We start from the raw sequence: 72,089 nt of genomic DNA, 5'->3' as shown, positions 1-72,089 counted from the left end.
GTTTTTACATAGGTATTTTAAAAGAAAAATTGGTAACTGATTAATGTGTGGAAAAGGTATGAAGAAAAGACTGCAAAATCTCCATTGCAAACTTACAAGTATTCTTGGAACCATCTAGTCATAAATTCTTATCAAACCTGTGTAAGACCTTGCTATGTTGTGGAATTCCTACTGAGTAAATAGGATACAAATACTCTTTGAAAAAAAATGGGGGTGTAATTTTCAAGCCTGTTTATGTTGTAGAGTGAGTTTCATCTAAGGATATGTGCATACATATGTATGTATGAGTATGTATATGTATGTATGTATGTATTGTGTTCGTCTGGAAGTTCACAGCAATTGGCCAGTGCTGTTTTTCTAGGGGTTTAAGTGAACTATCACATCTCCACTATCTATATGGGATTCCAAAATGTAATTATTTTCTTGATTTCTAGTGATTTATTTTATAAGATGATGAATTTATGCTCTAGGAGAAGACAAAAGGAAGAAAAAGATATTGAATAAAATTTCAAAGGCCTGGTAAACTTTATTATTATGATAAGGCTAATTTAATTGGATTGATAGATAGACAGATAGATTTGGCATTGATTGACTTAGAAAAATTCAATCTCCTCCCCAATGCAAACATTTTTTGACTGGGGAGGGGGGAAGATAGGTACTTAGGAATTTGTGATGATTAGGAATTTATTTTGTTTTTATGATATTTTGGGGATTTATTTATGATACTTAAAGACATTTTACACCAACTCAGTTTTGATAAATTCCAATTTTAAGCATATTTTTGCCTTAAGCTTGAATAAGAGATATCTGTAAGTTTAGAGATTTCCAATTAAGTTATTTCCTGAAAATCTAGTGATTATCTTTTTAACATCAAGATAAATTCCAAGCTGTTTTTAAGAAAGAGAAATACTTTTAGAAAAGATTGTTTAAGTAAAAAAAAAACTTTCATGTATATGTTTAAGTAAAGATCTTTTGTGTGATTTTGAGAAGGTCTGATAAATTTTGTTAAGCCAATTTGTTGCAATAATCTAATGGTATTGATAACAATTGTGTCCAATCTTACTGTGATTAGTGAGACTTTATTGTTTGAAAAGAAAGCTTTTTGGGGACCCTGAATATTCTTTTTGAGTTTCATTCTTAGGTCTGTTGTGTCCTTGGACTGACTTTAAATGGAGTACTTTAAGAAAGTGAGTGCTTTAAGAAAAACATCAGTAGTTAGCAATTCAATGGAAGCGGCATCTGAGATCTAAAACTAGTGAATATCTGTCTTTGAGAATAAGGTAGGGAGGTTACCTTTGGAAGGCTAAAGTTGGAATCTCCTTAATTCATTTTTCCATATAAAAATCTGTCTACCTGGTTCCATATGCTAGACTACTTATAGTGGTGTAGGCCTTGAGGACCAGTTCTGATACTGTTAAAACCATGTCCCTGTTTCTAACTCTCACAAATTTCTATTATCAAGGTAGGCGGGCAGTGGAAGTTTGTTATTGCAAAGCTGAATTTATTAGCTGTTAAATTAATACTAAGACATGTGAATTACTGTTATAAGCTGCAAGTGGGAAAGATCTTTCTGTTTTGATCTGAACTTGTAGTCATTCCATGGCCTAAGCAAGAGTTAAATTAGTGCTTGAACTTGTCATTTGTATAAGATTCCATTCCTGAAGCATCTCATTCTTTCAGAATTGAGTATAATTAAACAAAGATAGAAACTTGTGAAACAAAGATGTGAATCTATTAAGTTGTGAGGTTAAAGTCAAGAATTTCTTTTGTTTATGTTTTAAGGAATAGGATTTCAGTACAGACAGTTTTGTTAGTGAAGAGTAGTAACTTATTAGCTATCTTGTGTTATCTTAATGGGAAATCTGATTTTACTTATGTTTGTTATTTAATCAGGGATTAGAACCTGTGTGTAGAGCATGCCCTGAAATGCATGCAAACTACATAGGAGTAACCTTAAAGATGTTCCCATTGTATAAAGGGATTCTGAGAACAGTAGTCTATGTTTATATCCCTTTGAACATGGTTCAATAACTGAACACATTTTACTATAGATATATATTTATATGAAAATATAAATTATTCTCTGCATACAATTTGGGATTATATTTACGCATTCCATCCCAAGTCTTTTGTTGTTTGTTATTAAGCATCTTAAAGCAAAATCATTTGTGTAATGATGAACCTAGGGATTAAAAAGCATCTTCTTACCATGAGTAGTAGTTGTATCAAGATAAGTTGTGATTTTTCATGATGAATCTCTTATTGCTACCAATGTGAGATTATAGTCAATACTTGTTATCAGGGAAATGTAATCCTTGAAAACTGAATTCACCCAAAACTATGATCATTGGAACTTGCCATAGAAGACCTTATGGTACTATAACTGACATTATTCTGAATCTGGTTGCAGGAATGATCAACAAGGAATGCTATTAAGTCAATGAATGATCCATGGTGGCAGTAACTCTATGGGGATGACATCTGTGAACTGCAGGTGGAGTTTTCAAGGGAAAGGGTGGGAGAACTGACAGTTGGCATGGGCTATGGTTGGATTATCCTGACCCAATTTCCCCAGTATGACATTTCCTCTTGAATGGAAAATATCCCACCTGGCTAACTTTAAACCTGGTTCACTGCAAGTGGCTATCTACATGACTCTGACTTGGAATTGACATCAAAATAGGGAAACATTTTCATTTATTGGATAGCCATGTCCCTGATTCTTTTATAGCAACTTTCTATGATAATGATTGGTGATCTGTGGTCTATCTCAGAGCTTTTTAACCTGTAGGTTGTGACCCCATATGGGGTTGTGACCCACAATTTAAGAAGCACTGGAAGAGTCACAAGTGGAAAAAGTTTATCTTATAAATACCTTTAAATGGCATCCACTTTTACTAGGGACTATTCATTTGAACATAGTTACAAATTTTAAATATTTTGCTTTAAACAACTCATATAATAACTATTCTTCAATTATAGTTAATCTGGCAACTTTCAAATTAATTCATTTTTGCATTGGAGTTCATCTTCTTATAAAAAGTGTTCTGTTATTAATTCCTTAGGGGAATCTCAACCTCCTAATGGGGGAATGAATAATGCCAAGTGTAAAAATTGGGTTCTAATTTTCTGTTTATATCTGAGTTCCTTAGATATATCAACATGACAATTAGCTAACCTAAAATTGTTAATCTTCTGGTCTAAAAGGTTCCAAATTTGATTTTCTAGTAATAGAGACATAAAGTTTAAACTAATTTTCACTATTTGACCTGGTTATTGGCAAAGTAAAATTAAAATTGTGTTAAGATCAATTTTGTAGGAGATTTTTAGCAGAAAAGAGGATCTCTACAAGTGACTCAAACCAGAGAAACCAGTCAGCTGGAAACTCTCAGAGACTACACCCAAACCAAAGAGTTGCATCAGATGTTTCCAAAGAACTAGACAACTGAATGAGATGAGACGCCTATGAAATGGACAATTTTATTTTATTTTTATTTTATTTTTACTCTATACTTTTCCCTTTGTACGTTTTATCTGTAAGGCCTAGTTATCAAAGAGGATTGCCCTCTTTGATTTTGTCAAAGTGCCAGTCCATCTTTCCCTTTTTCTCTCATATTGTTTCCTCTCATAAGCCCCATAGTTAGAAACCTTTGATGAAGTGTTTGTCATTTCAGTTCGTGATTCATTGAGAAGACTGCATCTCTCAATAAAATCAGATGGGGGAATGAGATAAATTATTATTAATAACCAATGATTTGGAGAGATCCAGAGTTCTCCCTATCAAGATACTAGGAAATACCTTGTTTTCCAGAACTAAGGTCCAGCAAGCAGGCTATGCTCTGAGCTTGGCATAGCAATAATCCTTTGCACTTGCCCTCTGGATGATCTCAGCCACAGCAAAATCCCAGAATTGTTTTATATAATTATTGTATTGCTTTGACCAGCACCAGATGTTCTCTGAGCTTAGACAAGCACCTGTTGTATCCACATTCTGGTCATGAAGCCCTGCTATGAATCAAACTTGTCACATTGTTGCTGTTACCCCTCTTTGTCAGGACTACAACTCATTGTGCTGTTGTTGGAATAAGTATTGAGATCACTCCACACTACCTTGGGTCCCCACCACTAGGGGCAGGGCACCAATACATATATCTAGATCCCCTCCTTGCTTGCAAGTCATTTCCCTCACTTTGAAATTAAACTTCTGTTTGATTCCTGACTCTCCTGTCTCTGCTCTGCTCTGTTAGGTTCAGAACCCCCACAGGTTAGAGGCTGTTCCAGTCAATTGACACCCCTTTTTCTATACTCCTCATTTCAAAGTTCATTCTCTTGAAGGAGGCTACTGATAATATGATTGAATTAACTCTCTTCAACCTTGGTCAGACCCCACCCAACATTACAAAGTAGAAAAGCCAATTGCCTTCTACTCATGTTTGGGTGAGGATAAATTCTTGTATTATATTGCCCAAAGCTGGGGGTGGTCTGGGTGTAGAGATAGTCTCTTTATCCACCCCTCATTGAAATAAGCCCACTTCTCATTGTAATATTCATTCTCTCATTAATTGTTAATCAATTAGAGTTGATTGCCACCCTCTGGAACATCCACTTTTCCAAGGGCATATAAACTGTAAGCCCTGACACCATAAGGGTATTTGGCATTTGAGAATGACTCTGACCTCTTTTATTGAAATGCTAGCATTATTAATAAAATGACTAATTACCCAGAAATTATGTCTCCTGAACTTTTTAAACATCACAAACTGAGGCAAACAGGGTTAAGTGACTTGCTTAGGGTCACACAACTAGTATGTCTGAGGCCATATTTGAACTCAAGAAGATGAGTCTTCCTGACTCCAGACCTGGCACTCTATCCATTGCACCATCCAGCTGCCCTATATACACGTGTGTGTGTGTGTGTGTGTGTACATATATATATATATATATATATATATATACTCAAATCTATATGAGTTGTTGTTTGTTTTGTTTTATTTTTTAAATCAGAGATCCAGCTATTTAACAATCAGGCATCTAGTTCCACACAGGGTAGGATGAAGATGAAAGTGAAGAAAAAATCTCATATGTAAGTGGAACCACAAAGCTCCTTCCAGAATTTGGCCACATCTGCATGAAGATGAGCTGGCAGAAGAGACAATAGCTTTGTCCTCTAAGCATGGCCTTATTTTTCCCCAAGCTTTTTCCCACCAACTCATCTACTTGGGAAAAGGGGAAAAGTTTAGGATTTGAAAAATGAAACACCCCAAACCACAGAATTGTTTAGTATTTATTGGGCAAATAACCATTACCTGACTTATAGGCTAGTCTTCAGGGATGAAATTTTGAAAGGTATATGGAAATTCACCATAAGTGAATATATGTTCTCTCACGGAGGAAGTGAGACACCAGGACTAAGAAACTCTTTTTTTTTTTTAAGTGAGGCAATTGGGGTTAAATGACTTGCCCAGAGTCACACAGTTAGTGAGTATTACATGTCTGAGGCTGGATTTGAACCCAGGTCCTCCTGACTCCAGGGCCTGTGCTCTATCCACTGTGCCACCTAGCTGCCCCTAAGACAACTCTTTAAAGAATAATTCTGAATGCATTGACTGGTGGTGAGTAGCTTGTTTGCAGATTAAGGGTTTTCTCTCTTTTTTTTCTTAAGGGGCTGGTGAAAGCCTATAAGCTTTAAGCCAAGAAATCATGGCAACATCTAAGGAAGAAATAGTCAAGGATTTCACCTGAGCAAGAAACTAGAATTAGTGGAGACTGTGCTGAGCAAGGTCCACTTGAGACTATATTGTGATGAAGGCTTTCTATAGGTCACTCTTCTGCGCATATCTGTAAAAGCATGTTCTCCAGGGTAGATTCCTACCAGACTAGAACTCGGAAAGTCTCTAGCCTAAAATACTTATCAGTGGGGTGACCTGGAAAAGTCATTTAACCTCTCTCGGCCTCAGTTTCCTCATCTGTAAAGTAGGGATAATAACAGCACCTACCTCACAGGGTTATTGTGAGGACTGAATGTGATAACATATGTATAGCACTTTGCAGAGCTGTTTTTATTTTCTTAGTATGTCATTTCATTAAATGTCTTTGCTTTGAGTTGTGCCAAAAGATTTGGGGATTTATATCAGGGACATCGGCTTTTAAGACTCAGAGAACCTTGAACCTAGGGTAGACATTTGCTGGTAGCTCTGTGAGTTTGGAGGTCTCCCCAGATGCTACATGGAAAAGACAAATAAATTGGCACAGAAGTAATTCAATAACACAAAATTTGAAGCAGAGGCTATGCTTATCCTTAAATCATGGCTTGTATAAAGCATTCTGATATGTCATGGATCCTTTTGGAATTCTCATGAAGCCCAAAGATGTCTTCTTAAAATAATGTTTTTAAATGCATAAAATTTATATGATTATAAAGTAAATCAATTATATTGAAATAGTTACCAAAAACATTTTTTTTCAAAGAAATTCACAGACCCCAGTTTAAGAACCCTAATTTAGACTTTGGTCAAGGACTCTAATAGCAAAGAATAAAAGGAGGAGAGATTAGATAGAAATCTGTCTTTCTCCTTTTGGCAGAGAGGTGGTGGCATAAAGGGGCCCAATGTTGCATACAGTGTCAGAAGATATCACAATATCAATTGTTTTTGATTAAATGCTTTATTTCATTATAAGGAAGGTGGTTTCAATTGTGGTAAAGAAGCCTATATTCAGAAATGACTATACTGTAAAAAGAAATAACATTATTTTTAAATGTTTAAATAGAAGGGAGAGACAGTCTGAATTATCTAGAATTTTTTAAAGAAACAGTATTTTATTATTTACAGTACAGGTAGAAATACTAAACACTATACAAGTGTCAAGCAGAAGTGTTCAAACAGAATAGTGGATAAAGCTTCTACTTGGTCTGTAAATTGAAAGAGTCCCAATGTGTAAGGTTTTTGCAGCAAATGCATTGAAGATAGTATTAGCACCTACCTCACATATTATGAGGATCAAATGATAGGAGAAAGAGAGAGAGAGAGAGAGAGAGAGAGAGAGAGAGAGAGAGATGCAAGTCAACAAGAATTTATTAGGTACTTACTATGGGCCAGATACTATGCTAAGCAATGAGAATCCAAATATAAGTAGAAAGTATACACGTGTATAAACATTCATTCATATTCACACACTTTACATATATACATATATGTATATATAGACATATAGAGAGAGAACTTTGCAAACCTTAAAGTGCTCTATAAATACTATTATTAATCAGGTTCTAAATGTATCAGTCTTCAAAAATTATTTTTCTAGGCTATAGCCTTCCCACAACAAATACCAGGGTAATTTTAAAAATGAAATCATAATCTTTTTCTAGCTGTTCAGCATAAATTGCCATTCTCTCCCCAAGCAAATAACTATTCATCATTACTATATTTGGCCACATAGCTCAGGTTAAAGCAAATATCTGGGTTCCAAAATTTCTAGGAAATTAGTACTCAGGAAAATGAAATAATCACAAATTTATTATTATGCAGCTGGCAAACGGGCAAAACAAAAGTATGTGTGTGTGTGTGTGTGCATGAGTGTGTGTATACACATTCACAATGGCATTATAAACAGACAGAGGTTGTTCCCCACAACAGGAAACTCATCCCCATCTGAGGGTGAAGATGTGTTGGGGAGGGAACATGATCAAAGCTAGGACTCAGGTGGCAAAATTATATACCCTAATAATGGGCTTGGTTGAAAACAGGTAATCTGTGCCAGATGCAGAAGGGGACATTCCTAATCAGACCCAGATATGATGGAAAAGTTTTTGGGGTCACCTATTGATACCAAGCTTAGGAAAAGCTCAGTAAAGGGTAATTTCTTTATCTGGACCATAAACTGGTGGGAGGATCTAACTTAAACTACCTAAGACAGCAGAAGACCAACTCAAGTTCTCTGCAGGAAGTCAAGAATTCATCCACTCAAAAATCAGCAAGCCTTATCTGTCTGACATACAGTTAACAGTAGAAAAGTGCAAACTATCTGTTTTGCCTATGTGTTTATGTGGCCATTAAGGCCACTTAACCTAAGTGACTCCATCTTGAAGTACTATTATGAATATAATTTCAAACTATAACCATAACTTCAAACAATAACAAACAATATAATGTTTACAATTATCACAACCATACTGGGTTTTTTAAACATATTTTAAAATTTTTATCTATTTCATTAGTTAAAATGATATAAATCATAATGATGATGACTTTTTAATAGTTTTGCAAGTGGCTATTTGTTTGCTCATTCACTCAGACCAGTAATTCATCCTGTGCAAATAGAAAAGAATTCTGATTTCAAGAGCCAGTTCTACTGATTTCAGAACATCCTCTTTCACATGGGTTTTTAGGTGCTCTGTGCAAATACTATGTATTTATGCAATCCTAGACACTTAGATGAAGAGTTGTAACCTTTTAAAAGTGGCATTTCCAGGTTGTAGTACCTATTTCTCCATCAGGAGAGAAATCTGAAGGGGACTATGGCAAACAGGATAGGATGGCAGCAAGCAGCAACTCTTGCAAATAACAGGGTAAAAATTGATCTGTGTTCCTCTGAAAATTAGCCAGATGCTATCATTGGCCCTCATACCAATCCCCTATATGAGAAGTCTCATTTTCAGATGCACAGCTCATCTCAAATGTTTTCCTGCCCCCTCTCCAATGATATTCTTTTATTTGGGTTCCATAATTTCTATTTGTTCTTACCTTTTTCTATATTGTTCATTAAGCTGACTCCATTTGATGAAAATACTCTCCATTCAATTGCTCAGAAAAAGTTGTTTAGATTTTCGAAGGTCTGTTGCTGTAATGACACAGCTGTCTCTGGAATGAAGAGATGGACTTGCTTGAATAGAGATAGAAAATGCCTAGGAGATTTGAAAAAAAAAAAACAGCTCAAGTCAACAAGTCAACAAGAATTCGTTAAGTGCTTACTATGGGCCAAGTACTGTTCTAAGTGTTGGGAATATACATAGAAATTGAAAGACAGTCCCTGAACTCAAGGAGCTTACATTCCAGTGAGGGAATACAACTCACGAAAGAGAGATAAAAATCGAGGGCATGATAGAGAAAGTCCAGAGAGTTAGGAGCACAGCCTGTAGAGGAATGAAGACATGGCTAATCTGGGCATCTTCCTCAAAGTAGAGGTTCTGGGATTGACTAATTGGAGGAAGGGGAAGAAGATGAAGGGACAGAGGGCATAATCCAGTGTGACATTCAGCTCACATCTATATATAGAACTTTGCAGTTTACAAAGTACTTCGCATACATTATCTCATTGATCTCCAAAACAATTCTGTAAGGTAAATATTAAAATTATTATTGGCACCATTTTACAGATGAGAAAATTGGGGCTTAGGTTTAGTGATTTTAATAAGGTCAAACAAATAGCACAGGGACAAGGCAGGGAGTTAAAGCCAGGAGAGCTCTGAGTCTAAATCACATATCCTTTGTTAGAAATGCTCTGCTTAGCCCCAAAGGCAAAACAATGAAATGGGTAGAAGATGTAAAGAGAAATATTTCAGTTTGATTTAAGAAGTTTATGTACAATTAGAACTAGCCAAGAGTGAAATGGGTTGCCTCAGGAAATAGTGAGTTCCATACAATTGGACATCTTCAAATGCAAACTAGATGACCAGAATATTATAAAGAGGATTCCTGCTCAGATATGAGTCTCTGAGATTCCAATTGGAAAGTCTGTAATTCTATGTTTAGAGTCTAATGGAGAGGCACTGAGGCTAGCAGTAGAGGGGCTGGGATATTTACCATCTCTGTCCTATGCTCAGTCATACAGTTATGGATTGATTTAAGCACTAGAGGTGCCTTCCTCTGATTGAGGGCTTAGACTCCCTATTCTCATTCATTGGCTCCCTAATAAATCTCTGTTCCATTGTCCCAGGGACAATGTTTACTTTTTAGCTCAAGTGTAGGGCCTCCCCAAAAAGGTGGAGTAGAAAAAAAAAGGAACTTAATGTACAAACGTGAATTGGGTATGGGTCAGGTACTTTATTCCCTTTTTGTTGAGTCATTTCATTGTGTCTGATTCTTCATGCCCCTATTTGGGATTTTCTTGGCAAAGATACCAGAGTGGTTTGCCACTTCCTTCTCTAGCTCATTTTTACAGATAAGAAAACTGAGGCAAACAGGATTAAGTGACTTGCCCAGGGTCACATAGCTAATAAATATCTGAGGCCAGATTTGAACACAGGAAGATGAATCTTCCTGACTCCAGGCCTGGCACTTTTATCCACTATACCACCTAGCTACCCCAGTTTATTCCAGAACAGAGAGAAATTATAAGCACAAATAATAATAATAATAAACTAACATTTATATGGCACTTACTATGTGCCAGACACTGTGCTAAGCACTTTCCAATTATTATCTCATTTGATCCTCACAACAACCCTAGAAAGTAGGTGCTATTATCACCTTCATTTTACAGATGAGGAAACTGAGGCAGCCAGAGGTTAAATAACTTGCCCAGGGTCACAAAGCCAATCAGTGTCTGAGATCAGATTTGAATTCAAGTCTTCTTGACTCCAGGGCCAGTGCTCTATCCAGTGTGCCACCCAACTGCCCCAAAGAATAAACACAAAGAAACAGAGGCAGTCACATGCTCACAGATGCATAGAGGCTGGATGGGAGACAGAGAACCTGTCCCCTCCTCCATCCAATTCTCAAGACCAATTCAAAACATTCTATATGATTCAGACACAGAAGAGAGACAGAGAGGGACAGACAGACAGACAGACAGTCAGAGGATCCTAGCCACTCACTTCTATATATCTTTCCTATGTTTTCCCCAAGTCATCAATTCTTTTGGCTTAGTAGCCAAATAGGGAACTCATCATCATTATACAATACAGTTCTCTGTCCATGTCCAAAACTACTCCAGCCTGCCTGCCTCTTCTCCCTACCCCCACTCTGCATTCCCCAAGCTTCCACAGTGTGGATTGGTAACAAGAGAATATCTATCATATTCCAAGAAGGCCCTCTAGATCTTGTGTTACAAGGCACAGTGAATAGGCTCTGGAGGAAGAGCTGGAATACTGTTTGCTTCCCATTGTCACTTCCAAACTCTCCCTTTGCTGTTATCACTCAGCAATAGTTTCTCCTTTGAATTTCATATTTTGACATTTTTCCACCTTATTTAAATAGGGTGTTGTGTACTGTCTTCTGATTCTTCTTCCTTTCTGAAGGAGTTTAACATTTGGCCCACCATCTTCATATCTTTCTCAACTCCTGCCCTCAAAGTAGGGAACTTCAAAATCCATATTGATGTTCTTTCATATTCCCTAACCTCCAAATTCCTTAATCTCCTTAGTCAATAGTCAATAAACATTTATTAAGTACCTACTATGTGCCAGTCCTGATGCTGTGTGCTGGGAATACAAATACAAAAAAAAAAAAAAAAGATAGCCCCTGCCTTTAAGGAGCTTACAATATAATGGAGGAAGACAACCCACAAAACAAACTTTAAAGGGAGGGAGGTACCCAATTCAGGAATGTGGTGGAGAAGTCAATCAGAGAAGTTCCAAAGTAGAGCAACCAGGTGAGAAATGAGGAAATCCATAAATCTTATGACCTGCTCCTTCAATTTATCTTAGCCCGAAAATGTTCTACATCTCTAATAAATAAATAAAATTTAAAAAATTTTTAAAACCCAGGCATTCCTCTATCTCAGAGGTTCTTGACTTGGTAGCTAGATTTTTAGGGAGTCCTTGAATTTGGATGAGAAAAAAATTAAATCTTATTTTTTAACTATACTAGATTAGATTAGATAAAGCATTTACAATGTGCCAGACAGTGTGTTAAGGGCTGAGAATGAAAATACAAGGAAAAAAAACCAGTCCCTATGGGGACATAAAAGGGAGTTGAAAAGGGGAATGGAGAGTGAAGGTAGCATGAAGGTAAGGTGGAAAAGTAATCTGCAGTAAGGAGCTGAGTTCTGTCAGAAGTGAGCAATGCTGGTTTGGGCACTTTCTCAAATGGAGGTTCTTAAGAAGAACTTATCAATCAGAGGAAGAAACAGAAGAAGTAGAAGCATCTCCCTTGTGAGAAGATTGCTGATGTTGAGGTAGAAAAATAGCCTAGAGAGTCGGGAGCCGAGTCAGTTTATAAGACTTATAACTGAATTTAGCATTCCTTTCAATTATGAATTTAGGCAACAAACCATAGTAGTATTAGCCTTCACCAGACTGCCAAGGGGTCTATGACACGAAAAGGTGTCTAAGACACCTGAATTATCTGCCCATAATTTCCTATCTCTCCCTATTCCTCTCTTCTCCTAAATCTATTCATCACTCTGACCTCCAGTTCCTTTACCCACCGACTCCTAGTACTTTCTCAGGCTGTTATCCCTGCTATGATTTCACTTTTCTCCCTTCCCAGGTTCCATTCATAGTTAAGCAATTCAAATCCAAAGTCATCAGTTCCCTAATCTAACAATCCTTAAACTTTTTGTTCTCAGGGTTCTTTTATACTCTTAAATATTATTGAGTATTCAAAGAACTTTTGTTTATATGGGTTATAGCTATTGGTATTTATTATATTAGAAATTAAAACATCTTAGTATTATTATGAAAACATTGGTCTTGCCCTCATGAACCATCTCAACCAAGGGTTTTAAGGATTCCTGAGAGTCCCAAAACTCCACTTTAGGAACCACTGCACTAATTCTTCTCTGCCCCCCCCATCTTCAACCTTGTCTAATGACTAATGACTAATGTCTAGTCCCTTGCCAAACCCCACACATAGATTACTTTTTCAATCTGCTTCCTCTACTCTTATTCACATGCTAATGAATGGAGCTGAAGGAAATCAAACAACTGTGCTGACTGGGTGTGCTATAAAATCACGTTATACAATTTCAACTGGGCCCTCACTACAGCAAGACAGTCCCTCAAGTATAGCAGCCTCTCTGTTACAAAGAAAGATCCTTCTATTTTATTCTTCCCTAATTGATTCCCTATCTCACTCCCTATAATAGCCATTCCAGAAATCCACAAGTGCAACTAGAACTTCTCTTCTCTCCTCAAATCTCCTAAACCTCCCTCTCCCCATAACCTCTCAGCTAAGGACTTCACCTCTTACTTTACCAAGAAAACTGAAACTATTCTATACCATTTCCCTCTTTTCCCCAAGCTTCATCTCAAAACCCTTTGATGCCATTCTCCATTCTTTTCCTTGTCCCCAATATCTGATAATAAGATGTCATAAAGGGCTTTTGATTCCTTGCCAAAGTCAATCCCTCTACACGTGCCCTGAATGCCACCTGTTACCATCTTCTCCAGAAGATTTTCCCCTCAATCAGCACCACTCTCTTATCTTCAACCCTTCTTCATCTACTAGTTCCTTCTCTAATGCCTTCAAACCTGCCAATGCTTCCACATCCTAAAAAAAACAAAAGATGCTACAACTAACTTCTAAGTTTCCTTCCAACTCTAACATTATTTGATTTTGTGAAATAAAGCTTGAATGCTGCAAATAAAGTTAGAAATACTTCTATAAAGCTAAAAAAGGAGTCAGACATTTACAGAAAGAATCTAAAAGGTAAGAATGTAGGTAGAAAGCTATAAATGCAGCTAGAAAACTGGAAACATTCATATAAAGCTGCAAATAGAACTAGAACATAGGAAACGTATATAGAAAACCAAAAATATGGTTAGAAACCACGTAGTACATCTAAACTGTTATAAATATAGTTGAGATACACACCAATCCAACTAAAAAACTGAGAATGTAGATATAAAGTTACAAAAGCAGCTAGCAAGCTAGAAGAGAAGGTAGAAAGCTATAAATATAGCTAGGAAAGCTACAAATACCCAGAAATCTCAAGGTCATGTTATAAAGGTCATAGGTTCAAATGCAAAATAGGAGCCAGACAGGCAGACAGGTAGGTAGGTAGATAGATTGACAGATTGATAAGTAGACAGCTACAATGCTATTAATACCATTTCAGTGATGGAAATCTAACTAGAAAGCTCCAAATCATGTTAAAAATATACAATTACAATGGAAATAGCATTTAAAGACTGTAAATATAACAAGAACTTTATATTTAAAGCTGGAAATCTCAGTAGAAATCCATAAACACAACTAGAATGCAACAAGATCATTTAGAGAGCCACAAACATGACTAGAAAGCTGGGAATCAAAATTTTAAAAGCTGAAAATAGAGCTAAAAAGCAAGATATACATTTGAGGAGTTAAAAAATTGAAAATACAACTAGAAAGTTGAAAAACAAGTTTGAAAGCTAGAAATGATGATAAAAATTGACAAATCTAGAAAGCATCACATATCTATAGAAATACAGATAGGATTAGAACATTAGAAATCTAGCTTGAAAGTTTAAAGTCATACTAAAAAGTTTCATATACAACTTTGAATCTAGCATGAATTCTCCAAATCAGAAATTTACAAATATTCTTATTAAAACAAAAGCTTTGCTAAATTTTGTGTACTACTGTATGAATACAGCAATGAGAAAGGCAATTGGGGAGGGAAGCCAAGATGACAGGATAGGAAGAAGTACAGTTGAACTCTACCTCACAATTCCAAACAGATCTAAAAAAAAATGCATCAGATTGAATTCTGATTGGGAAATGCAAGGAAAAATCATAGTGAGGCAGGGAGTCAGATCTCAAATCTCTGGATTTGGGACCTCTTAAAATCAGGCAAGAATCCCCAAATATAGCTAGATAGCAACAAATGTATTTAGAGGACAGTAAATATAGCTAGAATATTGGATATCTAGTTGCAAAGTCTGATTTTTACCTTCCTAGTCTGAGTTCTGCAAGCTCCTAATCTGCGCTTGGGTCTGAGCAACAGGCCTGTGAGATTGCCCCAGCTGGAGTTACAGTAGACTGCTGCTCAACTCAGCCACTATCAGCCAGCTAGAAAGTGCTCATGGTTTAGAGTGACAGAACTTCAGGCTCCTCTTTGGTCTAGGATTCCTGCTCTTGTCACTCCACTGCAGGCTTCAGACTGAGCTATAACCTGGAACAAAGACCCTACTCTGCTTCTGGAGTCACAGATACACAGTGACTGCTTGATTCTGAACTTGCTTCTTATAGCCTAAGGCGTGCAATGCCTCCTTACCCTAGAATGCCATCCCTAAGCACAAGCACCATCTTCAATCAGCCCCTGGATTTGTGACTTAGAACTGAGCAGAGAGCACAATCATTTACAGTTGGCAGTTATTCCTGCCTCCTGCATAAGTTTAGGCTCCCTTGTGCTGGATTTGGGACCTCTTCTTGACCTGATACACAACTGTCCCCTACACTGGAATTCTCTGAGCAGCCATTCCTTGACAGACACTGTCCCTGGAAAAAAGCAAAGTTCTAAATACAAAAAGGCAAACAAATATTTAAGAAATGGGGATTAACCGCCCCCCCCCAGCCCCAGTGGGAAACATTACTAGCTGTGTGACTCTGGGCGAGTCACTTAACCCCAACTGCCTCACCAAAAAGCAAAAAAAAAAAAAAAAAGTTCTAAATACACAAGGGCAAACAAATATTTAAGATATGGGGATTAAACCCCCCAGCCCCAGTGGGAAACATTAGGCACAGAATTACACAACTATCTTCTTGGAGGAGAGAAGAAATGTAGAGGAAGGAATAATGAGTAATTACTGGATTCCATCTACAATCCAAATGGATTTAAGCAGCATAGAATCTATCTGAATGTGACTTGAGGGTGCTGCAGACCTCCTAGACACTCCTCCATGGTAGCCATGCCTCTGACACTTCCAAGCCCCCCAATCTCACAGCTTCTTTCCTTCTGCTGCCCACAAGTCCAAAAGGTTAGAAGGATCAAGCTTGCTATTCATCAGGCCCTGTATTAGTCCAAGGTCGGTGCAAACTGGGGGAAGGAGGAGAAAGTGAGAAAGAAGGGGCTAAGTCTGAGTATGTAGGTATCTCTCTCAAGGGTCCTGATCTCCTTGCAATACTCCCAGCAGAAGCATTCTGAACATCTGGAATAGCCATCTTTCTTACCCTCTACCTTTTAGAACCCCTAGCTTCCTTCAGATTGAAGCGTGGGCACCACCTCCTGTACGAAGCCTGTCCTGATCTCCCCAGGATTAGTCCTTCCCCTTCAAAAACATTTACTTTGTATTTTTTCTGTGTTTTCTATATACTCCTCTAAGTACATATTGTTTTCTTGCAACAGAGTATGTATAAACTCCTGAAGGGCATGGACTGCCTCATTTTTGTCATTGTATCTTCAGTAGCTACAATAGCACAGTGCCTGGTACACAGTTGGCAATAAATGCTTGTTGATTTGAATTAAGTTGAATTGAGTATCGTTCCCATTACAAGAAGGATGCGATCATGGAACTCACACAGAAGTAACTACAGGGCATGATTTTTTTCCCACAAAAGCTGGGAGACCCTTTTAAAAGGAAGTTACCTATAGCAGAAAGCAAAATTACTCTCTGGAGGGGTTATTCCTTATGAGTAAAGTTTGGGAAGCAAATTAATGCCTTTTATTGGTTAACTTAAAAGTAGTGAGTTAAGGATCAGTGTAAGATCACCTGTTCAAAAGCTTTCTAAAACCCTAAAGTCTTAGGACCTTTTTGGAGCATTTGCCCCTGGAGAATTCTGACACTTCAAAAAGTTCCAAAATGAATTTTATGTGATCCCAATGATTAAAACCAGGTTTAGATTAAGTAGTAATTCATAACATTTGAAATTGAGTCAACCCCAGAGCTAGATGTTTCCACTTTTTTCAAAGTTTACTCTGTACTTCATCATTCTTTAAAACATGAATGCAATTTTAGAAATTAGTGTGGAGCACCTCTCTGAGCTATCTCTCCATACCTAGGGAGTTACACTCATCAGAACTGTTTCCCGCCTCAATTGCTGATTGGGCTGATTCCCTGAAAGATAAGACTGTTCTCTTCTCTGATACAAGATGCCAGGGATGACAGCAGAGAAAGGGATGAGACATGATTCTTTCTCGAGGGCTTGGTTCTTCATCCATAGCTGGTACTCATCTCTAAACTGTCTACTAAGTAGTATATCTTGCTTTTTAAAGGCCACCAGGAACATATCACATCCTTAGTTTTCCAATAGTTAACTGCCATCTAATTCTATCAGTTTTAGTCATATAACTTCTTCACACCTTGAAAATGGTTAACAGAGTATAAGCCCTTCTTTATACTTTATTTAAAATGTTAATACCTCTTTGTCTTTGTTACTTGACCCTTATCTTCTATGATTTCTTCAGCTGGGCTGAAGGTAGGAAAAGAAATCAATTGATTAAGGGTATTCTGCTCAACTCCTCAAAAAAAAAACACATAAGTTTAATTAGCATTCATGCTTGTTGATGTTAAATGCCTCTCACCGTACTGGACCCTGCTCTTTTTGTGTCTGCCTGCTCTGTTCTGCCAGTCATGTCCAGAATTTGAAGGAACAGATGCAGTCTGTTCACAGACACAGCCACCTTAAGCTAGCTAAAGGGCTTAATGATAATAAGCAAACTACACATGGAACACTCACTCACACAAAAGAGATACAAAAATAAGATCCTTCTGTTTCATTGCCACCTTGATTCTTCATATTGCTTAGCTCTGTGGAATGAAACTACACACATAAACACTCCCAAGAAATTAATTCTCTCCAGTCAAGTATAGAATGATTCTAGTTGGTCTGCAGTTTTTAGAAGCTGAGTGGTTTTATCGTAAGTTAGACAAAAGAAGAGAAATCCATTTGAAAATACACCAATCTTTACTAGCTGTGTGACCCTGGCCAAATCACTTAACCTCAATTGCCTCACCCAAAAAAAAAAAGAATAAAAAGAAAACACAAATATCTAAAAAAAAAAAAAGAAAAGAAAATACACCAATCTAAGGTAATCAAACCTCAAATACCTTTGAATAGATCGTTCATAATTAAGTTAGATAAGCATTATACACAGGAGCTGGTAGAATTCCTTTGCATTAATATATTCAGCAGCCATTCTGGCTAACTCCCCCTCTACATGCCACACCCTCTTCTCTCCTGAATGAAGAGGTCTGATCTAACCAAGTTCCCACACACCTGTGCTAGAAACCAAAGTCACAGGTGACCTTGACTTTCTGTCTCTAAACCCATTCTTCTAACTTATTGGCTCATACCCTGACACTATCTTCTTGCTCTCCCCAGTTTCTAGAACTACTTGTTCCTAGATTCCATTTTGCCACCACCCCCATGCCAATGTGGAGTAGACTTACCACAGATTCAATAAACATTTATTAAGTTCCTACTATGTGCCAGGCACTGTGCTAAGTGCTCGAGCCTGCCTCCTTAGCTCTCTGCTGCCCTCTGCTGATGCTGGTTATGGAAGCAACTAAAGACTCAATTGGGTTCTAAAAATTAACAAATAACATTATGATTGCTTAATTGACTATTTGATTAATTGGGGTACAACGTCTGCCTGAACAAAGGGAATGAAGGTATGTTCAAGTGCAAAAAAGAAGCATTTATTGGGCTAATACAGCACATGCACTCATATGGGGAACAGTGACCTGGTCCATCTGCTCCAAAGATTGGGGATTTAGAGTGGTTTATATGGTTTTACAATAAAGGGAGGCAGGAGAATAGGAAGAATACAGAGTACCTGGAACCAGGATGTTTGTGCAAACTCTGTCCATTTGGGGCTGGTATGAACCAGTTTGAACCAACCCTGTGGTTGCTGGCACAGCAGAGGTGTTCAGGTTCACCCAATGGACACCACAAAGCATTACTGGGTATGTCAAACTCGAGCAACACTCATTTCACCTCCTGATTGGTTGATTTTGATTCCAAAGTTGTTTCGGCCTCTCCTGGATAATAAGGGAGCTCAAGCAAATCAAGGTGATGAGTAAACTCATTATTCATTCCATTTCTACATGATAGCGTCCTCATCTTGTTCTCTCTAGAACCAAATCTAGTCAGTCTTCCAAAAATAGAAGTTATAATCACTTTTAGGGAAGAACATTAATTCGTGAAACTAAGATCATTAGAAGAGTTTGTCTTATTTGTGAATTCTCCTCATTTAACCCAATTAAGAAAGGTTGTTCTTTGTTCACTTTCAATAAGATTAAAAGAGAAATCCTTAGAGAAAGTGTTTAAAGAGGAAGGAATTGGTATCAGGAAGATATTTCCTCCAAGGTGTCCAGTGTTACCATTGTTCTGTTTGGTAAATAAAAAACCCTAAACTTAAACTGTGTATCTTGTTTTACTTTGATGAGGAATTTTTTTCCTATTTCATGATTACCATGAAATATAAGTTGGAAGTTGCTTAGAGGAAGAGAAGAAATTCTGATTAGCAGAGGGAACGCTACCTATCTGGACTACTCTCCAAGTAGAAATGCTTGTATAATTATAAATGATCTCTGATGATTTTTGGCTAAAACACAGAGCATAGCTTGTTTTCTTCCACATGGTAAAACCCAAGTACAAATCAAAGCATTTTATTATTAGTATACTAGCTGAATAAAGAATCTTATATAGACATCTTGTTAATTTTTCCTTAAAAATCATTTCACATCAAGCTCAACAATTTATTGGTAGTTTGCATTTTGTAGATTTTATCTATGAAAGGCTACAGATTTATAAATACAATTCATTAATTAATCATAAATTACATTTGATTTAAAGATAACTGATGACTGTGTCTCTATCCTCATATTTATAGTAGGGGGTTTGCCCATTTCCCTTTGAGTCACAGGGCCTATTAAAGACATGAGTGATAAGATCTACCATCTCCTCCTTTCTCCCCGCTCCTTAAGAGACCTTCAAAGAGGAAACCAGGGATAATTTGCATAACCCAGATTAGCTGCCCCGGAGGAAGATGGGAGCTAGAAAGAATTAATGTGCCTTTCTGAGATACCAAAAAACTTCAGTGGGAGAATCTTGAGCAAAAATTATATCATATAGATAGACCCTGGGAGGGGAGGGGAGTAGGGGGGAGAGGAAGCAAACAACTATTGACTCACTGTAAGCCAACCTGGAACGAAAAACAGGTGTTCATTTGAGCAGATCAAGAAAGGTGCAATCACACAGCAATCTGAAGAAAGATCTTTTTTGTGAAGGATGGAATTACAGGAACCAAGTATAAAACAACAGAAGGTTTAAATAGGCCAGACAGGAAAAAGCTTTTAAAATGTCAGCTGAGGCTCCAGTGATCAAAGAAAGGGGATCAGAGAAGCAGATCTGAGGATCACAAAAGTGACAAAGAGAGCAGTGGGAGGGGTGTGAAGGATTCATGATCCCTGCCAGTAACAAAGAATAGTGAAAGAAGAGCAATGACAAGAATAGAGTGGCTTAGGAAAGAGGGATAAGACACAGACCAGTGAAGTGTAGGAACAAACCCTGACATTTCCCCTGGGAGCCTCTCCCAGGGTTGTTCTGTATGTCTTTAGGGGAGAATGTGGCCCAGCCATGGAATGGGAGAAACTGTTGACTACTCTGTAAGGTTTTATATATAAATCTTTTCTACATCCTCTACTATGTAAGTAAAACTAGTTATTTTCAAGCCTTGTAATCCCAAAAGCTTATAAGAAGGACTAGTGGCTTTGCTGGGGGGAAGAAATCTCAAGGTTCCATCTAAAGGACAAAAAAAACAGATAAGTGAAAGGTCCCCAAAGCATACTATGTCCCTTTGTATCAGGGAAAATACAAGGGGAAAGTCAAAGTGGGACTTCTATGTCAAATGTGTGACTTTATCTCTGTCCATAGTACATTTACGATATTTTAAAATCCATAACAATAAAGGTCATGCCTTCTCACGGTTCTAGCAGTTCCGAACTAGACAACCTTTTTTTTTATTGAGAGCAACTCATTCACAGAAAATATCAGCTGAGGCTATTATAAGTAAAAAAATGATAGAATAATATAAAAAGTCATACATTGTGCACTTTTAAAAAAACATTTTATTTTTCCAACTGCATGTAAAAATTTCTAACATTCATTTTTTTTAATTTTGAGTTCCAAATTCTCTCCCTTCCTCTGCTCCCCCTTCCCTGAAAAGGCAAGCAATTTGATATAGGTTATACATTTGCAGCTATGCAAAACATATTTCCATATTAGTCATGTTGTGAAAGAAAACGCAGACAAAAAGAAAGAAAAATAAAGTTTAAAAAAGTAATACTTCAATCTGCATTCAGATTCTATCAGTTCTTTCTCTGGAAGTGGATAGCATTTTTCATCATAAATCCTTCAGAATCATCTTAGATCTTTGTATTGCTGAGAATAGCTAAGTCATTCACCATGGATCATCATACAATATTGCTATCACTGTGTACATTTGCCTGGTTCTGCTCACTTCACTTTGATCAGCACATGAAAGTCTTTTCAGATGTATCTGAAAGCATCCTGTTCATCATTTATCATAATAATAATAATGTTCATCATATATCACAATACTATTCCATCATAATCATATACCACAATTTGTTCAGCCATTTCCCCCAACTGATGACCATCCCCTCAATTTTCAATTCTTTGCTGCCCCAAAAAGAGCTGCTATAATTTTTTTGAACATATGGGTCCTTTTCCTTTTTTTTTTTAATCACTTTGGGATATAGACCTAGTAGTGGTGTTGTTGGGTCAAAAAATATGCACAGTTTTATAGCATAAATTCCAAATTGCTCTCCAGAATGGTTGGATAAATTCACAACTCCACCAACAGTGCATTAGTGTCCCACACTGTGCACTTTTGAAACAAAAATAGAGATCATGAAACTATTTAGTCAGTAGATATAATGAATAATAAAAATATGCCTCAATTCCATATTATGAGAGGGGAAAAAGCTTAAGGCAGGGTAGAATGGTAGAGGTAGGGATGATATACAGTGGGGACAGAGATGCAAAAGAGAGACAGCTAAAGAAACGTGATGTCCTGAGCTCCCTACCTCTAGCCTCAGAGGGGAACTACAATTTGCCAGGATTTACCCTGCCCTACTCTCCTTTCTCTCAGCTCGTTCATTCAACCATTCTGTAACTATTAATGACCTATTGTGTTGAAATGACCGTACCTAGCCCTAGAAGAGATTGAAGGACAGCTATGACATAGTAACAGTGTGGTACGGTGGAAGGAGCACCTGGGTTTAAATCTCTTCTCTTCAACTTATTACCTAAGTGACTTTGGGTAAATCACTTTCTAACCACCGGAGATAGCTTGGGAGCCAGTTTAGTCAATGGTAGTTCACCATGTTGCTAAGGAACATCACTTTTGATAACTAGTTAAAGTCCTCCCGCTAGGCCAGGGTTTCTTAACATTCTGCGTCATAGAACACCCTGGTAGTCTGGTCAAGCCTATGGACCCCTTCTCAAAATAATTTCTTTAATTGTTACTGTTGTTGTTCAGTCATTTCAGTCATGTCTGACTCTTCGTCACCTCATTTGGGGTTTTCTTGGCAAAGAATACTGGAGTAGTTTGTCATTTTCTTCTCCAGCTCATTTTACAAATGAGGAAGTAAGGCAAATAAGGTTAAGTGACTTGCCCAGGTTTCACAGCTAATAAGTATCTGAGGCCAGATTTTAATTTAGGAAGATGAGTCTTCTTGACTTCAGGCCCAGCATTCTAACCATTGTGCCACCTAGCTGCCTCAATTTCTTTAATGTATAAAATTAAATGCTTAGGGTTACAAAAGAAACCACTTATAGTGAAATAGTTATCAAAATATTTTAAAAGCAAATTCACTGATGCCAGATTATGAACACCTGTTAGACTATCATGCAGAGGAGAGGTCCTGGCTCATGTACCCTTCCCTAGGAGTTAGCTTTCAAAAATGTAGAGAGGATACTAATGTGGCATTAACTTTTGTTCACAGCATACAGCTTTCTTGTTCGTAATTTCTTTCTGAAAAAGAAACAAGATATATCTAGGGTTCTATCTTTCTATATTTGATCTCTGATATTTCTGCAAGGCTTATGGAAGATAACATCAGCTTTCTCTCTGCCTCCATTCAGTGCCATGTCTTTGGCTAAGCTGTGGCTTCACCCCCCAGCTCACTGAGCAAAAAGCATCTCTTGTCTTTGGAAGGGAAAATACTTTCTTTTTCTTTTCAAAACTGCACAAAAGAACTAAGCCAAAACAAGTTTTTAAGTATATGCATTTTAGATAACACAGACAATGGGGGGGGGAGAATAATCAAAGAAATTGAAGGCTTTTCTCTCTGATTGCCACAGCTGTCTAGCCTTCATATCGAGTGAGGAACAAAATATGTAGTTAAAGGGTTTTTGCTTGCCAGTGGGAGAATCTTTTACCTGGGTTGACAGAAAAGGAGCAAGAAAGAGAGGGTATGTGGGCAGAGGTCCCTCATCTACCCTTCGGTCTACCACTTCCTTCTGCTTGTGATTGTGCTGTCCTTTGTTAACACCAATATTATGAGTATACCACAGCTTCTCAATCCCAGACCTCAGCAAACATTTCTAAAAGGCAATTTGCTCTGATTCCCCTCTCCAATCCAGCATGGCCTTTCCTACATCCATCCACAAGAGCATCATGGAGTACTCATCCTTCTTCCCACAATCCTTCTTTTAAGTCAAGATCAAGGGCGGATACCCAGAATGTGGAAGATGCTGGGTATTAAACTCTCCTTTCTTTCCCAGGTGTCTTGAGTCACTGTCCCCTGTAGGTAAAACCAAGAAGTAGGGCCTCAGTTTCCTCATGTGTAAAATAAGGGGACGGATGACCTCTGATGTCTCTCCCAGTTGTATGTCTATCCTCCCATGACTCCTGGTCTCCTTGACCTTACAGTCAAGCAGGAAGAATACCACAAACACAAATTGTAGTATTGTGCAATAAATACACAATAACGACAGTGAAAATAGATTATAATAAGAATGTAAGAGAGCTACAAAGCTATATGTGAGATCAGACGAATGAAAGATCATTTTCAACTAAGATTAGTAAAGGTTTCATTCAGAGAAAGCCATACAAAGCCTCAAAGAGCCACACACAGAAAATAGTAAAAATTTACTAGAGTCATATCCCCATCTTGTGGCCTTTTAGTATATTGTCATTAATTATTTTTATGGTAGTGGTAGAGATAGTACTTGCCCTGAAGGACAAATAAAAGTTTGTGGGATGTCTGCTTGTTCCAATCCAATTCAGTTGAACATAGAATATAGAACTAGAAAGGTTCTGATTCTCTGAGTCCAATGCCTTGATGTTAGTAACCATAGATAGAAATAACAAAGCTTTGTGTATCTGCAATTCCTTCTTTGAAAAATGACCGATTTATTATTTCTCCAAATTCTGTAATTCTCTTCTTCTCTAAACACTATATTCCAACTCTTATCTCCATGACTTTGCACAAGCTATACCTGAAATACATTCCTTCCTCGACTCTACCTCAAAGAATATATTTTGTTGTTGTTATCATTCAGTTGCTTTTCAGTTTTGTCTGACTCTTTACGGTCCCATTTGGGTTTTCTTGGCAAAGATGCTGGAGTAGTTTGCCATTTCCTTCTCTAGCCCATTTTACAGATGAGGAAACTGAGACAAATAGGGTTAAGTGACTTGCCCAGGATAACATAGCTAGTAAGTGTCTGAGGCCAGTTATGAACTCAAGAAGATGAGTCTTCCTGACTCCAGGTCTGGTTCTCTATCCACTGAGCCACCTAGCAGCCAACATATTGGTTGTAGATAATGACAAGTCATATTTATCCCCATCTCCTTTTCCCAAGTTTGTCCTGTAGCCCTTGGCTTCTGAAGCACCAGAGCTTCAATCTTTTCACAAGTACATGTGACATATATATGGTCATCTTTACCATAATAGTAATGTTTTTTTGCTGGTGGTGTTTGTTGGCTAGCATGATCTCCAATCTCTTGTCCAACTTTTCAGGTAGGCCAGGTGTGCCTATGCTTCTACTTCTCACAAGACTTTCTGTGAGTTTCTTCAGTTGACTCTGCAACCTACAGGCCAATTTCCCTCTTTAGTTTCCTAGGACTATGTATGAATAGACAATTCTCTGATAGATGAGGTTGCCTATCTGTAAAAGTAGGACTCTTGTTTGGGTCTTTTCTATCCAATCATATGATTACACATCTTTTCCATTTGATACATGGTCATGTTTGCACAAACCTTGGTCTCCTTAAAAGCCTGAATACACTAAGATCCCATATATTGGGTGCAACCTGACCCTCTCTCCCAGAGACAAGCAGGTTATGTTTCCTTCAGGGTTCCAGTGGTTAGCATCTAAGTTTCATGTAATTGCTTAATATCGATTAGCTTTTACAAAAGAACATTTTCTTCAAAGACATAATCAAAACAGCATACAAAAATTTTGGTTTAGGGTGGGAGTTGTTGTTGTTGTTGTTGTTGTGTTTGTCCTTTGTTCTCAAAGAGGACCATGACATCACGGTGATGATGACATGACTTGCAATTGACTTTGTTTGGAGTGATGGAGGGCTGTACAAGGTCACCAGCCTCACTTTCTCCTCCAGAGCCATCTGGGTCCAATGACCAGGTATTCATCAGGACAACTGGATATGGCCCAGGGTGAGAGTGGTAGGGAGAGGAGGAACTAAGCTGTTTCTGGGAAAATTGTGATGACATGTAAGAGACATGCCTTGGAGAGACATATGGTGGAACATACATAGACATCCTGTAACTGGTTCCAGTCAGCTAACCAGTCACATGCAAATGAGAAGCCTCTTTAATTAGCTGCAGAAACATTCCAAAAATTCTCTCAACTTCAGCTAATATCTCTTTACTCCATTCACTTCCAAGGAATCGTGGTGACTCCTTCTCTCATGGTGTTCAGTAAAGAGAGTAGCATCTCTGACCTTAGGAATTTCAAAAAATCAAGAAATCAAGCCACCCAGGAGTCACGTCCCTAGTGTCCTCTGCTTCATTATCTCCTTAAGATCCTCCAACTAGAGACACTATCTGAGGTATTCTGCACAAGTGCCATACCCCCCTTCCATTATCTTTTATCATACTATCTTTCCCTCTGACATACAACCCCTCACCCTGACCCTATCCTTCACCCTCACCACTCTCCTTATTCCTCTATCTTGATCCCTTGGTGAATTAGTTCAGTTTTACATTATTCTCTATGCTTGAGTCCCTTGCCCATTTATCCTATTGCCAATCATGTCTTGCATCATGCCCCAACCTTGGAATAGTCCCACCATTCATTACTCTGACTCCTATTTACATTCTGCTGAATAGAGCTGGAGAAAATACAAAGCTATTGTCACTGAGTCCAGTACAAATATAAATTATATAATCTCAACTGAGCCCTCACTGTAGCAAGGCAATCCTTTTATACCTCCTGAATGGATTACCTATCCCACTCACAATAGGAGGTTATTTCAAACCATTTCATGCCCCCTCAAGCTTCCTATGGCATTCCTTCCCCTACTCTCTCAGCTGAGGGCTTTGCCTCATATTTCACTGGAAAAACTGAGGTCATTCACCTCCTTCCATCTTGTCCTTCTCATCTCATATCACATGAATGTGTTCTCCCACTCTCCTGCCTCACGTAGAGCTAGCCCTTCTTGCTGAGGTAAACCCCTCTACCCAGGATCTACCCCTCACACAGGATCCCATTCCAAACCAGCTTCTTCAGCAGACTGCTCCCTCTATTATCTATATCTCTCACCAATCTTTAATCTCTCTTTGTCTACTGGTGACTGCTTCCCTCTTGCCTACAAACACATCCATGTTTCCTTGATCCCTAAAAAAAAAAAAAAAAAAAAAAGACCCTCACTTAATGCAACCACCCTATATATTTTCTCCTTTTAATGCCTAAACTCCTTGATAAAGCTATCTACAAACAAATGCCTCCACTTCCCCTCCTCTTTTCGGTCACTTTTCAGTCACGTCTGACTCTTCATGAGCCCACTTAGGGTTTTCTTGGCAAAGATATTGGAATTGTTTGCCATTTCCTTCTCCAGCTCATTTTACAGATGAAGAAACTCATCCTCTCCTCTTACTCCTTCTGAAGTCCTAAAAGTCTAACTTCTGACCTCGTGATTCAACTGAAACTACTCTTTCCAAAGTTACCAGTGACCTCTTAATCACCACGTCTAATCATTTTTATTCAATTCTGGTCTTTCTCAACTTCTCCACAGCTTTTGACACTGTTGATAACTCTTCTCTTTGATACTCTCATTTCTCTAAGTTTTTATGACATTTCTCTCTCCCATATCTTCTCCTACTAATCTGAGCACTCTTAAGGGTCCTTTGTTGGATCTTCATTTAGGTCATGTCCACTGCAAGAGCCTGTCCTTGTCCCTCTTCTCTTCTCCTTCTATATTATCTCACTTGGTGATATCAAAGTTCCTACAGATCCAATTATCATCTCTACACAAATAATATTTATTTAGACCTAAGCTCTCTCCTGAATTTCAGTCTCACATCTCCAACTCCCTTTTGGACATCTCAAACTGGAAGTCTCATTGACATCTTAAATATGCCTTCTTCAGTCAATTTTCAGTCATGCCCAACACTTCATGTCCCTATTTGGGTTGGTTTTTTTTTTTTTTTTTGGCAAAAATACTGGAGTGATTTGCCATTTTCTTCTCCAGGTCATTTTACAGATGAGGAAACTGAAGCAAACAGGGTTAAGTGATTTGCCCAGGGTCACACAGCTAGTAAGTGTCTGAGGGACAGATTTGAACTCAGGAATATGAGTCCTCCTGACTCCAGATTCAGCATTCTATCCACTGTGCCACTGAGCTGTTCCAATATACCTAAAACAAAGCTAATTATCTTTCCCCTCAAACCATCCCTTCTTCAAAACTTTCCTATTACTGTTGAGGGTATCACCATATCTCCAATCACTCAGGCTTACAACATAGGTATCATTCTTGACTCTTCACATTCACCCCAAATATCCACTATGTTACCAAGCATCTCTTACGTATGACCTCTTCCCGTCACTTACCCAACCTCATGCCCAGACTATTACAATAACCTGCTGGTTGGTCTACCTACCTCAATTGTCTCCCAATTCCAAAGTGTTCTTCCTAAAGTTAGGGTCTAACCATTTCACACCCCTACTCTAAATACTCTAGTGGCTCCCTATTGCAAAAACCTTCACGATCAAATATAAAATCCTGTTTGGTTTTTAAAGTCCTTCACAACCTGGTCCCTTCCTTCCTTTCTACTCTTCTCACATTCCACTCCCTCTCCATATACTCTGCAATCCAGCAACACTGACCTCCTTGCTATTCCCTACATATGACATTCCATCTTACAGCTCTGGGCATTTTCATTTACTGTTTCCTATGCCCGGAATGCATTCCCATTTCCTGGCTTCTGACTTCCTTCACATCACAGCTCAAATCCTACCTTCTGCAAGAAGATTTTCCCAGTTCCCTCTCCTGCTGGTTCCTTCTCTCCAAGGTTGCCTCCCATATATCTCTGTATATATTATAATTGCATGTTGTCACCTCCATTAGCATGTAAGTCCTTGAGGGCAGAAACCATGTTTTTACCTTTCGGTCCCCAACACCTAGCACAGGGTTTCATACATAGTAAGCACTTCAGAAATGTTTATCTGACTCACTCCAAACAGATTGTATCAGTAGCTATAAGAATCATTTTGTTAATGTATGCTATGATTCTTTTCTGCTTAGCATTCCTTTTTATGAGTAGGAATGCATTACCTTTCCTATAGTTGATTCATCGTGTACAGTGAATACTTCTCTCCTTTGCAGGAAAACTCTAGGTTTGTGAGCCATAATCTAATTTGCTATAATTAGCATATATTGTTCAGTTTTGTTGGACTCTTGGTGACCCTGTGGACCATAGTACACCAATGCTGTCCCCAGTTTTTTCTTGACAAAGATACTGGAGTGGTTTGCCATTTCCTTCTCCAGTGAATTAAAGTAGAGGTTAAGTGACTTGCCCAGGGTCACACTGAGGCCAGATTTGAACTCAGCTCTTCCTGACTCCAGGAATTTAGGATACTAATATAAAATTAGCAGTAGGACAATGAGGGTTATGTGAGAAAAGAAACCTTATTCTCTCTAATTAGAATTAGGCTTCCCTAGAACTGGAGCTGTTGCAGTCTGAGAGATTTAGACCCCTCAAAGACTGGAGTATAGGATGGGGTCATGTGGAATGAATTCACAGACTCAAGCATTCTTTAAATCAAGGTGACAAAGATTTATTGTTATGCTATACAGTGGGCAAGGATTCTCAAGGAACCTGCCATGGTGGGCAGAGCTCCTTAGGGAACTTCCAACCTAACGAGAATGATGTTAAAGCTTATATAGAAAAAGCAGTGGATTATGTGCCAAGTATGCTAATTAAGTGTTAACACACAACCTTGGTCACTACTGGAAATGGGGGACGGGGAGAGAGGGTTCCTAACGGGTGTGTTTTTGGTCTGTTATGTCTGTAACAAGATAGTTTCAGGAATTGACGTCTATAGCTTGACCTCTGGATCGTATACAGTAACTGTGGGAGTCAGTACTCGATAGTTCTGCTGGTACAAGATAGTCTTGTTCATACAAGGGAAATTCTACAGAGGTCAGCTTGTTCTTGTAACAGGGAGAGATAGTTTGCCGCACTGGGCCCACTCATGAGTTATTGCCAGAGATAGGGTCCTTGGCCCGGAGGGAAATGTCAGGGATAGTGTTTCTGAGGCCAGGTAGAAATTGGGATCCAAGCACAGGCACCCAAGCACCCCATCAGAGCCATTCCAAACATTATGCCTGGGTACAAAAACCTAACTCTAACCTTCATTGGCCACCAAGCTGCACTCTTCTGGACTTATCTATCATGCCCCAGAAAACTTTTCATCCTGAAAGATCACTTCTACCCTGGGATTTACATCTTGAAAGCACTTTCTGCCCCTGAGCATGCTGTCTCTCTCTCTCTCTCTCTCTCTCTGTCTCTCTCTCTATCTCTCTGTCTCTCTCTGTCTCTGTCTCTCTCTCTCTCTCTGTCTCTCTGTCTCTCTGTCTGTCTGTCTGTCTGTCTCTCTCTCTCTTTTTCTCTCTTTGTGACTGGAGAGCAGAAGGCTCCTAAACAGAACCCCCATTGAAGGAGATAGCCCAGGGCATCCATCTCTTTATTTCCACCAGGCTGCATTCCTCTGGATTTATCTTTCCTGCCCCAATGGGTACCAGGTACTATCTCCATATCCCTCTCCCTTTTTCACCTTCCTTTTATGTATTGTCTTCCCTTTTAGAATGCAAGCTTCTTGAGGGCAGGGATTGTCTTTCATTTTGCTTACATTTATATTCCCAATGCTTAGCACCAGTGCCTGGCACATGGTAAATGCTCAATAAATGCCTGTTGACTGACTGAGAACAGGGAGAAACAATTGCCCCCCTTCTCCTGTTGGCCCACTAGTGTTGCCTCAATGATCAACTTGTGTTACTTAACTGAACATGTCACAGCTAGAAGCAATGGGAAGCAAATTTAGGTTTAATGTAATGGAAAATTTCCTAAGAATTATCCCAAAGTGAAAAAAGATGCTCAGTAGATAGTGGGTTCCTCTTCACTAAAGGTCTTCAAGGAAAGTCTCAACAACCAATCATTGGGTTTGTTGCAGGGGAAACTATTTTTTAAGTATGTGTTGGACAAGAACACCTTTGAAATACCCTTCAACTCTGAAATTCTATGTGATTAAAATTAAAATGCACATCTTTCTTTTCTGTTAACAAAAGCTAAACTCCCAAAGTGAAAAATGATACCCACTCTCAATAACAATCACTTCACTAAGCAGTTGGGCTGAATTATTTAGGTAATCTACTTTGATGTGGCTTTCTCAGGCACTTGTTGGAAAGATTCTGCTGTCAAAATAAAATGTATCTGGGAAGACATAGTAATTGATGCAGAGTAAAGTAAGAAGAGCCAGGAAAACAATGACAGCAATGGAAATGAAAAGAAAAAAAAAGAAAAAGGGAAGTGAATTCTGTATACTTATAATGACAAATTTGGCACTGGAAAAAAGATTTTAAAATGCACATCCTTCCCTTGTAGAGGTGGGAGATTGTAGACATGAAACAATGCACATACTGCAAGACTCGACAGATGTTTTACTTATTTTTGCTATTTGCACTTTTTAATTTCTTTTCTTAGTTTAATCTTTTTTAGAAGTAATGGCTTACTGTATTTGAAAATGGAGGTAATGTAAAAACAAAAAATTTTTTTAAATTAGGGTCAAGAAATAAACCTAAATGAATGATTTAAGTTTCAATTTTCATGACCGCCTAGGAAGTTCTTTGTATTTTTTAATTCATTTTTCCCTATTATGTGTAAAAACAATTTTTAACATTCATTTTTTTAAAATTTTGAGTTCTAAGTTTTTTCCCTTTTTCCCTCCACTCACATCTCCCTGAGATGGTAAGCAATTTGATACAGTTTGTACATATTGCAATTAATTTTAGAGGCTAATTTAAGATACCTCTATTCTTAGGACAAGTTTCCTGTTTTCAAAAATAAGCCTGAATTAGGTTTGTTATTGTTTTTAACTGTTATCAACAAAAAGAAGAAAAATATTAAAGAAAAAGCAGTGGACTGGAAGTTTGAAAATCTGGATTCAAGTCCCATTTTCTCTACTGGGTGACCTTGAACTAAGTGTCTTCACCCTAGAGACGTTTTAGAGGAACAGAAAGAGCATTGGCTCTGGAATCAGATCTCATTAGCCGTGTAACCCTGGGCAAATCATTTAACTTCTGGAGGCATCCATCTCCTCATTTATAAAATGAGGTGGGCTTCATTTGATGGTCTCTAAGATCTCTGCTGGCTCTAAATCTATGATAATATTAACTAGCACTCATAAAGAAGTTAAGATTTGCAAAACACTTTACAAATATTATCTCATTTTATCCTCCCAACAACCCTGAGAGGTAGGTGCTATTATTATCCCCATTTCTACTGATTAAGGAACCAAGGTAGTCAGGAGTAGTCCAAGAGCTACTAAGTATGAAAGGGTGAATTTCGATTCAGGTCTTCCAGAGGCAGCTAGGTGGTGCAGTGCATAGAGCACCGACCCTGGAATCAGGAGGACTTGAGTTCAAATATGCCCTCAGACACATAACACTTACTAGCTGTGTGACCTTGGGCAGGTCACTTAACCCTGATTGCCTAACAAAAAAACAAAACAAATCAATTCAGGTCTTCCAGACCCCAGGACCAGCGCTCTATCCACCACATCACTAAGCTCCCTTAAGGAAGCGGAAGACCTGAGTTCAAATCCTGATTCTACACACTAACTGGGCGACCCTGGGTGAGTCACTTCCCCTCCTCTGTCCCTGTGTTCTCATCTGTAAAATGGCCTACAAAGTGCATGCCAGCTCCTAGTATCTTAAGAGTCAGGATGCTGAGGCTTCGCTTTCTCCTGTGCAAAGTGAGAAGGAAGGACTGCTCTGTGGTCCTTTCCTAGTGCTAAAACGCTAAACCTACAGGTGTCTCAGCCCAGCCTCCAGAGGCTGATAAGCTACCTAGGCCACAGGCCCCTCCCGCTGCGGCCCCACCCCTTCTGACGGGGTCACGTGACAAGGGGCCTCTCCTCCTTCTCCACAGGCCGCCCCCGTGCGCCCGGGAGCTGCTGCGAGGAAGGGTTGGTGCCGGGCGGAAGTGACGCAAGCGGGCACCGGAAGTGGGCCGCGTCTTCCCCCTCGGTAGGTCCAGGTTGAGTTTCTTACCCCGCCAATTCCCGAGTTCAGTGATAATTCTCCGGGAGAGTCAAGATGTCGATTGAAATCGAGTCGTCAGAGTAAGTACCGGGAACTGGGGAAAGGCGAGGCTCGGGGGAGCCGGGCCCCGCGAGAGGGGAGAAGGAGGCGGGAGAGCAGGGACGAACCCTGCGGCCTAGAGTCACGGGCGTCCCCCGCGTCGGACCCGACGAGGCCGTCCTGGAGCGGGAGCCTCCCCCGCCCCCACCTCCGGCGGCTCGCTCACGGCCCCTTAACCCGCCAAGAGAAATTACCAAAAACCCTAGGGTCACGGAGCAGAGATCCTGGTTCGATATTCTCATCTTACATATGAGGAAACTGAGGACAGAAGCGGACGTGACTGACCTGAGGTCCAGCCCGTTGCAGGATGACCATTGGCCTCCGCACCGAAGCCAGCCAGCCCAGTTCTTGGGGTCATCTTAGTCCCCAAGTGCATTCGATCTGCCTCCTTCCCGCACTCCGCAGATTCCTCATTTCTATTTCTCAATAGAGTTAAGAGCAAACTAATATAAAGCTCTTTGTATTAATAAAGCATTTTTATATATTAAGGTAGAGGGAGCAAGTCTAAACTTGTACATATACAGTGATAAAGAATTCAAAAGTGAGTGGTGAAAACAGCACAGTAGAAAATAGAAATAGCGTTGTTGATTTATTTATTTGTGGTTCTTAACAAAAATACCTTTCAGTTCCTGGACAAGCATTACCGTGGCTAGCGAATTCTCTACAGCATGAGTCTGTTAACCTTAAGGTTCATTCTGTTTTTGTTTTTTTTTTTTAATGAGAGGCACCATGATATAGAGGAAAGAGTACTGGACTCGGAATCTAGAAGACGTTAGTTCCAGTCCCATTTCAGTTTCTTGCTAGTGTGTTTCCCTGAGCAACTCATTTAACCTCTCTGAACCTATGTTTTATCATCTGTAAAATTAAGGGGTTGGGTTTAGTCATCTCCATGGCCCTTTACAGCTCTAAATCTGCAATCGTACACTTAAACTTATGGTATATTTCTTCTTTTTTAGTGTTATACGTCTCATCATGCAGTACTTGAAGGAAAATAGTTTACATCGAGCCTTAGCTACTTTGCAGGAAGAGACAACTGTGTCACTGAATACTGTTGACAGCATAGAGAGTTTTGTAGCAGATATTAACAGTGGTCATTGGGATACCGTTTTGCAGGCTATACAGTCCCTGAAATTGCCAGACAAAACACTGATTGACCTCTATGAACAGGTAAAATTGTGTTCATGTTCTTTTAGCATGATTCATCCCCTTTGAAATAAATGTTAATATGTTCAGGCATGAATGCCATTCGATTTTTATTTCTCTAGTAGCGAAAGATCCAAAGCAAAATTGTGAATTGTTCATAACTCAGTAATGAAATTGCATGTATTCAAGACATTTAACTTTGATTAAAATTTTTCCCTTCTCTGGTCAGCATTCTGTCCTTCTGCCTCTATCACTGTCCCTCTCCTCCTAAACTTGTTCTTCATCCTCACTGTGACCTCTGGTCCTTCAATCCCTCTTAATTCTCCCAGTTATTCACCCTTATTCAGGCCACATTTCTCTCCCAAACACTTTTAGCCCTCTGTAAACCAGTTCACTGATCTCCACCTTTAAATACCTTCTTCTTAAGCCCATTGTTCTCAGCTCAATTCTGGTCGCTCACATTCCTCTTCACCTACTCCAGAGCTAATTGGATGTTGCTACAGGAAATAGTGAAACTGTATAGACCAAATCTACAACAAATATATAGTATGTAACCTCTGCTGAGCTTTCAAACATTGCACAGCAATCCTTTTCTTTCAGTAGCTATTCCAAACTTTCGAAAGCTTTCAGCTTCTCCCCATTGCCTCTCAAAAGATAAGCACCCTCATTCTTTCTTCCACACCTCAGAACACTCATCCTCACCTCCTTTTTTCAGATCTCAGGAAAATGAAGTGATCCTTCTCATTGTAAAGGTTAATACCCAATTCTGTGTCTTTGGTCCTTTTTCCTTCGGCTTATACCAGTAGTTATTGTCTCACGTCTTCAGTTTCTCCCCATTGCCTAGCTTTTTCCTTGTCACCTGCAAACATGTTCTCCCCCATCTTCCCTAATCTTGCAATATCTGAAAATTACCATTCAAACATCCAAGTCTCTCCTTCCTTTCCATTCTGAAAGTTACGCTACATTCTCTTCTACCACTTCCTACCCCATTTTCTCCTCAACCCCTTACAGTCTGGCTTTCAAGTTTCACCATTCTGCCTTAAAAATCACTGTTCAGACTCTCTCAAAGATCCCTAATGTTTTCACTGTTAAATCCTGTGTCCTCTTGTAAGCACTCATTCTTGACTATACTCTATCCTCTCAAGGCTTGTCCTTCTAAATTCATGTGCTTCCCTTGGTTTCTGCTCTCTCAGCTTTCCTTCTCCTTTTCTGACCAGAAAAACCATAATCTTAGAGTTGGAAGGTACTTCAGAGTCCATACCAGTAATGCAAAATATTAGGAAAACTACAAGTATAATTTATCGTATTAACAACAAAAAAATAAAATTCATATATTCGGCTACAGAAAAAGCTTTTGACAAAATGCAACATCCATTCCTGCTTAAAACACTAGAAAGCATGGGAATAAATGGAGCATTTCTTAAAATGATAAGTAATATCTATCTAAAACCAAGATCAAGCATTATCTGTAATAAGGATAAGCTAGAAGCTTTTCCATTAAGATTAAGGGTGAAGTGAAGATGTCCATTATCACCATTACTATTCAGTCTTGTTCTCGAAACACTGGCTATAGCAATGAGACAAGATCTTGAAGAAATGTACATAGGCATTGAGCAAACTGATCTATCACTTTTTGCCAGTAACATGATAGTTTACTTAGAGAACCCTACGGAGTCAACTAAAAAAATAATTGAAACAATTAACAACTTCAGCAAAGTTGCAGGATTTAAAATAAACCCACACAAATCATCGGTCTTTCTGTATATTGCCAGCAAAACCCAGCAGGAAAAGAAAGAAAGAGAAATTCCATTTTTAAAAACTACCAACAATATAAAATACTTAGGAGCCTACCTGCCAGTACACACTGAATGGACACGATTATAAAATACTCTTTACTCAAATACAGAGCTAAATAATTGAAGAAATATGAATTACTTAATATTAATTAGTAAACTGAGCCAATATAATAAAAATGACAGTACTACCTATACTAATTTTTTCAGTGGTATACTAATCAGATTACCAGAGAATAACTTTATAGAGCTAGAAAAAAATCAATGGGTACACTATTTAAATATAAAGGGTGATATATGCAAATTAGTGGAACATGAAAGAAATTACCTGCCAGATCTCTGGATGGGGAAGAGTTCGTGATGAAACAAGAGATAGAGAAGTTCACAGGAAGTAAAATGGATAATTTCAAGTAGAAAATGGTTGTCCCTTTCTTCATTCTTAAGTAGGCCGTTCCTTCTCAATCTTTTTTCTGGTTTGTCCTCCTTCTCCTGGCTTCTTAAATATTTCCCCAGTGCCTTGTCCTAGGCTTTTTTCTCTTTTCTTTCTATACGCTTTGCCTTAGTTATCTCTTCTGCTTCCATGGGTTCATTTATCACATCTATGCAGTTAATGTCAATTCTGCATAACCCTAATCTCTTTCCTGAGTTCCTCAATCTTACATATTCATCTGCCTGATGGACATCTTCATTTGAATGTCCCACCTCAAATTCAGCTTGTCCAAAACTGAACTAAAAATTTCACTACCCCCGTCTCTAAACCCATCTTCCTCTCAGCCTCCCTATTTCTATTGATAACATCATTATCTTCCCAATGCCCTAAGCTGAAAATCTCCTCGACATCTTTGACTATTTCTTCTCCCCCATGCAATCGTTTGTCAAGTCCTGTCATGTCTACCTCCCAAGCATTTCTCACGTTCATCCTTTTTTCTCCATTGTTACCATCAATACCCTAGTTCAGACCCTTATTACCTCTGGCCTTTACATAATGGGCTTTTCACTGATCTTGCTTCTGTTCTCTCGCCTATGTTCAAACCATCCTTCACATAACTGCCAAAATAACCTTCCTAATGTTCAGGTCCAAATACGTCACTCCCCTGCTCAAAAGTCCTATAGGATAAATGCCTTGGCTTGGCATTTAAGGCCTTCCATGTTAGACCTGTTGCCTTCCTTACTAGCGATTTTTAACATTACTTCACTCAGGTACTGTACTTTTCAATCTAGCACAGTGCCTATCACATAGTAGGCACTTAATAAATGTTGGTTGATTGATCATACTGGAATGATATTCTCCAAATTCACCATGCTGCCTCCCACCTCTATGCTTTGAAACAGGTCTTTTATTTAGCATGTACTCCTTCCTCATCCCTGTCTTTCAAAAACTTCTTGCTGTAAGGTCTCAGCTTTCTCATCTCCCAACCAAAAGTGTTATCTTCCTACTCAAATATTATTAAAGCACTTTGGTTCCCTCCTTTGCCCCCATCACTCCCTACTTTGTATTTTCTTTATTTGTGTACCTGTTATGGCCTACCAGCCCCACTTGTACACTGCACAACACACATGCACACACTCACACGCGCACACACATGCATACACACACTTTGCTCACCTCCAGGAGAATATAATGTCTTTGAGAGTAGGGGCTGTTTTGTTTTTGTCTTTGTATCCCCAGCAGGTACCTAGGATAGTCTTGCACATAGTAAACACTTAATAAGCTCCTTAAGATCAGGACCACTTTCACATTTGTTTTTTTGTTATGCTTTATAAATGTTTGTTGACTGAATTGCTTAAAATAAAAATGGAGAAGTTCCTTCATATCTCTTTTACTGCTATGAGTACAATCATTACCAAAAGGAAATCCTTGGTGTTGATGGCTGCTGACTAATGGGGGACGAGGTGGGGAGGTGGTTGCTGAAGGTTGGAGTGGCTGTGGCAGTTTGCTAAAATAAGAAGACAACGACGAAGTCTGCCTCATGGGTTAACTCTTCCTTTCACTTGAACACTTAGAGGCCATTGTAGGGTTATTAATTGGCCCGATTTCAACATTGTGTCTCAGGGAATAGGGAGGCCTCAGGAGAAGGAGAGAGATGGGGAATAGCCAGTCAGTGGAGAGTCAGAGTACACATTTATCAATTGAGTTCACTCTCATATGGGCACAGTTTGTGGTGCCCCAAAACAGTTACAATAGTAACTTCAAAGGTCACTGATCACAGATCACCATTACAGATATAATAATAATGAAAAAGTGTGAAATACTATGAGAATTACCAAAATGTGACACAAACACCATGTGAGCACATGCTGTTGGAAAAACTGCTTTGATAGACTTGCTTGATACAGGATTGCCACAAACCTTCAATTTGTAAAAACACAGTATCTGTAAAGCACAATAAAGCAAAACGTAATAAAATTATGTATGCCCATATCTATATGCCGAGAAGGAGGAAAACCAGTAGATAAAAAATGATGGCTGGAGATTGCAGAATTTAAATAATGTTATAGTCACTTTTGTAGGCCAACCAGGTAAAAGAAAAATTTTAGTTTCCTAATAATTGATGATCTCTTAGCAATATTTTTAGTTCAAAAGTTTAACTGAAATTTTTAACTAAAAGAAGTCCTTGAAAATACTAAATCTTTCTTTCTCGTAATTGTCTAGGTTGTCCTGGAATTGATAGAACTTCGTGAATTGGGTGCTGCCAGGTCTCTTCTGAGACAGACTGACCCCATGATCATGTTAAAACAAACTCAGCCAGAGAGATACATTCATCTTGAGAACCTCTTAGCCAGGTCCTATTTTGATCCTCGTGAGGTATGCTTGTAACATTGAAAATATTAACAAATCTCTTACTGTGTTTCTGGGATTATTTTTCCTCATTAATTTGAATTTTTTTAAATATCTATATTATTAGAAGACAAAAGGGTGTTAGATTGCAAGGGACCTTAGCAATCGTCTAACATTCGTAGTGGTTCTTAACCTAGTGTCCATAAACTTTTTTTAAAAAATGTTTTGGGGGCAGCTGGGTGGCACAGTGGATAGAGCACTGGTGCTGGATTCAGGAAGACCTGAGTTGAAATCCGACCTCAAACACTTGACATTTACTAGCTGTGTGACCCTAGGCAAGTCACTTTACTCCATTGCCTAGCCCCCCCAAAAAAAAAAATATTTAGAAGGGGAAGGTAGGTGGTGCAGTGGATAGAGCACCGGCTCTGCAATCAGGAGGACGTAAGTTCAAATTTGGCCTCAGACACATAACACTTGCTAATTGCCTCACCAACTATATATATATTGATAACTGTATTTCAGTATCATTGGTTTCCTTTATGACATTATGCATCTTGTTTTATTCATTTAAAAACCTTCTGAGAAAGGGCCCTTTGACTTCACTAGACTGCTGAGGGTGGGGGAAGTCCATGACCAAAACAAAGATTAAAATCCACTGAGCTAAACCAACTCCTTAATTTAACAGATAAGAAAAAGTGATCTATAGATTATATGATTTTCCTAAGGTCACATAAATATAAAGATGCAAAAATCCAACACTTTTGAATCCAAGTTCAGTGCTCCTTCCATGATGCCCCTAGAAATTTACATCACTTAGATTCTTTTTTTATCTGTTTTCTAAATGCTTCCTTTTTCACATCAGGTAGTTTTATGGTGAGTAAAGTAAAATTGTTCAGAATTCTAATAGACTCTGTGTTGGTATGAACACTTTTTAGACACATTTTTTTGGAAGGACCTTTTGGGTATGTAAGTGTATGAAAATGTGGATACTGATGTACACACTTTGCCAAGTCACCAGCCTCAGAGTTTTCCGTAGTGTCTGAAATGTGAGTTACATTGTCTCCTCTAAGATGGTGCTGTCAGTTATCATGCATGAACACGATAACTGAAATTGAGCTAATCTAAAAGCCTGATTTTAGTAATAGTGCCTTACATTTACATAGTACTTTAAATATATTTGGCATAGAAAGGTGAATGTTCCAAAGTGAGAGTGCCAAGATTCACATGGCTTAAAAGTGGTAGAGGTGGGACTTTAATCAGTATCTCCAAACACCAGTGTGCTTTCCTTCTTCTCAGTAGTTTGTCTTCTTCCTTATCAAAATGTTTAATTCTCACTAATGGGCTGGCAGGAAGTAAGAATGTAATAGCACCAAAATGATGATGAAGTAAGAAAATGCATAGAAAATAGGAGAATAAAACTAATGTACTTAAATTTCTGAGCTAAATTCGACATTGTTTAAAATGAATGAATGAAACAGAACAACCTCTTGACTGTAAGACTTGGTGGAATGAAAAGTTATCCTCGGAATACATCATCAAACATTTATTAATGCTTACTGTGTTCCAGGCTCTGGGGATGCACAGACAACAATGAAACAATTCATTCTCTCAAGGAGGTTACATTCTATCAGGGAAGATAAGATGTTCATGAATAAAAATATTTACACAATAAATACAGAGTAAATTTGGCATGCTAGTAAGGCATTAGCTGTGGGTGGGGATCAGGAAAGGTTTTGTGTAGAAAGCAGCACTTGAGCAAAGTTTTGAAAGAAACAAAAGATGCTTAGAGGTGGAAGTGAGAGGAGGATAGGCACACGGGGCATATGTTATGGAAAGAAAATATGGAATTGGGAAATGGAAAGTTATATCATGTGTGAGCAATAAAGAAGGCAACTAATGTTTAATAAGGCTGAAAAGTTAGGTTGGGCCAGACTATGAAGAGCTTTAAATGTCAAACAGAATAGTTCATATTTTATCCCAGAAACAATAGATCAGGGGTTCTTAACCTTTTTTGTGTGTCATAGACTCCTGGGCACTCTGGTGAAGCCTGTTGAACCCCCTTTCAGGATAATGTTTTTAACAGCATAAAATACATAGGCTTACGAAGAAAACCAGTTATGGTGAAATTGTTATTTTAAAAAAAAATTAAGTTCACGGAACCCAAGTTTATTGAGTAGGTAAGGGCATGGTGGGACTTGTACTTTAGAAGAATCACTTTAGCAGAAGGGTGAAGGATAGATTTAGAGAAGGGAGAGACCAATTAAGATGGCCAATTTGGAGACCATTGCAGTATCCTCATCTGCAGTACAAGTGAGAGACAGCGAGGGCCTGACCTCCCTTGGTGTCCAGGTAATTAGAGAGACAGCATCAGCTGCAGGAAATGTTGTACAGGTAGAAATGGTAAGTTTGGGTATCTAAATGGATATGTGAGGTGAAGGAGCATGAGGAGTTAGAGATATGACTCTGAGGTCGGGAACTTGAAATTCAAAAGAGATGTGGTTTTGTTCAGAAAGATAACAAGTTCAATTTTGGACATGCTGAGTTTGAAATATTCGCTTGACAATTGGAGAGCAATAGCTGAAGCTGAAGGGAGACAAGATGGATTAACAAATCTGGGAACTATCTGCGTGGAGATGATAACTAAACCCGGGGAAACAATGAGTTCATCAAGTAAAAGAGTGAGAGAGATTGGAAGTGGGCTCAGAACTTAATCTTCGACCCACAGTTAGGAGACATGATGTAGATGATGAACCAGCAAAGGAGATTGAGAGAAAATAGTCAGACCGGGAAGAAGAGAACCAAGAGAGAACAGTGTCACAGAAGCCCAGAGAGATCTAAGAGCCAGGCCAGGAGAAAAGGGTTGTGAAAACTGTCGGATCTTACACAGAAATCAAGAAGAATGAGGTTTTTAAGCCTTTCACAAGCCAGCCCCAACCTATATTTCTAGCATCTTTATACCTTACCCTCCTTCCTTCACACTCTAGTCCAGCCAACCTGGCCTTTCCTTTATAGGCAGCCTTCCTCCTCCTGCCTTGTGCATTTTTGCTGGCCTGCCCCCCATGCATGGAATATACTGTCTCTTCACCACTTTGTCACAGATCCCTCGCTTCCTTCAAGATACCACTCAAATATCCCAACTGCTTATGCCCACCCATACTTCCTCACTGCCTTGCATTCATTTTATATTTATTCCATATGTATATGTTGTCTTCCCTGACAGAATATAGGCTCTTTGAAAGTAGCACTTGTCTTATCTATTGTATCCCCAAGCTCAGCACAGTACTGACACTAGAAGTCACTTAACAAGTACTTGTTGATTGGTTTAGTGGTTAAGAAATTATAGAACACTTTAGAGAGAGAAACTTCAGTTGAATGATGAGGGCCTGAAAGCCAGATTGCAAAGATCAAAAAGTGAATGAGTGAGAGGAGAGAAAGTGGAGACAACTTTTTCTGGGAATTTTGGTGTGCTAGTAGGGAGAGATACAGAATGATCACTGGAGGAGTTGGTAGAGACTAATTAGAGTTTTTTCAGACATGGTCAAGACTTGGATATGTTTGTAAGAATCAGAGAAGGTATCAGTAAATGGAGAGATTAAAGTTTAAAAAGGGAGGTAGGGATAATGATGGGGAAAGATGGAAGAGAATGAAATCAAAGATGAAGAGAAGGATCACCTCTTCATCAGAGACTAGAGTAAATTGGGGGGGGGGTTAGATGATGATGATGTCAAGGGGGTTCCAAGATGTAGGGAAGAGGCAAATGGCCTCTCTTTTCTCAGTAAAGTGTGTTAGGTCCTCAGCTGAAAAGGAGGCAGTGGGGAGGAGATGGTGTGGACGACCTGACAAGAAAAGAGGTTTAGAACAACTTCTGGAGAGGGAATTAGAGAACAGTTAAGGAAGAGAAAAGGAGGAGAAAAAAGTGTTATCTTGCTATGTTGGTATATTGAGTCTCGTTTTTTGAAAAGTTTTTAAGAATACTATGAACAATGATCAACAATTATTTAAACTACTTTAAACATAATAATGTCAAGGTGACTTTATGTTGCCATTCCTCTCATGATTCTCTGAAAATTAGGTATGCAAATGTGGGGCCTTTTAAAAAATAAACCTGTGATTCACAGTTCAGATAGTTTTCCAGAGTGATAGTGAGATTTTTCAAAGTGATTTTATCAGTACCTTATAACCACTTCTTCCTGTAGTGATTTTCACTTCTGGCCCTTTACCAGGCATATCCAGATGGAAGCAGCAAGGAGAAAAGAAGAGCAGCAATTGCACAGGCTTTAGCTGGAGAAGTCAGTGTTGTACCTCCGTCTCGTCTTATGGCACTGTTGGGACAGGTAAAGGACTATGCATTATTGTGTATAAATTGACTTTACAAATTTAAAAAGGTCTTCGCCCAAACTAAGTTCTGCTTATATGTCGACAGCTGATCCCTCAAGGCTACCAAGGAAGGTACTCAGAAAAGTAAATAAATCGAATCCTTCTTCCTTTTTATTAATACCTTTTATTTTTATATCAATTTCATTTCCAAATGTGTCCTGTCCCCAGAGATCCATCCCGTATAACAAAAAATTAAAAGAGAGGTAAAAGACATTTCAGCAAGGCTAACCAACACATTAACTAATCTAACATTACATTATGCTATGTTCCTCCCCACTTCTGCAAAAGAGAGGGAGATACATTTTCTTCTTTATTCTTCAGGGTCAAGCTTGGTCATTATAATTACACAGCATTCAACTTCATCTTCATCTTTCCTTTTACTAACTTTCCTTCTTTACTTTCTTCGGTATTATTGCAGCCTCGTGAGTAGCCTTGAACTATTTGCCAGTCTGTTCTGAGAATTATCAAAACAAAATTCCACTCTGTTAGGGTTAGCCTGTAGAACAATCAGTTTTCTTATGTTTTAAATTGAATTTCTTTAAATATCTTTTTAGGCTTTGAAGTGGCAACAGCACCAAGGTTTGCTTCCTCCTGGTATGACTATTGATTTGTTCAGAGGTAAAGCAGCTGTAAAAGATGTGGAAGAAGAGAAGTTTCCTACACAGTTAAGCAGACACATTAAGGTGGGCACTTATAACATTTTCTCTGACTTGGCAAACTATCATTTTTTAATATAACTTCAGTGTTGTATCTAGTGTCTGATGTACTCCTCTCTGCTATTAAGAATGTTGCAGCCCTAGTCCCAGACATAATAATTCAAATTTATATAGTGTTTTTAAGGTTTGAAAAGTTCTTTCTGGGGCAGCTAGGTGACACAGTGGATAGAGTTCTGGCCTTGGAGACAGAAAGACCTGAGTTCAAATCCAGTCTCAGACACAGGACACTTACTAGCTGTGTGACCCTGGGCAAGTCACTTAACCCTGATTGCCTCACCAAAAAGGGGGGGAAAAAAGTTCTTTCCTCTCAAAAGCTCTTTAAGGTAGATCAAGTACTATTACTCCCATTCTACAAATGATAATATGAGTAATTTATTTAATTTTACACATAGATTAATGAAAATTAGAAACATGAATTTGGCATAATTTCTATGGGTTTATTTGTTCAGCAGTATGTTAATCTCTTTTCTAGTCTATACTACTGATTATTAGCTGGCTTTTTTCTACTTTTTAATATCTGTATTATTTATGAATTATTTAAGAAAGGTCATATTCAGTGATATTGCCATTTGCAATACGTTATCGCCTCCATACTTTATTTTGTAATCCCTGTGTGGGTTTCAAGTTAAATTTAATACAAATTTACAAAGCATTTTACAATCTTTAAGATCTTTAGCAGTGATACAGAATGTTGAATTGATCTTTTGTATTACATTTCAACTTTCACAGTAAGATAATTTTTGGTGACTATTACGTGTCTATTAAGTACTTAAGCATTTTTATAAACATGAAGTAGTTAAAGCGAGGCTTTGTAACATAGTGGATAGAGAATTAACCTGCCTTTATCACATACTACCTGTGTGACTGTGGGAAAGTCACGTAACTCCTCAGTGCTGTAGCCAACCCAAAGACTATAAGCGAAAAATGAGTTGCCCTTCTTCATCAGTGGAGGGAGTTCCTTGTATTGATAAAATCAAGACCGCTTGAGGGGTTATGTGACTTGCCCATGGTCACTTAGGTAGTATGTGACAGAGGCAGGCCTTGAACCTAAGTCCTCCTGACTCCAAAGTTACCTCTATCCACTCTATCACAATAAATAGGCATCTAACTGGCAAAGTGGATAGAGTCCTGGACTTGGAGTTGGGAATATCCAAGTTTAAATCCTACCTAAGATACTTACCTAGCTATGTGACACCTGGGCAAGTCACTTAACCTATCTCAGCCTTAGCTTCCTCATTAGGTAAATATACCCCACCTCCCAAAAAAAGTAGATAAAGAACATGTGAAGGTTTCTTAGTTGTGTTGTCTCTATTAAAATATATTATCTCACTATCTTAATTTAAGTAATGAAAAGTGCCTGTATATAGTAATCAATAATATTGAAAATGTCTATATTAATATTAATATTAAGGATATTTGGGAAGTTTTCAGATGTAACTCTAAAAGGTGAAAGTGATACCTGTAAATACTTATATAGTGTTTACCCCTAGAGGGAAACTAGATAGAATCTGATATAGTCAGTTAGAACTAGTGGCACTTTCTGCCATTAGCCCTGTTATAAAGTAGTAAAGTAGTTGAACTGAAGGGCCTTGGCAAAAATACAGTCTAAGAAAAGGACTTAGCTCCTACCAACAGATCCTGGAATTCCAAAGCAAAGACCCCTTAGAAAGCAGACATTTGCTTTTCTCTCAGTTTTTCCTTCGAAACTTTCAATGAGACCAACCAAGGAATTCTTAGTTTATTCTGTGAGATAGTCCAGCATTACCAGATGGTTAGGGTTTAGATGGGGGGGGGGGGGAACCTTCAGTAAAATATGTGTTCTTTGTTTTTCTTTAAAACAGTTTGGCCAGAAATCACATGTGGAATGTGCTCGATTTTCTCCAGATGGCCAGTATCTGGTAACTGGCTCTGTTGATGGATTTATTGAAGTATGGAACTTTACAACTGGAAAAATTAGGAAGGTAATGTAAATTTAAAGTGCTTAAATTTTCTTGGTGGAAGAATGGATGACTATAGATAGGTTTGTTTTTTTTTAGCTATACAATCTGAACTCTTAAATATGGTAGAGAAAACAATATTCCTGAAACTGTCAAAGTTAACTGTTGTTAAGAAAACAGCAGACTGCTAGTTGGAGTGAATCTACAGGTTCCTGCTCTGTACTAGGCACTGTGCTAGGCTCTTGGAATACAAAGATGAGAATGAAACAGTTCCTGCCTTCAAGTAAGTTACATTCTTTTGGGAGAAAACAACAAGTACACAGAGAAGTAACTTTTGGATGGGAGGGAACTACTAACTTGAAGTCACAAGTTGCACTTGAGTGAGCCTAGAAAGTATGGGGGTCGTGTTACCAACAAGATGGCAGAATAGGCATTTTTCTCCAGTCATCATGATCTCTCAGACCTCTCCAGAATAAGAGTTATACACAAGAGATAAAGCAATTTCAGCTGTCTTCCATGTTCTAAGACACCAAGAACTTAAACAAAATTAACAATTCAAGAAGCTAACTGCAGAGAAGATTAATCCTTAACTCCTAGTGCACTCACACAGTGTCCCCTCCCCCACTGCCCACCACACTCCAGTAGCAATGAAGAACAAGCCAACACAACAGAATTCAGTTCTACCCTTCCCTCTTCCCAGTATCATGGAAATCCAAAAGGCAGGCCTTTGCTCAAGCTGCGAAAGCAGCATGGTGGTGCTCTGTACTGCAAAAGAGCTCAATCAGAGAGCTAAAGATCAAAGGGAATATGTGTAGGTGCCTCTGCAGCACTCAACTAAGCCTTAGAAAGAAACCCCAACATCCATCTAGGAAAAGTTCTGTATCCCATAAGTATTGCAAGACAAAGGAAAATGAATCACTTGAAACCCACACAGGGATTACAAAATAAAGTATGGAGGCTATAACGTATTGCACTAAGCTGAAATAACTTGAAACAATACTGTGTTTATACAGGAAGAGGGAAAAAATCTCAATTTGGAGGAAAAAAAATATTAAAGATAAATGGAGGAAAATAAAAACCTAACTTACAACTTTAAATGGGAATAGACTAAACAATCCAGTAAAATGAAAAAAAGAGTGACAGACAGAAATGATTTGGGGCAGTGACTGAAGCTGGTAAATCATGAATTGCTCAGTTTGGGAGGAGACAATGAGCTAGCTTTGAAGTCTGGCCCCAAGAGAAACCACTATCAAAGGGAAAAGGTCAGAACATGAGCAATAGAGAACTGTAAGAAAGGGAGAAAAAACTGAAATTGCTAAAGATTTCAGGAAGAATAAAACTCAAGACTTTGAAAATAAGTAAATAAACCAACAAGGAAAATTTTAGTAATAGAAAGGACTGTGGCCTCCAGATTAGGTAAAAGAGTACAGACATCTAAAAATAAGTATTGCAAGACAAAGGAAAATGAATCACTACCTTATGAGGCAGAAGATCCTGTGGATTCCTAAGAGTGTATGAAACCACCATAGGATGTTGCTGGATGGTTTGAAAAAGAATTGTGAAAGCAGAAAAGCAAAATACAAAAACTTGAATTCATGATGCCAAGTCTCACCAAAGAAATGAAAGAGATTGGGAATACAAATATATAGAAGTAAAGGACAGTCTGGGGAAAAACCTATTGATTTTTGAAACAGGAGACATAGAGAGAACTTAAGGATTATAGGGCTCCTAGAAGAACCCAAGCAAAAAATATGAATGCCATAATACAAGAAATAACATAAGAAAACTGCCCAGAACTTCTGAATACAGAAAACAAAGTTCCAATTAAAAGAATCCATAGATTACCTCCAGGAGGAAAAAAAACCTATGCTTCAAATTTCCAGAGACTTAATGGTTAAATTTAACTATTCCACTGACAACAAATTATGCAAGTGACCAGTAGAAAAAACTCAAAATGCAAAAGAATTCAAATAACACAAGACTCTTTGGCACCCACCCAAAATCACCAGAGAAAATGGAATAATAGATTCTAAAAAGTAAAGGAGCTTAAGGTATAATTCTGCTCTACAGAGCAACCATTAAGAGATTTCTGTCTTAATGCATACAAAGAAGGCAAGGGTAAAAGCAGAAGTGAAATAGAAATGTGGGTGGAGAGAGGCCTGAAAACATCACAAACTAAACATAGCATCCCCCACCTACAGGTGAATTGTTACCTTTTTTTTTTTTAAAGGACTAAATTACAGAATAGGAGAATGCATAAAAGTGGTGAAGAAGGAAGGAAGAAAACAGAGGGGAATATGTGAAGTACCTTAATTAAGTCAGAAGCTAGCAATGAAGGAAAATAACTTCTTTAGTCTCTTGGGAAGAAGAGAGCATGCAAAAGAATGGGCAGGGGAGGAAAGGAAAGGATTTTGGGGGGTGGAGGAGAAGGAGAAATAGGAAAATCTTATTTTAGTGATGCCTTAAGGTACTGATGCATGCTGCCGTGGGAGAAGAGAGAGTATATAAAGGGAGATCAGGAGTTTACACTGGATAGAATCTGCAGGGCTTTGGTAATTAGAAGAACCACAGAGCTTCTGGGGGCAATTGATACCCAGAACAGTAGGAGAACATAGACCTGGGAAGAAATTTCAAAGCAAATGGGGAAAAAAGTAACCATAGAAAGGACAAAGGTTAATAATGAATCACACAACCAGGGACATAGGAAAATTTCTTCCTTGAGGTGAAATCTTCTCTGTCACCTGCAAGAATGGGTTATTTCTGAGAGACACAGCGGAAAAGGGGACTAGAGTGGGGAGGGTGAAGATATATGATGAAAACAAAAACTATTTAGAAGAGGAACCCAAAAAAGCTGTCATAGAAACTTTAATTCCTGAGGAAACAGAGAAGGAAGAAGGATAAAATAACCATAAGGGCCATAAATCAAAAGGCTGGAATAGACAAGGAAGATAAATAATGAAGAAAATAAGAGAAAGAAATCCTTTTCAGAAAAAGAAGCCGAAAAAGGAAATTTTAAAAGTTGAAGGTTGATTTTACTTGACCAGTTAGAAAGGAGAAAGAGAGGAAGAATTTAAAAAAAACTCATAATAAGTTAAGCAGAATTTTTAACACTAAAGAAAAGGATAATTAACGAGATGGGATTTGCAGACACAGGGAAGATAGCTCATGGGAGTAGGGCTACCTTAAAATACACTAAGCTGAAATAACTTGAAACAATACTGTGTTTATACAGGAAGAGGGAAAAAATCTCAATTTGGAGGAAAAAAAATATTAAAGATAAATGGAGGAAAATAAAAACCTAACTTACAACTTTAAATGGGAACAGACTAAACAATCCAGTAAAATGAGAAAAAGAGTGACAGACTGCATAAGAAAACAAAACCTCACAGTCTGTTGCTTAACAGAAACACATTTTAAAAACAAACACATACACAGAATTAAAATGAGGGGTAGGAAAACCAATTTACTGTGCATTAAGTAAATCCAAAAAAGCAGGAATTGCAGTCGTGCTGTCAGCAAATCAGAAACAAGCATTCAAAACAAAAAAAGGGATAAACAAGGAAATTTTGTTATGCTAAAAGGAACCATAGGGAACAACCAATAACAATATAAAACATGTGCTTCAAATGCCTTAACATCTAAATTCATAAAGGAAAAATTAACCAAACTACAAGAAGACATAGTAACACAATAGTGGTTGGAGATTTCAGTGTCTCTCCCAGCTTTGGATAAATGTAACAGAAAGATGAGCAAAATGAAACTGAACAAATTGCTGGATAAACTAGAGCTGAAAGATTTATGGCTTCTAAATGAAACTACTAAAAAATTTGTATTTCTCAGTACTCATGAAACTTTAAAAAAAATTGACATATATTACACCTCAGATATTACAAATAAATTTAAAAAGGCAAAAATAATTGAGCCTTGAAGGAAGCTAAAAGAATCTAGAAGATAGACATGAGGAGGGAGTTCATTCTAGGCATGGCAAAATAGGAGATGCACTATCACGTACAAGAAAGAGCAAGTAGTCTACTTTGGCCGGAGCAAAACTGTATGAAGGAGAATAATATACTTTAAGCCTCGAAAAATAGACTAGGGCCTGATTGTAAAGTGTTTTAAGTGATGAACAGAGGAGTTTTTAGTTTATCCTAGAGGCTAGAGTTTTTCATAGAGTTCATTATAGTCTTTTTAGCAGAGTAGTGATGTCGCCGGACCTATTTGTTAGGAATATTAATTTGGCAACTGTTTGCAGGATGGATTGGAAAAGTAGAAGACGAGGCAAGAAAATTAGGAGTTGTTGCAGTAGTCCAGGTGAGAGATGTTATAGTCCTGCACTATAGTAGTGGCTGTTTTGAGTGGAAGGAAAGGGACAGAATTCAAGAGATACTGTGCAAATAGAATCCAGAAGACTCGGCAACTGATTAGAGTCAGATTACTGCAATCTGGGTGCAAATCTGAGTGACTGAAATGATAGTGATGCCCTCAACAGGAGTAGGGAAGTTATAAAGAGGAAAGGTAGGGGGGAGGGGGAGGGAGTGGAGGGAGGCTGGAGAGGAGGCTGGATAATTGGACATCCTGAATTCAAGATTCCTTTCAAACATCCATTTGGAAATACCAGTATTTCCTCTCCTCTCAATCACTTCTCAGCTTCTTAACATATCACACCCAACTGAAACTGCTCTCTCTGTTGTTTGCTATGTTCGTAATTGCCAAATCTGATGGTCTTTCTCAGTCCTTAACCTTTTCAACCTACCTACTGCATTTTATACCTTTAGGTTTTCATGATACCGCTCTCCTAGTTTTCCCTTCTTCTCAGAATCCTTTGCTGGCTCATCATTCATATTACACACCCCTAAATGGATATTCCTCAGGATTTTCTAATGTATAAATTGATTACATATATCACTAAGCACACAACCTTGGAATTATTTGCATGACCTTTAACCATTTGAATAATTCAAAGGCCCTGTTCTTCCTCTAGACTCTCTTATAGTAACCTCATCAGCTTTCATGGGTTTAACTATCATCTGCCTGCAGATAACTTCCAGAGCTTTAGATGCAGCCCCATTCTCTCCCTTGAATTTAAGTCCCACATCACCAGTTGCTTATTTGATATATCAAATTGGATAAGCTCAACATGTCTAAAACTACACTTAACTTTCTCTCTAAATCATCCCCTCTTCCCCATTTTCCTATTTCTCTTGAAGATACCATCATTCTTCTAGTCTCCCAGGTCGGTAACCTCACCCATTATCCTCAATTCCCCACTCTCCCTCACCCCACATATCCATTCAGTTTTCAGATCTTGCCATTTCAATCTTCCCAACATCCCTTACATCAGACCCCTTCTCTCCACTCACGTAGCTACCACCTTAGTTCAAATCCTCATTACATCTCACTTAGATTATTGCAAAAAGCTTTCTAATTGATCATGCTGCCTCACATCTCTCTCAATTCCAATCTGCCCTGCACACTGCTGCCAAAATAATTTTTGGTTTGATCACGTGACCTTCCTGTTCAGTAAACTTCAGTGGCTTCCTGTTGCCTCTAGGATAAAATATAAACCCCTCTCTTAAAGGGGTTTTAAAGTCCTACATAATCTGGCTTCCAGCCTCTCTTTCCAGCTTCATTGAGCGTTACCCCTCATACTCTACAGTCTAGCCAAACTGGTCTTTTTTCTGTTCCTTATACCCATCTGTAGTCTCTATGTCTTTACCCTGACCATTTCACTTGCCTTAAATGTACTCACTCTCTATGTCCATCTTGTGGAGTCACTCTCTTCCTTTGGGTTGCAGCTCAGGCACCATTTTCCGCATAAAGTCTTTCCTGATCCCCCCAAATGCTAGTGCCCTTCATCCAAAACTACTTTGTACTTAACTACTTGGTATATTTGTATTTATTCACTTTATATTTATGCTACATGTATTTGTATATGTGCTTGTTGTTTTCCCAGTTAGAATGTGAGCTTTTTCCAAGTATAGATTGTTTTATTTTTTGTACTTTTATCCCCAGCACCTAGCTCATGTTTATCTCATTCTGAATTGTGTAGTCTATTTAAATGCAGTGTTCTGAAGTATTTATAGTGAGTTGCTTTTCTAGTTTTTTTTTTTATAGAAAAAGCATAATTGAGTTAGAAAGGGTGTTCTCTGTTCCTTAGACACAAATACGAGAAACTGACTTGTCTGGACCATGATGCCATTAGGCAAGGCACTACTTCCTACCTGATGACAGTTTACCCTAATTTCAGACATGGTACTTAGGAAGTAATAACAGTTCCTAGAATGCTAAGCATGCAAATCCAAATGTATCAATTGATTATACACACGCACACACGTGAGCACACACACACACACACACACACACATCACTAAGCACACAACCTTGGCATTATTTTCATGAATCTTTAACTATTTAAATAAATCAAAATCATATGTGTATTAAGCATCATCTATGTGCATGGCACAGAACTTAGTGGTGTGGAGTTTTATAGAATGTGAAAAAATTAATTATTCCTGATTTTAAGGAATTTGCAGTATGAAATAAATGGTCTTTGCTAAAGTCCAATTATAGCTGCCTTCATTTAGAGGTTGTCTTAGTAACAGTTTAATATCATTTTCTTTAGGATCTCAAGTACCAGGCACAAGACAATTTTATGATGATGGATGATGCTGTACTATGTATGTGTTTCAGCAGAGATACAGAAATGTTAGCAACGGGGGCCCAGGATGGGAAAATAAAGGTATGAGTTAATTATATGAGCTCCTTCTCGCAAAAATCTTCCATATTCCATTGCAATAAGACTAGGAAACTGTATAGCTATTTATTTATGATTTCAAGGGAACAGCCTGCAGCTGATACTTTGTTGCTTGGATTTTTTGACAGGTAGGCTATTGGGGACCGGGTTGAATTCAAAAGGAGGGAACCCCTCCAACAAATTAACTTGGGCTCTAAATTTTATTTAACAGTGTTGAATTAAAAGGATTCAGCTATTGCTATATTTTATTTAGTTCAGCTGAACAAATAATTTCTATGCTATTTTCACAGAATTTAGTTTTTTTTACATTTTTAAAAATAGATACACAAACAGGAATTGTTTCTTTGTTGATTGTGTATGATAAAAGGAATGCTCTCACAAACATAAACGGTTTTTAATTTCTCTAGGTGTGGAAGATACAGAGTGGACAGTGTTTACGGAGATTTGAAAGGGCACACAGTAAAGGTGTCACCTGCCTAAGCTTCTCTAAGGACAGCAGTCAGATCCTTAGTGCATCTTTTGATCAGACAATCAGGTACATTTGGATGCAAAAATACCATCTTTTAGTGTGATAAGAAGAAACATGTAGTGGATGAATTCTCGAGAGCTTCCTCAGAGATACTTAAATAGCAAAAAGGTCATAACAGAAACTTCTTAGAGTTTGTTTCCTTTTTTGTAAAGTAGGGATAGTCTTCTCACCACCTACCTCTCAAGGTCATTTAAGCAAAGTATTTTGGAGTTTTGCATGACTGCATATGTATAAGGTATGTCAAATTGCTTGACTTCTCAATGGGGGGAGGAAGGGAGAGAATTTGGAACTCAAAATTTGGAAAAGAAAAAAATTCTTAAAATTGTTTTCACATACAATTAGTAAAAATAGAATATTTTAAAATATTTTTTAAAAAAGAAAAATATTTTGCAAATTTTAACTTGACATATAAGTATGAGTTGTTAAAATAATACAAAGATGAGACTGGGGCAGTTGTAACCCTTTATGTCTCCAGGAAAGTCATACTTAGACTATTACAGTCAGGTTGGGTCTTTTATCAGGAAAATATAGCCAAGAAATGGTTCAGGTCACACAGTTCTAATAAACAAGTTTGTAGATAATCATCAAATGACAGGGTAGGATACAGAAGGTTTACTTTTGGTATAATCCCAAGTATTTAAGTATCTTTCAAAGTAGTTATAGGGCACTAAATCATCCCCAGTATTATAACTTAAAGTAATGTGATTTCAAAAGTATTTCTTCTTTGTAAGTGATTTCAACACTATTCAACTCTGGATTTAGAATGTCTCTTTTAAGAAAGCAGCTAGGTAGTACAGTGGGTAGAGCTCCAGCCTTGGAGTCAGGAGGACCTGAGTTCAAATCCAACCTCAACCATTTGACACTTACAAGCTGTGTGACCCTGGGCAAGTCACTTAACCCCAACTGCCTCACCAAAAAAAAAGAAAAGGCTATTTATGTTTCCTAATTTTAAATGATTTTTCCTTCTTGACATTGCATGCATTATAATTCCTAGTACAAAGATCTGGTAATGTAGTACAGAGAAGGCTGGGTCGAAATACAAATCTGTCTCTGACACTTAACCATCTGTGTGATGATGTGCAAGTCACTTAGCCTCATTGACCTCTGTTTCCTCATCTGTAAAATGGGTATAATGCCAACAATACCTACCTCCCAAAGTTGTGGGGATCAAGTGAGATATATATGTATAGCACTTTATGAAACTTAAAGCATGACAGAAATGTCAGCCATTATTGTTGTTGCGTTGATTTATTTTTTTTATTCCATGACAGAATTCACGGCTTAAAATCTGGGAAAACCTTGAAGGAATTCCGTGGTCATTCTTCATTTGTTAATGAAGCTACTTTTACTCAAGATGGACATTATATAATCAGTGCATCATCTGATGGCACTGTGAAGGTTAAGTAGTTTGTCATTGAAATAATTTATTTTGGGATATCTGTTTCATCTTCAATCTCTGAAGCCTTATCAGTAGTGAGAGCTACCTGTTCACATGAAATGAATCCATTTCAATTCAGCATATTCTTTTTCCTTTCTTTTTTTAATTAATGGAAATCTATTTTCTCTCCATCCCACCCCTCCATTGAAAAGGAAAGAAAACAAAACTATTTTAACAAATTCATAGTGAAGGAAAGCACATTCTTACATTGGCAATGTCCAAAAAGTTCATCTCAGTCTGTATCCTGAGTCCATCATTTCTCTCACCGGAGGTGGGTAGCTTGTTTTATGATTGGTTAAGAGTTATTAAGTCTTTCAAAGTTGTTCATTTTTACAATTTTGTTATTATATAAATTCTAGCAAGCATTTATTAAGCACCTGTGATGTACCAGGCCCTGTGCTAAGCCCTGAGGATAAAAAGAAAATAATGGAAGAACTCTTGCCCTCAGGGAGTTTACATTCTATTGGAGTGAAGTAGCATGTACACAGAAAATTAAGTACAAAAAATAATGCAGAATATGTTCAGAAAGAAATTAAAGTAGTCCTGTTGTAACTGTTGTCGTATTTAAATTTTGACAACTGAGATATTGCATGGACAATTAACTCCCGTCTTCTAGTGGTAGGTGGGGGCTAGAAATCTCAATCATCCTTTTAAACATTATTGTGAATGAAAAGTAAATAACCCTCCTTGATGGCTGTGGCTGTCTCATTTTTTGCTTTTGTTTCCCTATGCTCAGTGCCTGGCATATAGTATGAAATTAAGAAACACTTGTTGAATTGAAAAGGTAGTTCAGAAGTACTCACAACTCTCTCATAAGGCTTAATTGAAGAAACTAAAGGTGTTTGGCTTGGACAAAAGAAGACTTTTGTCTTTGATCATTGTCTTTGAATTTGCATGTTTGAAGGGTTATGATATAGAACAGGGATTAAGTTTGCTCCATTTAGCCTCAGAGGGTAGAATTAGGAGCTGTGGTTAGAAGAAAGATTTCAGCTCAGAAAGAACTTCGTAAAAATTAGGGCCATCCAGAGTTGGAATCGGCATGCCAGTCCATGTCATGTTAGGTAACTGGGTTCCCCATTACTGAAGATATTTGAGCACAGGTTCAGTGTCCATTCATCAGGGGTGTTGTAGAGAAGCTTCAGAATTCGGCAAATATATGCCGTATGTGGGGCAAGATGCTAACAACTATGGAGAATGTTTTTAAAATACATGGTATATGAGCCATGCCTTTCAAGAAAGTGCAGTCAGATTGGGAAACAAGCAATAAATGTACTACAGAAAAGCAATGTGAGGAAAAGGGACTAAGGAAGAAATAGTTTAAGATCAATAATGAAGTTTGCTCCACTTTTTTTTTAAGGCATAAGTAGTTAAATAGAACATGATCAGTAGCTATTTGCTATATTCATTCATTCATACACAGACCCAGATATCCCTAGATAAATTATAATGTGTAAAATATTTCAGTTGTTATATCGTTGCACAAAGTACTTCTGATGGCTAATCAGCGTCCTTTTGCGGGTAAGATCAGACATCAAGACTCTTAGGTACATGTATTTGTTTATGCTGTGATAGGTAGTCACAAGAACTCTATTCCATAATTTGAACCAGATGGCTAATGCTGTTACTTATACAAGACTTTTATGCATCATTTCGTAGTACCCTGCAATGTACTAAATATTAATTCCCAAGGTGTTGCCTATCAGCCAAAACCACCTTATCTTCAGCCTACAAAATGTCAGCATGAAACAGTGATTATCATATATATTCATTCTTTTTATCTTTGCAAAGGAAAAGGGGAAAAGGGGATAAGGACTTGAGAAAGGAGAGGTGTTTGGAATAGGTGCTGTGGGAAACAGTGATTTTTTAAAATTGATAAATGATGGGGAAAATGTTTTCCGTACAACCACAAAGTGCCAGTTCAAGTTACAAAATGTAAATCTATAAGAGACAAAATCAGTGATTTTCTTCACGAGTGCTAAGCATTCTGGATGCAGATGGTAATGGACACCAATGCTGCAAATTAGCTGCGCAGAAACTGGTCAGTGGGCAAGGAATTATAAGGTAGTGTGGAGTACATAATTGAAATGACTAATTTGGGGGGATGGAGCAGATTCAGGAGGATTGAGGGAATTTTTAAAAGGTCAAAAGGGAAGGAAGTTGTGGTTGGAAAGATAATTTTGACCTTTGAGGTCTCAAGTATAGCTGTCTCAGGTAATAGTATGATCTACAACATGACCATGTCTGGGTGACAGAGGTAGGAATCCCTGGAGTTACGATGAATATCGAAGTCAACAGTCCTGATCTGAAAGTAGTAATAGGGAGACATGGTCATTCTTCTATCTCATCTTGAAAGGGCGGTAGAGTAATTGTAGCAGCAGCTTCCATTGGAGAGGATTGCCAAGGAAGTTGTAGCCTGGATGATAACCAGCTTTCATTTCACTTAGTGCTAGAAAAGGAGCAATTGTAGGGAAGCCTGTTTTGAGCAGGAATTCAAAAAGGCAGAGTCAGAAGTGGTTTGAGCTTGGGGAAAAGCAGGAGGGAGATGAGCATCTCAGAGGAGGCAACAGGAAAAAATGTCACTCCCCTGCGGTGAGGGAGGAAGCTTGTCCACATGGGGGTGTTACTGACCCATTTTCCTCTGCCTTCAGACTATGTCTTGAACGCTGTGCTTAGCTTTAAGCACCGAATTTTAGGAAGGACACCGACAAGTTGGGAAAAATCCAGAGGGCAATCAGGATGGGAAAGACACCCGAGCTCTTGCCTCAGGAAGGTTGGCTGAAATAGCTAGGGACATTTGACCTGAGGAGGAGAAGATTTAGGGGAAACGTGGTAGTTGTCTTCAGGTGTTTGAAGCAGCGTCAGAAATTGGGAGAAAAACTGGATTTGTTCTGTAAGAAAAAACTGAGGAACAACTAGATTATTTGTCCTGTTGGAATGAGCTGCCCTCAGACAGACTTGATTTCCCCGCAGACGTATTTAATCAGGGTATGATGGGCATTTATTTGATTGTAAAGGAGATTCTTTTTCAGTTTTGTGTTGATCTAAATGGCTTCTGTGGTCCCTTCCAATTGTTAATATCCTAATTCCTGACATGGGGCAGTGGTTCAGGATAATGGAAATTCAGAAATGGCGGGGTGAGGGTGGAGGAGGAGTGAAATGTTACTTTGTTGTTTATGTCCCAGGATAGACATGGGATTAACCTGTTAACTAAATACAGCTGCTGATGTATGGCTGAACGCCACAGGGTCATTCACTTGTAAGTCACTGGTCCTGACTGGACCTAGAAAATAAGGGCGAGTAACTCGAAGCTCAGCCTTGGTCCTCAGTGACACAGCAAGGTCCTCTTCCTTCCCAGAGCCTTTGATGTAGGACTTTTCAAGAACAAATGTATAGAGATGGGCCTCTTGTGACCAGTGAATCTACAGAAGCCTGACTGTCAGGGCCTACTTGTCAGAGCCAGGGTCTACTGGCCATGGTAGAGTGGCAAGAGCACTTGATTTGGAATCAAAGGACTTAGATTCAACTCCCAACTCTGCCCTTTAGGCTAATTTTTGTGACCTTGGCAAATCATCTTGCCACTCAGCATTTCAGTTTCCCAATCTGTAAAATACCGGTCTTGGAATATATAATTCTTAACCTCCCAACTCTCTGGGCTTCTGCATCAACTCTGCATATTCTGTTATGGATACATCTCTTGTTTGATTCATAACACAGCATTGAAGGGAGATGAAAAGAATTAAGATGGAGAGGACTACCCTTTAATGTGCTTTTGGTAGAATTCATACAAGAGTGATTTTAGGTGAGCTGTCATCATTTCTGCCTCAGTGACTGAGGACTGAGGAAAATACTGTCTCCTTGTACCCCTCTGTATGTCAGTCGTAACCACTAAACAAAGCAAGAGGTAGAAATAGTCATGATGATAATAATAAATACCTACTGAACAATTGCCAATATATAAGGTGTGGAATATATCAAACTAGCATAAAAAGCTTTTCATTTTTTGGTTTGTGTTGCCTTAGTTGTCCTTTTAAAAACCCTTTTAGTCCTACAGTAGAAGACATGGATATGTTTAAAACTTTCCTGTGTTTCTTGTTTTGATAGATTTGGAATATGAAGACCACAGAATGTTCAAATACTTTCAAATCTCTTGGCAGCACTGCAGGGACAGACATCACAGTCAACAGTGTTGTCCTTCTTCCTAAAAATCCTGAGCACTTTGTTGTGTGTAACAGATCAAATACAGTGGTCATTATGAACATGCAAGGCCAGGTGGGTGATCAGAAAATGCACTGGCTCCTTCCAGTACATACAGAGCAGTGAATTATAGGATCGTCCTTTCATCCAAGCTTAGTTAAAAAAAATTGCTGTCATTTTATCCTTTCTTTTGTAATGTTTTCCCATAATGTATATAAACTAGATGGGCTTTACATAAAATCATTTAAATTCCTTAGGTTTATGAAGCATTTCGTTAAAAGTTCCCCGTAACCTTTATGTTTCTCTGTCCTGCCATGCTGTGTGCCTTCCTGTATTGTTACATAGTCTACCGAATTTCCTTGCACCTAGTAAATTATTCATTTAATCTAAATACTAGAATCTGTAACTTATTAAACACTCATCATAAAGTAGTCCCCCAACCTGATTTGCTATCTCCTCTCTTTAGTGTCAGCTGGCAGTTTTTGTCACACAGTTCTCTGTTCAATTTTGGTGTTGATAGAAAAGTTACTTTGTGAAAACTTAAAGAGAAATTTTCCACTGAGTAAAGCTCTTGACCTAAAGTAACATAAGCTAGTAAGGCAATAATAACACATTTCTTTCAGTTAATTGTTCCTATGGTGATTGATTCTTGTAGCTCGCTGTATAGAAATTTCCTCTATCATTGTGATTAGCATCTTCTCTACAACTTATGGCCTTAGAGAGTTGCCTGGGAACTGAGAGATTAAGTGACGGAATGGGTGTCCTGACTTCCTGTTTTCAGAGGCCAATTCTCTAGCCACTACATTAGGCTATCTCTCCCCTAATATTAAATAATTAAATATTTAAATGGGCATCTCCCTTAGTAATAAAATGTTTAAATAAATTAAGATTTTTAAATAAAATTAGACTTTGGTACAGTGGTTTATTGATTTTAAAAGTTCTAGTAAATATGGTGATTTACAGAAGTAATAGGGATTAGTAGACTAAATCATAGGATTTACTCACAAACTGTGAATTTTAAATTTGGATCTACCATTGACAATGTTTAGTTTATTCTAAGCTCCCTATGTCTGTGCCTTTGAATTATATTCTTTAAAGTAGGTTGGGCTAATTCAGCCTACCAATTCAGAGAGATGATGAAGGATTTTTCATCTCATTACAAATAAAAGTACTATGTAAGTGCAAAATAACATGTTCATGTCACAAACTTGCTAATCCAGAGAGAGTTTTGTTTGTTGGAGGGCTGCTGGGTATATTCATTTTAGTGGCATAGTGCCTGGCACGAACCTATAGTAGGCACTTAACAGAGGCTTTTTCATTGATTGTAGATTGTTAGGAGTTTCAGTTCTGGTAAGAGAGAAGGTGGTGACTTTGTCTGCTGTGCCCTCTCACCACGGGGTGAATGGATCTACTGTGTGGGTGAGGACTTTGTGCTCTACTGTTTCAGCACAGTGACTGGCAAACTGGAACGAACTTTGACAGTGAGTATTACGGCTTCTCTGGCCGCCTCAGGGAGTTACACCAACTCCCCTGTCCATCCGTAGCTCTGAAATTTTTAGGTTTGTCCTTAAGTAGACTGCTTTCATTATAGTAATGAGTCAAAGAGTTATGATGGTGTTGAACACCTGGATAATAGGACCAGACAGCTTCAAATAACCTCAACATTACCTCCTTAAATATATTTTTTATCATAAATATACAGCTTAATAGAGAATCAGTAAACCGGCTTAACTGCTAATGCTGTAGGGCCGTGTCACTTTCAAAAATATAACAGGGAAACAACTGCAGGACAAAAACTTCCAGTGCCACAGGCGGAAGGAACCTTATAGATTGTCTGGAAAAAACAGGTCAGCCCTTTAATGGGTTGGGTCAAAAGTCATCATGAAACCTTAAAACAAAAAATAATAGATATGTTCTTCGAGAAAGGTCTAAATATGGTCATTGTTCAGTTTATTTTGCTTAGTTCTTTGGGGATATTGTGAGATAATAACAATGTAAAAAAAATCAATAAAACTTTTTATGAAAGACAAAAAATTTCTGATGTTTTAAATCAAAATGAATTGTTAGTTTTTGAGTATAGATATTTGGACTTATAAAAGAACATATATTTTCTTATATACTTGGCCAAAACAGTATCCCTCTGTCACAGAGATTCTTAACTTGGGGTCCATGAACTTTTTTTTAAATGTATTTTGATAGATATTTCAGTGTAATTGATTTTCTTTCCTTTGTATTCCTGTGTATTTCATGCATTTAAAAGCATTATTATGAGAAGACATCACTAGACTTTCCTAGATTATCGAAGGGGTCCATGATACCAAAAAGGTTAAAAAAAAAAAACCAATCAGTTGAAGTACTTCACTCTTTCTGACCAAATGCACAGAATCAGGAGAAACAAATAAACATGTAGTAATGAAAGAGGAAAACGTTACCAGCTGAGCCAAATTAAGTGTAGCAGTTGATGGGATGATGTGTCATGACCACATTGCCTTCACACTCTGATGAGTATATAAATGACATTCTAGAATTACTTTTATAAGAGGAATCATCAAACTCCAATGTATCATATCACTGCATCAGATAGATGTGTCTAATAATGAGTGCTGATTTTTCAGAAGTCATTACAAAGCACCTTAAATGTAAAGGCGGGATAGAGAATGGATCGAGCTCCTGGGTTCTTGTCTCAGCTCCGTCTTAGACCCCTCATTTTACCTTTCTGCTTTGTAAAATGAGGGGGTTAGACTAGATGCCCCTGAGATCCCTCCCCAGTCTAAAGGTCTGTGCTTTTGTATAGAATTTAAATTAGCTTATCTTTTCTGGAATTATTCTTAAGTGGATACTGGTTAAATTAACCTCAATAAGTTTTTGGCAGAGGTGTAAGAAATATCTGGAACATAGAAGATCCTCTAGCTCCAGAAGCTTATAAATGTAGGTTCACTGTGCTTATATAAAGGAATTATATGTAGGTTCACTGTTTTAATGATACCTCCGTTCAGTCATACCTCAAGCACAGTCTGAAGAGCAGTGACAAAACTGGGGGAAAAAACTAATTCATTTATCTTTCACAAATATTGCGGAAGAAAGGGTGTCTGCACTTGGAGTTGCCAGAATTTTTATATTTTAAGACCTTTAAACTTTTGAACTTTCTTCAAAAAGACTTACTTTGTACACATTTCCTGTCAACACATTGTTCATGTACTGTTGGTATATGTGGCTTAAAGGAAAGAGCAGCAGCCTAGGGTCCAGGGGACCTAGGGCTGTAAGGTGGGAGTGTCTGCCCCACCTACATCACAGATCTCTGAGACTAAATAAGATTTGTGTGTGGCAAAGCATTTTGTTAACTGCAAAGTGTTCTGTACATAGAAGATGTAAGATGGTGATTTTATAAATTCCAAACACTAGTCTGGTGTGAATTATAAGTCATCCCTTTCCTGTATTAGAACAGCATCAGCCCTGAAACAAATGTTGTCGTGAACTGATGAAACTCCACCAAGGAGTGCAGAATGACCGTAGACATTCTTCCTAACCCACGTTAGTAATAACTCACTTACAACACTTAATAACTGCAAAGTATTCATACATGCTATCTCATTTGACTTCCACAACAAACCCTGTAAGGTAGGTGGCACAAATATTATTATTTCCATTTAAAAGTTGAAGAACCTGAATCTCAAAGAGATAACTTGCCCAAGATCCCACAGCTAGTTAAGCAGCAGAGCTGGGACAAAAACCCAAGTCTTTTGACTGCAAGTCTAGCATTTCCTTTTTCTTTAAAAAAAAAAAAAAAAAATTTAATCCCAGGCCCTTTCCATTATGCCACACTGCAAACAGTTCCCATCATAACTTTCCCCACCCCCATCTCTCCCGGGGTACAGGCTTAGCCCTTTGCTATGTTGAAGATGGCCCCTTCAGGTAGACACAACTACAAGGAGGCTCTTTCCATCCTGAGTTAACTTCCATGATGAATCATCAAATCCTGGATTATAAAACTGGAAGGGACCCTAGGAGCCTTCTAGTCTGACCTCCTCATTTTACAGATGAGGAAACAGACCCGGAGAGTTTAAGTGATTTTCCCAAGACAACATAGACACAAAAGTGGGATTTGTACCAACGTCCTTTTGGCTCCAAACCCAGTGTTCTTTCTTCTTTACTATCCTGCCTCTCGCTCTTAGACAGAAAACTAAGCCTGCCCCACCCTACTCTGCCTATGTTCCAAATCCACAGCCTGGAAGATAAACTCCTGTTGTTCTTGAACTGCCTTAAAAGTTCTGGTATCTGGGGGAGAGTCCTCATATGTAACACTGTTCCAGAGACTGTATACTAACTGTTTCTATCCCACAGGGTGAAGGAAAAGCAGGTTCACCTTACACCTTTGGGGGTATCTCATGAAAGAGAAAAGAACACACTTAAATGATTTAGCTCAGTAATCCTTTGAAATTGAAATCTCCCTTTCTTGCAGTAACAAGAACTTAAGAGGCAGTGCCCCAGGCAACTCTCTAAGCCTTTTGATCTTAGAGACCAGGTCCTGGGCTGCACTGGACAAGGAGACCTTATGCCAACGAAACCACAGGTCTAGTCTTTAAATTACAAACAAAATAAAAAACAAAGAAGACTTCTAGGGTAAGGTTGAGTCCTGGTATTATTCCAGGTTGGGACACAAGAGCTTCTGAATGCATGTTAAATAGTTTCACTTAAGTGTCTTTTCCCTTTTCATGCCATCTGATACTATCCTAACTTCAGGGTGTTATGTGAGGAACATTAATTCATTTGTGTTTTGTAAAATTATATATTTTGGGCATCAGTCTCTCCCTGGGGGCTAGAGTAAGAATAATGCCCCCTAGGAATGTGAAGGAATAATGACTGACTACATTGAACCCCCGTCTAGAGAAAAGTAGGTGAGGCAACAATAAGGACCTCTTATTCTTCAGGAAAATTAACTAGCCCTAACATTTGGATTTTGTTTTGTTGTAGGTTCATGAAAAGGATGTAATTGGCATCGCTCACCATCCCCATCAGAATCTGATTGCTACCTACAGTGAAGATGGGCTCTTAAAGCTCTGGAAACCCTAATTTCATGACTTCATTTCTACCAGCCTGAACGTATGCAACTTCAGTGGAGACGTTTATGTGTTACTTTTTAGTTGTCTTTATTTTTTAAGGGGGAAAAATTGCCTAAATGTGCTCCGAGAGTAATTTTTGCTAAATTTCTCATTTAAGTAGAAGTTACCCTTTTTGTATATTTTTTAAAATATTAGCTGATCTGCTTCTAAAGAAGCAGGTACTTAGTGGATAGTATGTTTTCAGTAATCCTGTACCTGAAGAGTGAAACAATGTCATTTCTATAACAGGTTCCACTCCTTTTGATTATTTGTAATGCTAGTTAACAAGTACTTTCCAAAGTGAAACGTAAATAATGAGTGAGCTCCAGTTTTCCATCACTGTTAATTAAGCATTTTCAGTTTCATTTTGTTTGTTTGAAATGCTTTGATAGAATAAATTTTACCACCTGCATAGGGACACTTTTAATGTGAACATTTCCCAGAAAATGATTTTACTGATTGTTCTGATAAATGCATCCTTTAGACTTAGAGAAGTATCTGTAGGTTTCTGTGACGTTTCCAGTGGCATCAGAGAATAATTGCTGACCTTTTTTAAAGACATTAAAGTTTGTGAAATGTCATATATGCATTGTCCCCACACATGAGAAAACAGTCTTACAAAGCTTTAGTGACTTGTCCCTGGTAATACAACCAGTGAGTATCAGAAGCAGGATTAGAACCCACATCTTCCTGACTCTAGTTCCAAAATGTCATGTATGCTGTACCACAACCTATGGTGACACAGATTTTGTTGATAGAATCTTAGGGGATAGGGACTGTGATTTCATTGGTATGGGGAACCACCATTCAGGAAACTCCTTCAGCTAGTATATATCAGCACCATCTCTACGTCAGCAATCTTAAAAAGTTACCTAGAGCATTGAGAGGTAAAGGAATGTTTTATGACTCCTTTGTATTTCACAGATCCTTTTATATTCCCTTCTCCCTATCACTATTCATTATTCCTTTTTGTGGCTTACTATAAATTATAAACCAGCACTCACTGACAAAATCAACACTGGAGCCATCATCTCAGGCCTATAGAGACAGAAAACAAAGCCAACAAATGTGGAGGGAGTGGCCCAGAAACGGGAGTCCAGAGAAGAGATGCTCTGAAACATTGGTGTCAAACTTGGATGGAAATGGGGGCCACTGAACTGTACAGGAGATCCCCACAGGCCTCATGTTGTCTAAGAAAACCACATACTAACATCTTTGTTTTATTTTATTTTTATTTATTTTGTTAAATATTTTCCCATTACATTTTAATCTGGTTCGGGCTGCACTCTGGGCCACATACAGCCCCAGGGCTTTGTGTTTGACACCTCTACTCTAAAACAGTTATGAAAGATTCCACAATTCTGAACAAGGAAAAGCGGGCCCCAGCACAACAGTTTTGCTACTGGCTTCCAGATTTTGTTCATTCATGGCTAGAATTATGTCCTAACTTAAAGGAACTCTTTTTTTTTCCCCCTCAACTTCTCTAGTTTAAAAGAGTCCTATATCGAGTACAAGTAGAGGTCAGAGAGTCTGAGGGCTCTCTACTTGTGCTTCTGCTGGATCTTCCCACCTGTGACCCAATACTTTATGAAGTTTCACTTCCAAGAAATGCAACTTCCAATCCCCCAATGAAGCTGTTGCATTAATCCCTGCCAATTTTTTTAGCCTTGACAGCAAGCCTTATTTGGTTCCTAGTGGACATCTTTGTATTGTATGACCATGGGTCCTGGGATAGCTTTGAAAAATAAAAGTCCCGAGTCACTGAAAAGGCAAAAATGTGTGTGAGTAAGCCGTAACATCGCCAAAAAGAAATTATGCGTTAGAAGCCACATAAAGGATGTCATCAGATGATCTTAAAAGAAAGCTAGATGTGAAGTGAGAGCAAAGGGTAGCCTGTAGCCTGTTCCATTGATGCCAGATGTCAAAATCTAGACAAATCTTCTCAGACCCTAATTGAGAAGGCAAGCAACTCGACACAGCTTATACATGTGTAGTCATGCAAAACACTTCCGTAGTAGTCATGTTGTGAGAAACTGAGTATAATTTCCCTTCATCCTATTGCACCCCTCATTTATTCTCTCTTTTGACCCTGTCCCTCCTTAGAAGTGTTTGCTTCTGATTACCCCCTTCCCCAGTCTGCCCTCCCCTCTATCATCCTGCTCTTTTGTCCCCTTCCCCTCCTGTTTTCCTGTAGGGTAAGATAGATTTCCATACCCAATTGAGTGTGTATGTTATTCTGTCCTTAAGCCAAATCCAACGAGACTAAGATTCACTCATTCAGAGAAGGTTTTGTTTTTTTTGGGGGGGTGAGGCAATTGGGGGTTAAGTGACTTGCCCAGAGTCACACAGCTAGTGAGTGTTATGTGTCTAAGGCTGGATTTGAACTCAGGTCCTCCTGAATCCAGGGCTAGTGCTCTATCCACTGGGCCACCAAGCTGCCCCTGAGAGGTGGATTTTTAGCTGAGACTTTAGGAAGCCGTGGAACCCAAGAGGCAGAGATGAAGAGGGAGAGCATGCCAGGCAGGAGGGACAGCTGATGAAAACTCTGAGACTTGGACTGCCGTATTGGAGGCACCGCAAGAAGACCAGTTCACCAGATCACACAGCACATGTGGGGAAGTATGGTCTAAGAAGACTGGACAGGTAGGAAGGGGCCAAGTCACGAAGGGCTTTAAAAGCCAGCCAGAGGCTTTGATCTTGGAGGTAACGGAGTCATTGGAGTTTATTGAATAGAAATTGTGATAGGAACAGGTGTGTATTTCCGTTCTGTGGTGTTTGTCCTCGGTTTCAGATGGCTGGGGTAATCCCCACTAGACCCAGGAGTTCAGGCCACGATGACCTTGGAGCCAGAAGTGCGGGCTGGTGGGTGCTGCCAGCCAGCCCACCTGACATAAAAGCGCCAGGAAGCCAGGGTGCCTGGGAAACAGGCCTGAGAGGTGTTTTGGACTAGGAATTGAGACTGTGCTCTATGGGAACCAAGCTAAACTATGAATCTAATCAATCCCCCTTCCTATCCCTAGAACCTAAGGCATATTGCAGAAGGAGAGGAGGATTATACCTGCTAAGTATTGGCAGAATTAATTTGTGTATTTGTGATTATGCCTTTTGAAGTAAATATTCCTAGGTTAAAGCTTTTTTTAAGATGTCAGTTTCCTAGAAGGCAGTGGTGTAACCTCACAAATACATGGCAGCTATGAAGAAAGAAATCACATGGGTGAAATAAGAGGAGTTCATCCTGAAGCACATTCTCATCTCTGCAGAGAGGAGAGGGAGCACTGGGCTAGAATTATGTCTGTTTGTATCACCCCCACCCCTCAAAGAAATATTGCTAGTTTGGGGTGAAATAATATTTAGATTCAAGCCATTCTCCTGATTATTATCCCTTAACAGGGAAGGCATGCTCCCTTCCCACAAAAGACCAGTTACATCAAGACCACACCACATGTAGAGAATATTACACTTGGCAAATAGCAAATAAACCTATTTATCCAAGCTGATAGTAAATAGGAGCCAAAGTGGATATACAGATGATGGTATACCAGACATTACAAATGAATGAGCTCTATTACTGGGAGTGAGGTATTTCAGTTCAACCAAAAGTTCAAAGTCTCATCTAAGGAGAAACTCCCCAAAGTCTTCAGGGTAAGAAGCAGGGAACAGGGACGTGGCCAAAGAGCTGGCTCCTGTACCTATGGCTTCTCAGTCTTTTTCTCCCTCCAGAGACCTCTCCCTGAAAAGAAACTGGGATGTCATAGATCCTCTCTCAAAGCTAAAGCCAGAAACCAAACCCCAACACCCACACAGGCATGGGCATGTAGTAATCGTTCTCCTTGAGTTACATAATGTACTCTATCAGTTTTCTCCTTCCTCTATTAAAATGAAGTCCTCTTGATCCGGTTCACAGAAACCAGCAATCTCTCTTGAACGATCTGTTAGCTATTATTAAAAATTGTGAAATTTCTCATAGAGGGTAAAGCTAGAGCCTTTGTAGAGGAATCAGCTTCTTGGATTCCAAGGAAGACTGATACAGATCCACAAATGCCACCAGAAGTAAAGGACTCAAGGGAAAATACTTTTCTAACTCTTATCAGGTGCACTCCATCCCTGGCTAAGGACCTATCATCCCTAAATTTTAAGCTATAGCCCAGGAATCTATAGCCCATTCTTAGATATCATATTCTTAACCAGCCTTTTATTTCCCAAACCCATCTGTCCCTTTTGAAGTTCCTACCTTAAATTTAAAATGCCACATAGGCTCTAAGCTCTTCAGTTTGTTAACTAGACCTTCATAATCCCTGGCATTGCTTTCTATGCTCCATCTGTAATATCATTTGTGCCCACATGAAACACTAAAGGGAGCTGGTAGCTGTCAGGTTTAATGTCTCCTAGGATAGTCTTCAATTACTCTGGATACAGGCAGACAGACAGCATGCCTCCCTATTAACCACATTAGGTAAGCATTTAACTGCTTTGGTGTTCTTTGGCAGGGATTCACCCCTCGGCTCCTCCTCCTTTCTTTACTTCTGGTAACATTTGTGGCTCCATATCAGTCTTCCTTGGAACCCAAGAAGTTGATTCCTCTATAAAGGGGAGTGTGTGTGTGTATGTGTGTTCCTCTATATATATTCCTCTATAAAGGTCTAACTTTACCCTCTATGAGAAGTTTTACAACTACTAATAGCTAACAGATTGTTCAAGAGAGACTGCTGGCCTCTGGCTGTAGCACCAGGTAGCACTGCTTCAGTGTAAGTTGAAGCCAATAACCACTACTACCATTGGGTGGACTTGAAGCAGTGCATCAACTAGGTCCTGGGCTTCAGTGAACCAGGGAGTGCTGAGGAAGAAGAAACACAGAATCAAATCAGTGTGACGCTGATAAACTGAATCCCTTCCATTTCAAAGCAGGGAAGACGAACAGTGGGCCACCAGGGTGGCATTACAGAGAAAGGACCCAACTGGTAGACAAAAAGGTCTCTCGAACCACTGGAGCGCAGTGGTGATACTGATCTGAAACTCCAACACTGATAAAAAGGGGAATCTTAGAAGTTGTCTAGAGAATCTCTCATCATGGCTCAGATCAGTATCCAGATTTGTTGAAGCAATGAAGCAAACACTTGTTTAGTGAAAAATCCAGTTAAAAGAAGTACAGGAAAGAATGTGATTCTTTTTGGAGTTTTCATATTGGTGGGATGTGTTCTTACCCTTTAAGTTTGGGCTTTTGTATGAAAATCTGTCTGTATTTGCTCCATTTCTTACTTTGCAATTTGTATTCTTGGGATTATCTAAGTACTTTCCAAAGGGCAAAAAGCAGGCAATTCAAGATGAAATGATGTCACACTAACCAGTCACACTCTGGATACTTACAGCAAAATGGAAGATGCCTTCATGTCTTTTCATCTTCTGGCACAAATTGCTTCTTTTGGGGGATGGAGGTGGGGTCTGAAGTACCATGAAAGCTGGAGAATTCTAAATAGGGTATCTTATAAAGCAGATTTCCTGTCCATTGCTTATTTTAGGGGGTAGAGGTGCAATCTGAAGTACCATGAAAGCTGGACAACTCTAGAGTATCTTATAAAGTAGATTTCCTGTTCTCTATTACTCTAGGGGAAAGCTGGTCTACACTTTCATAGCATTCTTGAGAAGAATTGTAAAATCACTGGATTATGAATGGAATGGCAGTATTTATTGCTTTTTCATATTTAAATTAGACCTATTACCTTCCCCTATATTCCCTTCAGGTTATATTCTTTCTTTTATGGTTGGTGCTAACATGACTAAGGCCCTTGTACTTTTAGTTAAACATTGTTTTAGCCAGCCCCAAAAACGTACTACCCATATTTGTTTTTCCTCCTCTTATAACACATGAACCCATCTTATGAATCCATCTTAAAAACATAACTTTTAAAATAATAAACATTTATATAGAACTTTTAAGGTTTGCAAAGCACTTTCACAAAATACATTTTATCCTCATAACAACCCTTGTAGTGTGTGGTGCTTCAACCTCTGTGAGGAAAATGAGGCTGAGAAAGGTTAATTTGTCTACAACTAGAGTCTGAGGCAGGATTCTATCTAGATCTTCCTGACTCCCACGTTCAATGCTTTATTCATTACACCGGTGTTAGAGGTGCAGCTCTAATAACACACCCTCTTGGTTCAGGTTTGATTTTGGGAAGAAATGAGGCACTGAACATGTAACAATGAGGTTTACATTGCCCCAACACAGCAAGAATATGAAATGGAACCAATGGACACCGAGTCCCTTATCCCCATCTGGAAATGGCAACCCACCAAGTTTAGGAGCTCCAGATTCCATATGGAATCAAAAAGTCACAGGACTTTTTGTGCCCTTAGATGACCAGGAAGTTGTATCAAAGAAGCTAAGAATGATAAGGCCCTTTTTTTCTTTTAGGTAAAGCTCACCAAGTTGTGTGTATAGGACGGAACAAGCTGCATCACAAAAATGGCGGTTGGTCCTAGCACAACCTACATAATTCACATTGTTGAGTAGTCATGTCTGCCCTTTGTCACATTTTTTTTCCAAACTCCAATCTCCCTAATACAGGTTAAGATCCCCCCTTTAGCGAACAGTAAAAACAGTCGTACCCTTTGACACTATAATTCCATTGTTGAAAATATGTAATAGAAATGCAACCAAAACAACAAAAAAATCCATCTGCTGAAAGGATTGCATTGTTATTTGTGATAGCAAAGAAACTAGAGGCAACTCAAATATCCAAGAGAATAATGGATACACAAATTGTGGTACATTTGTGTAATGGAATTACTACAATGTAGTAATTAAGACCCAAAAGTATGAGAAATCTTAAGATATCTTTAAGAAATAATTCAAAGGATGTACAATTATGCTAAATGTCTGCATCCTTTGATCTAGAGATCCTGCTATATATTCCAAGGAGGTCAAAGACAAAAAGGAAGGTCCCATTACATCAAAAATTCCTATCAGTGTTTTTATGCATTTTTTTGGAAACGAAACAGATGCTCAACAAGTTGGGGAATACAAATCATTATACATAAAGCTAATGGAAACAGTAAATATGAAGACTTCAGCAGTATGAGGTAACCTTACGTAAACTGGTACAGAAACAGGAAAATGTCTACAGTAAATGACAAAGAAAAAACCCTAAAATTTAATGCTTTGTATACCTTAATATACATCTGTATAATCACCATGTCTACAAAAAATGTTAAATGATGTTAAAAAAAGAACAGATGAGAAAATGAACTTCCTCTTTCAGCAGATATATTTTGAGGAGAGATATGGGTGGAACAATGCATATATCTGATTCAGCTGATGTGATTAGTTTTGCCAAACTGCATTTCTCTACCCCCCCCCTTTTTTTTTTTGGTTGTTATAAGGAGTGATTCTCTAGTTATGGGAGAAGAGATAAATTTGGAAATGAAAGTGATGGAAAAAGATTTTTTTTAAAAGAATATAAAAGGTAAAAAGAACCAGAAATATTTACTTATTGCGACTATAGAAGAGAAAAAGCAAATGACTGGACAAAGAAGGAATTTGGAACTAGTGATTGAAAAATTTCTGACACTTTGTGGACAAAAATTAATCTAACGAAAATGCAAGTTTAGTTTTGTTGATGGTCGGTATTAAATTTGATAAAACTTTTTTAAAATATAATGCCACATAATGCATGTCATTGTATGGAACTCCTAGCAAGCTAACGCTTTAAAAATGGATATTCCTGAATTACATGTTAAATGGATGAATTCCATTGATATTTTTAGAAAATACCCCTTCTGACACTTTGTTTTTCCTTTGAAGCACTTTTTTTGTTTCAAGTTATACTTCATTTTCCTTTTTCACCTCTACTAGGGAGACCAACAGATTTTTGCATATGTAGTGACACTGGTAGAAAAACTGCAAAAATTCTCCTTTTCTTTGACATTATCAATCACGTAAATTGTTTTTTTCTGGTTCTGCTTATGTGGCTCTACATCTTTCATACAAACCTTCCTAAATTTCTGTAAATTCTTCTTAATTGCCATTTCTTATCCACATGCTATTTCTTCACATTCATAGAGCACAATTTGTACAACGACTCCCAAATAATTATCACACCAATTTTTGTTTTTTGATCCTGCAGAAAATGCTGTTTTTGTTTTTGTACCCCCAGCACTAAGGGAAGCTAGGTAGTACAGTGGAATAGAGACCCAGGCCTGATGTCAGGAAGATGAGAGTACAAAACGCAGCCTCAAGACACTAGCTGTGAGTCCAGGCAAATCACCTAATCTAGTTTGCCCGTTTCCTCATCTGTAAAACGTGGACAAAGAAATGGCAAACCACTTTGCCAAGAAAACCCCAAATGGGGTCAGAGTTGGACACTAAGGACATAGTAGATGTTTAATTAATGCTCGATTGTACATGACTGACTTTTCCCTGTCTTTAACCACCTTAAGATACATGACACATATCAATGTGTCAAAGTGACTTTTGGGAAACAATTCCAAATTGTTTTTCACCTTCTCATCCCCACTAAAATACACACCCACACCCCCCATAACAAACATCTATAGTCAGGCAAAACATATTCTCATACTGACCATGTTTAAAAAAAGTTTCAATCTGCAAAACT

General features: G+C 38.4%; 1 protein-coding gene across 2 annotated transcripts; it reads left to right on the top strand.

Moving 5' to 3' along the window:
• Nucleotides 1–32,564: 32,564 nt before the first annotated feature.
• On the top strand, nucleotides 32,565–65,245 carry SMU1 (SMU1, DNA replication regulator and spliceosomal factor). 2 transcript variants are annotated; one of them, XM_027859041.1, is made up of 12 exons: nucleotides 32,565–32,699; nucleotides 33,675–33,885; nucleotides 38,308–38,460; nucleotides 42,657–42,767; nucleotides 43,365–43,493; nucleotides 45,368–45,487; nucleotides 52,086–52,202; nucleotides 52,625–52,752; nucleotides 54,018–54,144; nucleotides 58,286–58,453; nucleotides 59,707–59,859; nucleotides 63,350–65,245. In XM_027859041.1, exons 1-12 carry the CDS (start codon nucleotides 32,674–32,676, stop codon nucleotides 63,446–63,448), a joined length of 1,542 nt encoding a protein of 513 aa, XP_027714842.1. In that variant the 5' UTR covers nucleotides 32,565–32,673; the 3' UTR covers nucleotides 63,449–65,245. The 2 variants fall into 2 exon arrangements, with proteins under 2 accessions (XP_027714842.1, XP_027714843.1); XM_027859042.1 differs by having other exon boundaries at nucleotides 32,604–32,699; nucleotides 33,832–33,885.
• The last annotated feature ends 6,844 nt before the right edge of the window (nucleotides 65,246–72,089 follow it).

Source organism: Vombatus ursinus, unplaced genomic scaffold, assembly GCF_900497805.2.
Source record: "Vombatus ursinus unplaced genomic scaffold, bare-nosed wombat genome assembly UNPS02014158.1, whole genome shotgun sequence".
In the NCBI taxonomy this organism is placed as follows: Eukaryota; Metazoa; Chordata; class Mammalia; order Diprotodontia; family Vombatidae; genus Vombatus; species Vombatus ursinus.
The sequence above is the reverse complement of the archived record's forward strand: the minus strand, read 5'-3'. Positions and strand labels throughout refer to the sequence as shown.

Excerpts from the sequence above, each read along its gene's own strand:
- SMU1 (XM_027859041.1), top strand. The coding sequence starts at position 32,674 with ATGTCGATTGAAATCGAGTCGTCAGA. Across the intron at positions 42,768-43,364 it reads TTATGGCACTGTTGGGACAG|GCTTTGAAGTGGCAACAGCA; the intron begins GTAAAGGACTAT and ends ATATCTTTTTAG. Across the intron at positions 54,145-58,285 it reads CATCTGATGGCACTGTGAAG|ATTTGGAATATGAAGACCAC; the intron begins GTTAAGTAGTTT and ends TTGTTTTGATAG.